A 72,089-nucleotide genomic window follows, 5' to 3' on the forward strand; every position below is an offset into this window, starting at 1 on the left:
TAAACATAGGAGTAAGAAAGCAACAACACCCTCGATTTTCTTGATTAGGAAATCTAGTAGAATAGCTCAAGTTGATGTGGGATACGTATCCTCTTCCCCAGGGCGACCATCTAATCACAAAGTTAGAGACATGGAGGCCAGCAAGAACATAGCAGATGGAACTCAGAAAACTCTCAAGGAGATGGGAATTGGTAAGTAACTATGAAGATAATCTCTTGGAATTTAAGGGGTCTTAACAATCCCCATAAACATGATATTATTAGGAATATGATTAGAGATAGCAATCCTGACATTTTTCTCATTCAAGAAACCAAAATGAGTAGAGAAAAAGTTGAATCTTTGAAGTTTTTCAAAAAAGGTAAAATTAGTGGGGGAAGTTCTGAGGGTGCTTCTGGAGGTATTGCAACCATCTGGAATCTTAACACTGTTAAAGGCCAGGTCATTATTCAGGAAGGTAATTTTTCTTGTATTAAATTTGAGCATCTTAAAGATGGTTTTTCATGGGTTCTCGCAAACATTTATGCTCCTAATACCTTAAAGGCTAGAAACTCTTTTTGGAAAAGGATAAAACAAGCTAGGGAAAGTTTCAAAAATCTAAGTTGGATGGTTATGGGGGATTTCAATACACCTTTAAAAGAGGAGGAAAAATTTGGAGGCAGCCCGCCTCAGTTGGAAAGTAGAATGTCTCTCATTGATTTTATTAATTCTCTAGCTCTTAATGATTTGGAGATATAGGGTTGTAATTTCACATGGACAAATAGAAGAAATGGTAATGACCTTATTCAAGTGCGCCTCAACCGAACTCTTATTTCTGATGATTGGTACAGTCAGTATTTCTATTCTTTATCTGCACATATCTGGGCTGGTTCTGATCACTTTCCAATTACTCTTAATGCTAATTTGATCAACAGAAGAAAAAATTATCCCTTTAGATTTGAAAAAATGTGGACTCTTCACCCTGATATTAAATAGTATATTCAAAAATGGTGGAGTATCCAAGTTGAGGGAACGACAATGTTCAAAGTGGTTAAGAAGCTCAAAAGTGTGAAGGACAACATCCGAATCTGGAATAAGAACAACTTTGGGAATATATTTGAGGCTAAGAGTAAAATTTAGGAAAACCTAAAAGAGATACAGAACCAGATCCAGAAGGATGGTTTTAGCATTGTCTCTATTGCCGAGGAGAATGAGATTCTTAAGAAATACCATGATATTATTACTAAAGAGGAAATTTTCTGGAAGTAGAGATCGAGATGCAAATGGCTCAAGGAAGGAGACAGGAACACAAGATTCTTCCATATGTCAACTATCAAACATAAAGCTGCCAACAGGATGAACAAGTTAGTTGTGGATAGTGGGGAGTTGGTCAAGGAAGATGAAATAAGGAATGAAGCTAAGAGGTATTTCTCGGACCTCCTTTCGAGGGATCAAAGTCTGGATGCTAAAGCTCAGTCCTCTTTTCTTCAGAACATTCCTCGTCTCATTGATGCCCAAAATAATGTTTTTCTCTCTTCCATTCCTTCCACCTTAGAAATTAAAAATGTTGTTTTCTCCTTTTATGGAAACAAAGCTCCTGGTCCTGACGGCTTCCCAATACTATTTTTTCAAGAGTTCTGGGACATTATCGGGACTGATGTTGCCAATGGGGTTAAGGAATTCTTTGGGGCTAGAAAACTCTTGAAGGAAATAAATGGTACTTTTATTGCTCTTATCCCCAAGATTCAAGGTGCTGATTCTTTGGATAAGTTCAGACCTATTAGCCTCTGTAATTCCTTTTACAAGATCATTTCTAAGGTCCTGACCTCTATACTCTTGTCAATTCTCCCAACTTTTATTAAACACCAACAGAATGGGTTTGTTCCTGGAAGACAAATTCTCGATTCCATTATTACTGTTCATGAGAATATTCACTCTCTTGTTAAAGCGAAGAAGCAGGGTCTCATCCTTAAGCTAGATCTCTCCAAAGCCTATGATAGGGTGGACTAGTCTCTTCTACAGAAAGTCCTCACTACTTTTGGGTTTGGCCCAAGAGTTGTGGATCTTTTATCCCAACTTAACACTTCTGTGTCCTTTGTTGTTCTTGTCAATGGTTCTCCTTCAACTTTTTTCCAAGCTTTGAGAGGTCTTAGGCAAGGAGATCCTATCTCGCCCATCCTATTTATTATAATGGCAGAATGCTTTGGAAGGACCATGGAAAATTTGGTGCAGATAGGATCCTTTAAGGGTCTCCAACCTTCTTCTGCCGACCTTATTTGTTCACACCAGTAGTTTGTTGATGATACAATTATTATGGGGGATTCAAGCATCTCAGAAGCTAAAGTTCTGAAGAATACATTGTGTAAATATGCTTCTGCAATGGGGTAGCTTATTAACTGGGCCAAAAGTGATGTCTTTTTCATTAATACTACGAAGAGAAGACAACAAAGGATCAACAGAATTCTGGAGTGTAAGATTGCTGACCTTCCTGCTACCTACCTTGGTCTCCCCATGGGGATTGCCCCTCCTGACGCCTACTAGAGTTCGCTGGTTGATAAATTTCACAAAAAACTTGCAGGTTGGAAAGGGGCCCTCTTAAGCCAAGCTCGTAAGCTCCTTCTTCTTAAGGCTACTCTTCAAAGTATCCCCATTTATGCTCTTAGCTTATTCAGAATTCCAGTCAAGTATGCTGAAGCTATTGAGAAAATTCAAAAAAGATTCCTATGGTCTGGGGTGGAGGAAAAGAAAAGAATGTCCTTGGTGGCATGGGATCAAGTCTGCAAGCCAAAAAGCAAAGGTGGTCTGGGGCTTAGGAGGATTCGCACTTTAAATGAAGCTCTCTTGTCAAAACAAATTTGGAGATGGTTTAACTCTGATTCTGAATGGTGCAAAATTTGGAGAAGTAAGTATTCTCTTCTGTCCTCCTCTCTATCTTCTTTTCTTAATTCAGAACTTAGTATAAATGGATCTCATATCTGGAACCATGTTTCTAAATGTAAAGAGGTGATTGCTAAAGGTGTGACATGGAAACTTGGAAATGGTAGGAAATTCTGGGAGGATCCCTGGCTTTTTGACAAACCCCTAATGGATTTCTATGAGTGGGCTTCCCATGCCCCCTCTTGTATTGGCTCTTTTGGTACCTTAGTGGCAAATTACTGGGATGGGAACAACTGGCAGAACATTGATAGTATTCATCCCAGTCTCTCCAAGCTCAAAACCCAACTGTCTGCTATCTGGCTGAACAAGGAAGAGGACTCCCTGATCTAGAGATATAACCCCAAAGGTACCTTTACTGTATCTTCGATGTATGGTATCCTCTCCCCCTCCCCTCCTATGAATCCTTTCTGGTCTAAAGCTTGGTTAAAAGGGCTAACTCCTAAAATCAATATGTTCTTTTGGACTATTCTCCAAAATAAGATCCTTACTGTTGACAACCTTAAATGCAGAGGTTTTGCCCTTCCTAATAGGTGTGTGTTGTGCTGTCAAGAGGAAGAGTCAGTGGACCATCTTGCCCTCCACTGTTCTTTCTCAACCTCTGTTTGGGAAAGCTTCCTCAAAAGCTTTAATCTTGCTTGGGTGTTTCCTAGTAACATTAGAGATTTGTTCTCTTCCTGGCAAATTCATTGGACCAACTCTTTTCTGAGGTGTATGTGGTAGCTTTCTCTGCCTCACATTCTGTGGGGTCTCTGGAAGGAAAGAAACAACCGAATTTTCAGGGATGTGTCCTTAAATCAAGACATTGTTTTTCAGAAAATTCAAAGGGCTATTCAGGAAAATATGGGAACTATGGAGGTCTCTTGTTACTCAAACAACTCTTTGGAGTCAAATATCTTAAGAGCCTGGAATATTAAGATCACTGATGGTCAAAATACCAACCACAATAAAAGGCTTGAAGTTAAATGGTAAACCCCTCCCCATGGTTGGCTTAAAATCAATTTTGATGGAGCAGCCAAAGGAAATCCAGGTCCTTCAGGCTGCGGAGCTATTCTCAGAGACGACAGAGGCATTTGCAAAGGTATGGTTGTTGTCCCTATTGGCATTCAAACCAATCATAAGGCGGAAGCTATGGCAGCCCTTCAAGGCATTATTCTAGCCAAAAAATGGAACTGTACCCATCTCTGGATTGAAGGGGATTCCAAAAATATTATTAAGTGTCTCAATGGGATCTCTTAGCCCTCTTGGTCGATCCACAATATAATTTTTTCTACCATTGATATTATCAGAACCTTCAAAAAATGCCATATATCCCATATGTATCGGGAGGCCAACTGTTCTGCTAATTGGGCTGCAAACGTGGCGGTGAAGAATGATGCAATAACCACGTGGACAAGTGAGAGCGGTCTTCCTGGAGATGTAAGACAAATCATAATTAATGAAAGATATCGAAGTACCCCAAAGAATCTTGATTGATAAGGCAATTATGATAAGTACCGAAGCTAGCACTTCGAGTTACTTCGATAATTAGGGAACTACTCATTATACCATCAAAGTTAGAAGATCGTGCATTATAACTTGTCAAATCACTAATGCTATGCACGCTTTCTGGGCTTTTGTTTTAGCTTCGAAAAGCTTTCTGTTTCACCAGCTCTGTAACCTGAACTTGACTGTGAGAAACGACACCATGGGCGAAAATAGGAGAAGATATGAGCCAGGAAGTTGTAAGGAGTGGAAACAGAATGAAGAGGTGTGGGAGATTTTGCAGAAGGGCAGTCTTTTGAGCTTCCTTGAGAGACTCCATGGCCGTGATGGAAAGATAACCAGCTTCTTCTGCAAAAATTGGATGAAGGGCAAGCTTAAAATGGGCGACCAACTGGTGGAAATTGACGAAGAGTTAATAGCTAAAGCTATGGGACTCAAAAGGGAGGGCTACAATTTCTACAGAGATAGGAAGGTCAATAGGGAAGCCATTGAAAGGTACCCGGTCACAGAGAAAGAGAAGAAAAAATTGGTAAAGTTGAGCAAAACCTATTTCCCGCCTAGGGCTTTTGCAAAGCCCTGGCGAGAAATTCTCTTTGTTTTAATGAGATATATAACTCTAGATGGCAGGTTTACGAAAGTATATGGATATCACTTTGTCCTCTTAAATCATTTTAGGCATAACGATAAGGTGAATTTCCCTTATTTCTTGCTATGTTCTATGAATGCATCCCTAAAAGCATATAAAGAAAATCCTCTGGGTGACACTGCAATGCACCAGGGACTTATGGTCCTCATTTATGATCATCTAAAGGCCAGTAAAATCAATCGAATGCAGCTCTCTATGGATTCGGAAGAAGAAATGTTTAATTCTAATTTCTCGGAGGAGGAGGATTCAGATAATAATTCCTCGAGTGAAAATGAGGAAAGCTTTGACGAATCAGAGTATGAGAGGAGCAAGAAGAGGAAAACAAAACCCTCTTCTTCTAAGGGTAAAAAACCCCAAAGCAAACCCTTGATTAGTATTCCTTCGAAAAAAGAGGACTCTGATTTCCCTGAGGAGAAGAAGAACCCTAAGGGAGTGCAGAAGGGAAAAAGTAAAGTCCAAGCCCGACCCAAGAAGAAGCAAAAGAAAATAGAGGAGACTAGCAAAGATCCGGAGGACACAGGAAAGGAACAGGAAGAGGACAAGCAAACAAGAACCCTGGAAGCTGAACAAAGCCTGGAGATGGAGACTATGGAGGAGACCCTCAGGGCCGCTGATACTATTTCTGCCCTCCATATTGCTAAAGATGAACAAATAACCCCTGGTAAAGTTCCTCCTTCTCCTGGTCCTCACCCCGAGGCCTTGAAGGGTTTTATGAAAACCATTGAATGGCTTATTGATGGGAATAAGAATACTGTGATTACAAAAAACTCTGCAATAGAGTCATGATCCTGGAGACCATTAACATTGGAGAGGGGAACACTATGGCCAATTATATTGAAGATTTGAAGAATACAATTGCCAAAGTGGAAGACATCAGAGATGCCTTTAATCCCCGGTTTGAGAAAATTGAAAAGGAGATACAGGACAAAAAAACCCTGGAGGAAACTAACAAAAAAATGCTCTTGGATACAGCTGCCAAAGTGGACAAGATAGAGGAGTGCCTCAAGAACATTGCGGAGCAGAGTCTCAGCATTCTGAAAATCTCAGCCAACAACACCCATACCCTCATCAGCAAGCTCAATGATGAAAAGGAAACCCAGGAAATTGACCTAGATGCAGAAGGAACCGAAGAAGCCCAAGGCCCAAGAACTCGCACTTGTGGAAAGAAGAAGGAAAAGAAAGTGAATAAGGACCTGGAGGAGCTAAAAGCAGTTGGGGTGACCTATGACGAGCTGGTGACCAAGGTAGAGGAGCTGCTGAAGAAAATTACTATGTAGTGTCTCCTTGGGTTCTTTGCTATTTTTTGTTGTTTTGCTGTTTTTTCTGTTCGCTGGTTTTTTGGACCAGTCGCTTTATATGTGGACTCTATTTTCTTTGCTTTTTATTATAACTATGGTGTAAAGATTTCGGGTCCTTAAAACTTGTTTTTCAATCAATCAGAACAATCTCTCCCCCAATGAATAATCTCTCCCTAAAGGATAATGTTTTAATGTTTTTCCATAGATATCTCTCCCCCTTTGACATCAAATGCCAAAGCAATACAAATACTAGATAAAACCAATTCATAGAACCAATTACAAATACCAACTACTCCCCCTGAGAAGTAGCTCTCCTCCATCAAAGTCGGAAAAAGGTTTCTCTGTAAATTTTGTTGGTTTGATGTCAAGCATCAATTGTCTAAGTCTCTATCGGTGAAGGTATGACCCCAAGCTACTCTATGAGATATTCAAAATTTTCCTTAGGCAAAGGCTTAGTAAAGATGTCTACAATCTGCTCTTTAGTATTCACATAAACCAATCTCACTTCTTTTGCTTCAACATTCTCTTTCAGAAAATTGTATTTGATAGAAACATGTTTAGTTTGAGAGTGAAATACTAGATTCTTAGATATGTCAATTGCTGCTAAATTGTCACAATGGATGATTATGGGTTCTTTGCATTTTACCTTTATGTCCTTCAACATTTGCTTAATCCATAATACCTGAGTACAATTAGTTGCTGCTGCATTATATTCTGATTATGTTGTTGATAATGATATACAACTCTGTTTCTTGCTCAACCATGAAATCAATCTGCTACTAAGAAAGAATGCCTCGTCGATGGTGCTCTTTCTCTCATTTACATCTCCAACCCAATTAGCATCGGTGTATGCACATAAGTCAAAAATTTTATCTTTAGGATACCATAAACCAAGATTTGTTGTGCCTTGTAAATACCGGAAAATTCTTTTCACTGCTGATTCATGATTTTCTCTAGGATTACTCTGAAATCTTGAAACAATACATACTACATTCATTATATTAGGTCTTTTTTGTGTCAAATACAGTAAACCTCCAATCATAGATTTGTATCTTGTCGGATTAACATAAGCTGAATCATCTTTCAATGATAGTTTATCAGTTGTAGTCATAGGAGTACTTACCGGTTTAGAGTTTTCCATACCAAATTTCTTTAGCAATTCCTTCAATTACTTTGATTGACATAAGAATATGCCTTTATCAGTCTGTGAAATTTGCAATCCTAAAAAGAATTCTATCTCCCCAATCATAGACATTTCAAATTCTTCCTGCATCTTATTAGAAAAGTTTTTACACAATCCATCTTCTCCTCCAAAAATGATGTCATCAACAAAAACTTTAATAACCAAAATGTCTTCATTAGTCACTTTGAAATATAAGTTGTTGTCAGCATTACCTTTAGTGTAACCAAGCTTCATAAGATATTTGTCCAATCTAGCATACCAAGCTCTAGGAGCTTGCTTCAATCCATATAAAGATTTCCTTAATCTGCAAACCATATCTTTATCATTTGTCAATGAAAATCCATCAAGTTGTTCAATGTAAACTTCCTCTTCAAGATCACCATTCAGAAATGCACATTTAACATCCATTTGATATACTTTATAGTTTTTGTGTGTTGCAAATGCAAGAAATAGTCTAACTGTCTCAATTCTAGCTACCGGTGCAAAGGTTTCATTGTAATCAATTCCCTCTTTCTGTGAATATCCCTTACACACTAATATTTCTTTGTTTTTTATTACCTTACCATCTTCACTAAGTTTATTTCTGAATACCCATTTAGTTCCAATTAGATTTTTATTTTTAGGCCGGGGAACCAATGTCCATGTATTGTTCTTTTCAATTTGTTCCAATTCATCTTCCATAGCTTTAATCCAATGTTTGTCTTCACATGCCTCAATAACAGATGCTAGTTCAATTTGAGAAATTAAACATACCTCTTCATTTGTCAGTCTTCCTCTTGTCATAACTCCTTGATACTTATTCCCAATTATCTGACTTTCAGAGTGATTCAATCTTACATACCTGGGAGTGTTCACTTGCTATTGTTCTTCAGTCATTGTGGAATTCTCTGATGATGTTGGTGTAACTAGATCAACATTCTATACTGATGCATTATGTATAGGTTCATTTGTGATTATCTCAACTGTTGGTTCAGAATCCATAGACCTTGAATTTCTTCTAAAGTGTTCATCAATCTTCACATTTGCACTCTCAATGAATTTTTGTAATCTCTTATTAAAACATCTATATGCTTTGCTCTTAGATGAATAACCAATAAATATTCCTTCATCACTTCTAGGATCAAATTTACCAATATACTCATCTCTCCTAATGTAACATTTGCTTCCAAATATTATGAAGTACTTAAGAGTAGGAATATTACCAAACCACAATTCATAGGGTGTCTTACTGGTTTCACCTTTGATGTGAACTCTGTTGAAAGTGTAAACCATTGTATTCACTGCTTCTCTCCAATACACATGAGGTAGATTTGCTTCTGATATCATGCTTCTAGCTACATCCAGAATAGTTTTATTCTTCCTTTCCACAACTCCATTTTGCTGAGGTGTCCAGGGTGCTGATAGTTGTCTTCTAATTCCATTCACTTCACAAAATGTATTGAACTCCTTAGATGTAAATTCACCTCCTTGATCTGATCTTAAACATTTGATTTTCTTGTTGGTTTCATTCTCTACAAGAGCCTTGAATAATTTGAATTTCCCAAAAGCTTTTGATTTCTCCCTGAGAAAAGTAACCCAACACATTCTAGAATAATCATCAATGATTAGCATAAAGTATCTATCTCCCTGTAGACTTCTTGTTCTTATCGGACCACATAAGTAAGTATGAATTAAATCAAGAACATCATTGGTTTTCTTAGAAATACTCTTGAAAGTTGTTCTAGCTTGCTTTCCCATTTGACATTCCTTACATACCGGATTATGAGGTTTTACAATCTTAGGTAAATCCCTTACTGCCTTAGGTGAACTAATCTTTACAATGTAATCAAAATTCACATGACAGAGTCTTTTATGCCATAACCAACTTTCATCAATATGTGCAATCAAGCATGTCTTTTCATTGTTATTCAAATGAAAGATATTACCTCTAGTCCAATTACCAGTTGCAATTTTCAAACTAGTTCTATTCATGATTTTGCATTTACCATCCTTGAATTGTAACTGAAATCATTCTTCAACTAATTGAACAACACTCAAAAGATTATGCTTCAAACCTTTGACATAATAAACATTGTCAGTATTGTGCTTACCATCAAAAGATATAGTGCCCTTTCCTCTAATCAAACAAGCTTTGTCATCTCCAAGTCTCACTAGACCTCCATTGTATTCCTGAAAAGATAGGAATTTACTCTTATCACCAGTCATATGATGTGAACATTCCGAATCTATAATCCTTTCATCCTTTTCTTCAATTTTAGTTACCAAGGCCTGTTCTATCGGTGGAATAGTAGGTGTCGGTTGATCTTCTATTATTGCAACAAAATCCCATACATTGTCTCCTAGTTCTTCATCAGAATCATCAGTAACTCCTTCATCAACATAATAACAAGATTTGTCTCTATTTTTCTTAAATTTGTATCTCTGATATTCAAGGTTAGGCTTATATGTTCTTTTAGCTTCTTCTCTTAATCTCACATGTCTATATGGACATCTAGATGCCATATGACCAATTTTATTGCAGTTAAAACATTTAAAAGGTGTTTTACCTTCATACTTACTTCCAATAGGACCTTTAGGTATTTTCCTTGCAAATAGTGTTTCAAGTTCTTCATTTTCCTTTCTGATGTCTTCAAGTTCTCTAGCATAGAGTGCTTTCCAATCAGATTTATCAGTTGATGATGAAGGTGCTACAAATGATGATGCTTTGAAAGTTAAATCTGTCTTAATTGTAGCAACAAGACCAAATTCCTCAAGCTCAAATGCTGAAAGTTTTCCAACCAAGGTATCTCTAGATACTGATGTATTAGGTATAGTTCTTAACTCATTAATAGCAGTTACTTTCATTTTGTATGCCGGTGGCAATGCTCTTAAAACTTTAGAAACAATTTCATCTTCACTTAAGGAACCTCCACAACATTGTATTCCCAAAACAATTTCATTAACCCTTTCCATAAAAGAAAAAATTCTTTCATCTTCTTCCATTTTTAAATTTTCATACCTGACCCGAAAGCATTCAAGTTTTGCAATTTTGACAGTGGAATCCCCTTCATTCAATGTCTCCAATTTATCCCAAATAGCTTTGGCAGTAGATCGGTCTGATAGTCCCATGATTTGCTGATCTGACAAGGCACTCAAAAGTGCTTCTCTTGCTTTGCAATCATTCTCTTGATCCTTAGCCAATGTAGGTGGATTAGGTTGACCTGGTGTAGGACCAACATAACCATTTTGTGTAACATCCCATATGTCTTTTCCAATGCAATTCAGATGTGTCTCCATTTTGATCTTCCATATACCATAGTTAGTTCCATCAAGTTTCAGACTGTCCTTTCTGAAATAGTTAGTTGCCATAGAATATCCTCAAGTTGTTAAACTTCTGGAAAAAGAGGACTTAGCTCTAATACCAATTGTTAGGACCTAAAGGCAATTGAGAGGGGGGGGTGAATCAATTGTCTATTAATTTCAACCCAAACATAACTTAATCAAACTTGATACTTAATACTGGTAAACCAAACTTAATGTCGGTAAGAAGATTAATAGTTAATATCAATACCGGTGAAACTTAATGCATGCAACAGAAAGAGAAACAACATCCACAACACATAACACAGAGATTTATACGTGGAAACCCTATAAGGGGAAAAACCACGGTGGGAAACCTTACCCACAATCAGATGATACTACTGCATATAGTATGTGTATAAAAATGGGGTCTGCACATGCAGAAAAGCCAACTGCCTAGAGCTCACTGCTCAATCACAAAATGGGAGTCTCATTGACTACAATTGGATGATTAAATCCAATGATAATGTACTACTCAAAGTAGCATCTCCAATGCTAGATTCAGTGCTGGTTAAGCTCTAATTGTCTCCTTCAAACCTTTTTGAATCTTTAAATGATGTATGCGTGAGTAGCTCTTCTTATATTCGCATATACTGAATATCACAACCTTACCATACCATATTACATTCCTTTTTTTTTTTAATCTCACAATTGAGATCTTACATATATACCAAAACCTAAGACCAAATGTGTAGGTCGGCTTACTAAGAGTATTACAATAAAATCAATTACAAGTAAGTCAAGATGCGATGCATCATGTCGGCTCAACAACAATACCAATTGATTAAACTATCTCCATAACATGTCATTCTGATCTAGAATAGATAACGCATGTCGGTCCATAACCTAGACCAATTCACCAGTAATAGCAAATATGTCAACCCGATTAGACCAATAACCAAATCATCAAAACCAAGTGTCCAAACCATGCCTTCGACATAACTAGGTGATCTCCAGATGATAACAAGTCATCCTCAGTGTCGGTGAACAATATAACCTGTCGGTGAACCAAATACCGGTGACTGTGCATAAGTCATTGAACTTGCCAATGAACATAACCAAAGATCTCCAAAAGGATAAATGTTGACATCAATGACAAAACCAATGCAACATATCCATAATACCAACACTAATGCTGATCTTTGTTCCATTTGTAGAGTTCCTGAAACTTGCAGGCACATCTTCTTTGATTGTTCCATGGCCAAGGAGATTTGGATAATGTTTGGCATATGCATTCCGGATCATGTGAATGTTTTAGATATCATCACTGGCTCTATCTTTGGGTTAAATAAAGATGCTAATATGTTTTGGCTAATTTTGTCATCTTATATCCTCTAGTTTATTTGGAAGCTTAGAAATGAAGATAAATTTAAAGGTAATGGCAGATGTCTTACTAAGTCTTTCTGTAGACTCATTTTTTTTAATATTGTTGTGCAGATTTGTTTTGTGATGAATGTCGAAAGACACAAGTTCCTCCAATTCCTGAAGGACGAGCATGCCACTATGTTTATTTATGCAATGAACGATGGATACGATTGGAGGAGGGTCGCGGACAACCACACTACTTTCGAAGAGGCCCTCAACAAGCTACACAGCGAGATGAACAACAACAGAGTTCCCTCATTTGATCATATTGGCTTGCTTGCTCAAATTCAGGATTGGAAGAAGGTCGTCTGGATGGAGGGATCTAAAGGATGGACTACATGGGTGGAGTCCCACCTTGACATTTTGTATTTGCCTGGCGCTGCTACTCTTGTCTTTACCCTTTTGCTTCTGCGGTTTTTGTATCTTGGAGATAGTTATGCTTAGACTCTTTTTGTAGTTCTGTGATGGCTGGCATTGGCTCGCCCAACTCTTTTATAGTTATGATGTTCTAAGTTCTCTAATTGTCTTTTTTTTGGTTGGAGGTTGGGCCTCCTTAATACTCTTGTAATCCCTCTTTTACTCTTGATATTTAATACAAAAAAATTATATGTTAAATTTAATATAAGTAATTTTAAAGTACAAATTTTAATTTTCACCTCTATAGCAAAATAAAAAATTGTATGTTAAAATTTATTAGTCAAATTTAACATATAATTGATTTTAACATTGATAAATAAAGTAAAAAATTGTATGTTAAATTACTTAGTCAAATTTTTTGATAATATAAAAATGTAATTGAATATATCTTAGAATCGATCTATATATATAAACATATAAATTATTATTAAAAAAATTTAAATATCTAATTCATGATTAATTTTTTAATAATAATTTATATGTTTATTAATTATAACTTTTAAAATATATATATATATATATTAAAAAACCTTAAAGAAATATTAAATTAAATTTGTTGTAAGGTCCAAGCAAGTTAAGTGGCAACAGTTGCCAGCCAATGGGACAAGTACGGGCAGATGTGACAAGCTTAGGATGGGGGCGGTGTAACTTTTCGCCCCCATGGCTATAGCTATTCTTGCTCCAAAATGTTATATTTGTACATTGTGTTATATGACATTCGTGTGTTATTGACCGTCGATAACGCAATTAACAGCTGTGATTTTCACGAATGTAATATAACACGACGTATGAATATAACATTTTGGAACCAGAATAACTGCATCCCACCCCAATAGCCCATGCCGAAAATTGGAGTCACTGAATCTATTCTATTCTGTGCAATGTGCCAGTGTGCAGAACATTAAATTATGAAAATGTGTTATTTTTTATGAAAGTACAAACCCTGTATTTTTAATGAAAGTACATACTCTATTTTCATTAGTAATGTTTTTGGATTGTAGCTACTTGATAAGAAAAAGTACATAAAATCACAGGATGATGATCAGTTGGGTGAACCAGAACATTGATGTAAGAAAATTCACAGAAAACATACAGAAAAAATTAGTTTAGCACTCTCTAAAGGAACTTTTCATGCTAAAATAAAAGATCAAAAGGGTAGGTGAAACTTTTATCTCATAGTATACAGAGATCGAAAGTAATTCTCTTATGTATAATTTTACATAATTACTCTAGAAAAAATATGAAAGTCGAGGATCACAGAGCTCAGATAGCACAAATCATTCTGAAAATTAAATAGCAAAATGAAACAAATGAAACAATGGCACTTAAAGTACAGAGGGTGTCTAGAACGCCTTCGTTTCTCACCATTGCTTCTGTCAGTTTTCTCTGTTGGCTCAAGTATTTCTGATATGATTTGAAAATCTGATGATGGTCTATACTCTTTCGGCAACCAAGAGCTCTTTCTACGATTAGCAAACTGTTCCTCCCATTAACACGAGCTCCCATCATGTCCTCCAACTGCATGCCAAGTTCAGTAATCTTCATACTGCCATGATCATTCTCTGACAGTCTAATCTTTATGGCTAGGATACATTGCACATCCTTGTAAGGCAATATGTTTTGAGCAGGTAATAAGGAGCCAGACTGCATTAAAAAATCTGCATCAGAATACATCTCCCCAAGCAGAGGTCTCCAGCTTGAAAGATTAGCAGCTTCCCCTGTTCTCTTGTTTATCACAATCCAGCTAAGTTTAAAATTCTCCATCAGCTGCCCCCAAATTTTATCTTCCATCCTCACCTTGTCAAAAGACACACCTGTAGGAAACCCATCTTCAGTAATGGGATCCTCATTCCCTAAATCCCAAAAATCAATGGAATCAACTCTAAAGGGGCGATTACAGAACCAATCCTCAACATTACTTGCATTAGGAATGCCCCACAAAATTTTGGAATAGACAGTTTTCTCCATGTACCACACATCCACAAGGGATACAAAGTCAGAGGGATCACAAGTATGGAGCTCTAGGCTGTCATAACAAATCTTTTTCATTTCACTGTAATTGAAATCTTTCTCATTACTTTCATAAACAATGGATGGAAAGCAATTTGCGTAGAAATTTCTGAAGCCACCCAATGAAGACGAGATGAGTTGCTTAATATCTGTGTCCACTGTGGAGGGCCAGAGATTCGAACATGCCTCTTCCCACATGTTCTCCTGTCTTGCAATCGACCGAAACTCTGAAGAAACACACCCTGCATTTGCAAGTGTTATGCCATCCACACGCTCTAAAATCTCAGAGATAAGATCGCCATTCAAAGACATAATTCAGGTGGGCACTGAATGATTTGAGAAAAACAAGTTAATTTCGCAAATTTTGAATCAAAGACTTTCAAAAATAACCCTCGCAATAGAGTATAAACTCATCAATACCCTGAAAGTCTGAACTATAGCAGAGCTGCTCATAACCAAGCATCAATGTTGTTCCTGTTTTATACAAAACGATGGTCGAAAATGGCAACTTACCAAATTGAAACATAAATGGAGCTTTATGCCCCACCTTTCCTGTATCTTATCGCATACTGCGAATAAGATCCAGATTTCTCACTGTTATCTCCGACGTTAAAACTAGTGAGAAGTGAAAATTATACGCATTAAAACGTTTTTAGGAATGATAGGTTTTAGTCTATTTTTATAAAATAGACTGTCGAGTCAAGTCGTCTTAGCACGAGATGAGACCGCCGCCACTCGAAATGCAAGACCACGTGGATAGAAGTTTCCACGTTTGGTGGGATAAGTTATTTAATGGGTTTCTTCCTCTCATTTCTATTCAAATGACGAAAACGACAAACGCGTGAGATTTAAGCATGCCCTTGCCCCCTCAGAGACCGGTTTATAATTTTATAAATTTGCATACAATTATTTTGATATTTAAAGTTTTTAATAAATTTATTTATTTTTTAATATTATAAACATAAAAAAATCTATCAAAATATTTAAATTGAAACATATAATAATGATAGAAGATACAAATATTTTAAAACATTGAGTTTTTAATATGTAAAATTTTTAAAAATATAAGCTTAAATATTATATTCTAGGTTTAAATTTTTAAATATTGAGTTTTTAATATATTAAATTTTATAAAATGTAGTTTAATTATTTTAAAATTAATTTGTTTATTAGAAGCAAGTGATAATTAAATGGAGTATTAATTGAATAAGTTTTACTTTGCACATTGTAATAGACAACATATTTTTTTATTAAATGGGGATTAAAAAAATTGCTACTACTAATCTCTATTTGACTATGTACTATATTGTTAAAGAATAAAAATCACTATACTATAATTAATATCTATTTGGCATAGGCTAGCATAGATGGAGAGCAATCTATGCGGTCTAAATAATTACAATTAATTTCTATTTGGTATTCATTGCCTTGGATGAATTTTGGACAACCTTTGCCATCCAAATCACATGTGATCTCTTTGGAGGGAGGGCAATCAAATTTTTCAAGATTACCATAGTTATGATTTTTTATTCTCTATATGCTACTATGACATGGGGCAACCTTTGCCATCAAAATCACAGTAGTTAATCTCTATTTGTTGTTTCCAATAATCTCTATTTGGAATGTGCAAAGGGTAGTAATGTCATTAAAAGTTACTGCAACTAATATTTATTTGACATATTCTTCCTTTTTATGGAGGGAAATTGAGGCCATAAAAAATCACTACATTTGTGCACCTTTGTTCCACATATCTTGCTATTGATGGAAGGCAACAACTATTGAAATTACCTCAGCTGATATCTATTTGATTCAAGGAAAAAGATCCTATCAAAATCACTATAGCTAATACCATTTAGCATATGCCACCATAAGTGGAGGGCAATCTATGTCATCAAAATCCTTGAAGCTAATTTCTAGTTGTTCTGTCTATGCAGTTACTGTACAAATTTTGTGTCACATGTATTTTATTATTCTAATAGTTTAAATTTTGAGAAACTTTACAAATTTAAGTTTAATTATTAGTCTTAACCTTTATATTAAACTAAAATATATCTAGCTTCTCAAATTTTAAATTTTCTACTCATACATATATAGAACTATATTTCCAATAATTTTGCAGCAAAAGTGTTGACTTGCGGTTACTCTAGATTAAAGTGATCTTTTGAATTAATGTTATTGTGATATTGACCATATTGTTTCCAATGTTTATCTAATCAATTCTCATCTCAAATACAATAGCAATAAATGTATATGCATTTTTCCCTCAAAATCCAAAATTGTTGTGCCTAATGTAACTACAACATTGTTTTATTTTCCATCTCTTTTGATATTTTCTCTCTTTAAACTTCAAAAGTATGTAATTTATTAGTGTCCTAAGTTTATTGAGATATTCTATGGAGAGCATTATTAAAGAAGAAAAATTGAATGGAAGACATAGTGAGATTTACATGACTAAAAAATTGGAACTAATTATTTCATTTTTATGAAGTGATATATAAGAAACACAATAATAAATTGCAAATAATTAAAAAAACTAAATGATAGTATCCCATAGACTAAGGTAGCTCCCAACTTTAGTAAATGATGATGGTTGTAGCTATCATCGCCTAACTTGGACTAGGTAGAAGAATAGTGCTGTCATAGACCAATTTAATACTTCATATCAAACATCAAGATGAACATTTGACTATATTTATTAATTAATTGAAAATTAAAAATAGTTATGTTCTCATTTTTTATTAATAAATAAATTGAGTCAAATGTGCATCTGGAAAGACAGGTCAGGAGGGTAACGTCTACCCAACCCCTACGTTGCACCGACATCTTATGCATACAATACATGTTATAAATACATTACATGTTACACATATATATAACTGCATGACAACGTCTACCACATTTTATGCATACAATACATGTTAACCATACATTACATGTTACATATATATATAACTGCATGCCTACATGTTGGTGCATCGTAAGAACTGGGTAGATGTTGCAGGGCATTCAAAATGTGAAAGTACATGGCAGTTGATTAAGAATGAGTCACTGAATCTTGGTCGGAAAATTTTTTGCTGTATACAACATTAAATTATGAAAGTACAACCTCTGTTTTTCATCAACAAAGTTTTTAGATTGTAGCTGCATGATAAGAAAAAGTACATCAAAATCACAGGATGATGATCAGTTTAGTGAACCAGAACATTGGTGTAAGAGGAAAAATTAGTTTTGTAGTTTCTGGAGCAACTTTTCATACTGAAATTCTAGATCAGAAGAGCAAGTGAAACTTTTTACTCATAGTATACACAGATCGAGAGCAATTCTATTATGTATAATTTTATATAATTACTATAAAATTAATGTGCCAGCTGAGGATCACAGAGCTCAGATAGCACAAATCATTCTGTAAATCAAACAGCAAAATGAAACAAATGAAACAATGCCACTTAAAATACAGAGGGTGTCTAGAACGCCTTCGTTCCTCAACATTGCTTCTTTCATTTTTCTCTGTTGGCTCAAGTATTTCTGATATGATTGGAAAATCCTTTGATGCTCCTTACTTTTCCTGCAACTTAGAGCTCTTTCTAGTATAGCCAGACTGTTCCTCCCATTAACACGACCTCCCATCATGTCCTCAAACTGCATGCTAAGTTCAGAAATTTTCATATCCCCATTATCATCTGACAGTCTAATACTTATGGCAAGGATACATTGAACATCCTTGAAAGGCAATATGTTTTGAGCAGGTAACAAGGAGCCAAACCGCATTAAAAAATCTGCATCAGAATACATCTGCCCAATCAGAGGTCTCCAGCTTGAAAGATTAGCAGCTTCCCCTGTTCTCCTGTTAATCACAATCCAGCTAAGCTTGAACTTGTCCATCAGTTGCCCCGAAATTATATCTTCCCCCATCTCCTTGTCAAAAGACACAACTGTAGGAAACCCATCTCCATTAGTGGAATCCTCATTCTCTAAATCCCAAAAATCAATGAAATCAACTCTGAAGGGGCGATTACAGAACCAATCCTCAACATTACTTGCATTAGGAATGCCCCACAAAATTTTGGAATAGACAATCTTGTCCATGTACCACACATCCACAAGGGATACAAAGTCAGAGGGATCACAAGAATGGAGCTCTAGGCTGTCATCACAAATCTTTTTCATCTCACTGCAATTGAAATCTTTCTCACTAGTTTCATAGGCAATGCATGGAAAGCAATTTGCATAAAAATTTCTGAAGCCACCCAATGAAGAATTGATGAGTTGCTTAACATCTGTGTTCACTGTGGAAGGCCAGAGATTCGAACATGCCTCTTCCCACATATTCTCCTGTCTTGCAATGGACAGAAACTCTGAAGAAACACACGCTGCATTTGCAAGTGTTATGCCATCCACACGCCCTAAAATCTCAGACATAAGATCACCATTCAAAGAAGACATGATTCAGCTGGGCACTTAATGATTTCAGAAAAAAACAGGTTAAATGGGCAAATTTTGAATTCTGGATTAAAAAAAATGGCCCTCGCAATAGGTTATAAACTTGCCAATACCCTGAAAGCCTGAATTACAGCAGGGCTGCTCATGACCAAGTATTGATATTGTTCCTGTTTTATACAAAATAAAGGTCGAAATTGGCAACTTTGGCAAATTTAAGCCCACGTGGATAGAATTTTCCAGGTGGGATGAAATGCTTTGTATGACTTATTTAATGGGTGGAATCCTCTCATTTCTATTTTCTATTGAAATGAGGAAAATGAAACGAGTAACGCGTGAGATTTAAGCCGGCCCTTGGAGATTGGTAAATATCTAATTTCTTAGAAGACGGTAAAGTCGCCTTCAAATTCCAGCACACGTTCAATGCGGGATTAATTATTCTAGACTTAAATTTTTAAATATTAAGTTTTTAATATATTAAATTTTATAAAATATAAGTTTAATTATTTTAGGCTTAATTTTTTTATTAGAAAAAAGCGATAATTAAATTGAGTATTAACTGAAGAAGTTTCACATTGCACATTGTAATAAGCAACATAGTTTTTTATTAAATGGGGATTAAAAAAATTGTTACAACTAATCTCTATTTGACTATGTACTATATTTTTTAACACTTGCTTAAAGTTTTGCAAATGGGGTTGCAAGCTAAGTGGATTTAACCTTGGAGGAAACTCGGTGGTTAAGTGCGCTTGAGTTGGAGTAGTACTGGGATTGGCGACCTTCTGGGAAGGTCCAATGCTTAACCTTTGTGAGCATCACCTACATGCAATGAGTACTAAGTGGATCATTCATTCTCAGGAGAGATGGGTTCTTGTGAACCACTACTCATGAAACATGGCTCAATGAGTTTGACTAAAAAACTACATAGTTGAATCTTGATAGCAATATCATGGTATGTACTATATTGTCAAAGACTGAAAATCACTAAACTAATATCTATTTGGCATAGGCTGGAATAGATGAAGAGCAATCTATGTGGTTTAAATAATTCCAATTAATTTTTGTTTGATATTCATTACCTTGGATGGATTTTGGGCAACCTTTGCCATTGAAATCACATGTGATCTCTTTGGAGGGAGGGCAATCAATTTTTTCAAGATTACCATAGTTAAGATTTTTTATTCTCTATATGCTTTTATGGCTGGGGGCAATCTTTGCCATCAAAATTACAATAGCTAATCTATATTTGTTGTGTGCAATAATCTCTATTTGGAATGTGCAGAGAGTGGTGATGTCATTAAAATCACTGCAACTAATATCTATTTGACATATTCTTTCTTTTTATGGAGGGAAATTGAGGCCATAAAAAATCACTACATCTATGCACCTTTGTTCCACATACCTTGCAACAAGTGTTGTGTTGAAATTACCTCGGCTGATATCTATTTGATTCAAGAAAAACAATCCTGTCAAAATCACTATAGCTAATTTACCATTTAGCACATACCACCATAAGTGGAAGGCAATCTATGTTATCAAAATCCTTGAAGCTAATTTCTAGTTGTTCTATCTATGCAATTACTATACAAATATTAGTTTAAATTTTGAGAAACTTGACACATTTTAGTTTAATAATTAGTCTTAACCTTTATATTAAACTAAAATATGGGGAGCTTCTCAAATTTTAAATTTTCTACTCATACATATATAGAACCATACTTCCAATAATTTTGCAGCAAAAGTGTTGGCTTGTGGTTACTCTCGATTAAAGTGATCTTTTGAACTAATGTTATTGTGATATTGACCATATTGTTTCCAATGTTTATGTAATCAATTCTCATCTCAAATACAACAGCAATACATGTATATGCATTTTTCCCTCAAAATCTAAAATTGCTATGCCTAATGTAATTACAACATTGTTTTATTTTTCCATCTCTTTTGATATTTTCTCTCTCAAAACTTCAAAAGTATGTAATTTATTATTTTATTGAGATATTCTGTGGAGAGCATTATTAAAGAAGAAAAATTGAATGAAAGACGTAGTGAGATTTACATGACTAAAAAATTGGAACTAATTATTTCATTTTTATAAAGTGATATATAAGAAACACAACAATAAATTACAAATAATTAAAAAAAAACTAAAAGATAGTGTCCCATAGACTAAGGTAGCTCCCAACTTTAGTAAATGATGATGGTTGTAGCTATCATCGCCTAACTTGGACTAGGTAGAAGAATAGTGCTGCCATAGACCGATTTAATACTTCCTATCAAACATCAAGATGAATATTTGACTGTATTTATCAATTAATTGAAAATTAAAAATAGTCATATTTTCATTTTTAATTAATAAATAAATTGAGTCAAATGTGGATTTGGAAAGACAGGACAGGAGGGCAACGTCTACCCAGCCCCTACGATGCACTGGCATCTTATGCATACAATACATGTTATACATACATCACATGTTACACATACATATAACTGCATGACAACGTCTACATTCTATACATACAATACATGTTACATATATATATAACTGCATGCCTACATGTCGATGCATCGTAAGGACTGGGTAGACATTGCCAGAACATTCAAAATGTGAAAGTACACAATAGAAGTTGATTAAGAATGAGTCACTGAATCTTGGTCGGAAAATGTTTTGCTGTATACAACATTAAATTATGAAAGTACAACCTCTGTTTTTCATCAACAAAGTTTTTAGATTGTAGCTACATGATAAGAAAAAGTACATCAAAATCACAGTATGATGATCAGTTTAGTGAACCAGAACATTGGTGTAAGAGGAAAAATTAGTTTTGCAGTTTCTGGAGCAACTTTTCATACTGAAATTTTAGATCAAAAGGGCAAGTGAAACTTCTTTCTTACTCATAGTATACACAGATCGAGAGCAATTCTATTATGTATAATTTTATATAATTACTATAAAATTAATGTGCCAGCTGAGGATCACAGAGCTCAGATAGCACAAATCATTCTGTAAATCAAACAGCAAAATAAAACAAATGAAGCTATGCCACTTAAAATACAGAGGGTGTCTAGAACGCCTTCGTTCCTCAACATTGCTTCTTTCATTTTTCTCTGTTGGCTCAAGTATTTCTGATATGATTGGAAAATCCTTTGATGCTCCTTACTTTTCCTGCAACTTAAAGCTCTTTCTAGTATAGCCAGACTGTTCCTCTCATTAACACGACCTCCCATCATGCCCTCAAACTGCATGCTAAGTTCAGAAATCTTCATATCCCCATTATCATCTGACAGTCTAATATTTATGGCAAGGATACATTGAACATCCTTGCAAGGCAATATGTTTTGAGCAGGTAATAAGGAGCCAAACCGCATTAAAAAATCTGCATCAGAATACATCTGCCCATTCAGAGGTCTCCAGCTTGAAAGATTAGCAGCTTCCCCTGTTCTCCTGTTAATCACAATCCAGCTAAGCTTGAACTTGTCCATCAGTTGCCCCGAAATTATATCTTCCCCCATCTCCTTGTCAAAAGACACAACTGTAGGAAACCCATCTCCATTAGTGGAATCCTCATTCTCTAAATCCCAAAAATCAATGAAATCAACTCTGAAGGGGCGATTGCAGAACCAATCCTCAACATTACTTGCATTAGGAATGCCCCACAAAATTTTGGAATAGACAATCTTGTCCATGTACCACACATCAACAAGGGATACAAAGTCAGAGGGATCACAAGAATGGAGCTCTAGGCTGTCATCACAAATCTTTTTCATCTCACTGCAATTGAAATCTTTCTCACTACTTTCATAGGCAATGCATGGAAAGCAATTTGCATAAAAATTTCTGAAGCCACCCAATGAAGAAGAGATGAGTTGCTTAACATCTGTGTCCACTGTGGAGGGCCAGAGATTCGAACATGCCTCTTCCCACATGTTCTCCTGTCTTGCAATGGACAGAAACTCTGAAGAAACACACCCTGCATTTGCAAGTGTTATGCCATCCACACGCCCTAAAATCTCAGACATAAGATCACCATTCAAAGAAGACATGATTCAGCTGGGCACTTAATGATTTCAGAAAAAAACAGGTTCAATGGGCAAATTTTGAATTCTAGATTTTCAAAAATAGCCCTCGCAATAGAGTATAAACTTGCCAATACCCTGAAAGTCTGAATTACAGCAGAGCTGCTCATAACCAAGTATTGATATTGTCCCTGTTTTATACAAAACAGAGGTCAAAATTGGCAACTTTGTCAAATTTAAGCCCATGTTGATAGAATTTTCCACGAGGGATGAAATGCTTTGCATGACTTATTTAATGGGTGGAATCCTCTCATTTCTATTTTCTATTGAAATGAGGAAAATGAAACGCGTAACGCGTGAGATTTAAGCCGGCCCTTGGAGACTGGTAAATATCTAATTTCTTAGAAGACGGTAAAGTCGCCTTCAAATTCCCGCACACTGTTCAATGCGGGATTTGAAGACTTGTAAAACTAAGGAGTTAATGTGACATTTTATTAGGATTTATTTTTGGAGTTGTGAGTTGAATTTATTGATTTATATTTTATTAGAAAGTATTAGAGTTTTTTTTCTATGTGTTTTATTCTTTGATTTTATATTTATGCATATGTATAATGTGGAATTTGAAGATTTATAAATTAAGGAGTTATATTTTTTTAGATTTTTTTTTATATTTGGTAAGGTCTATAAATTATGGTAAAAAAATAGGTTGTTGTTCAAGAATATTGATGTCAAGGAGGTCACGAAGTTTGCTAGTATACATATAAAATTCATACTAGAGAATCAATGAGGAGTAAATCCATAACTACTCAACTATCCAACTACCCATTGCATGTCAATATTAACAAATAACAAAAAAACTATCCATACCATCAATCAAACATAGGGGAAGGGTACCACTACTGGACAACATTTTTTCAACCCAACCCCTCTTAATAAATTTTAAAGGAGGCCAAAAAATGATAATGAAAAGTTCATTAATAAATATCACATGTACCAACAATGGATAATTTTTTAGCTTTTTTTTTTACCATAATTAGCCCATTTGTGCCCCACTACTACCCCATTTGTGCACCACTATTGGGACATTTGTGCATAACTATTGGGGCATTTGTCCACTACTACTAGCTATTTTGAGTTATCTACTATTGACACAAAGGTGATTATGTATCAAATGACACTTTGAAATGACCAATTTTTGACCTTCGCGTACATAATGAATTCCAGTGTGCATCGTTACTACCCAGAAGCCAAATCCTTAGTTGTAAGCAATTGAGTCGTATGCGGAGACAACAAAAAAAAAATCAAAACCCGATGTACGGTTTGAGATTTCTAGGTGCGCAAAGCTAGCTATGTCCACTACTAGTAGGCTTCCCCTACCACCTAACCCCTATACCCAAAGTTTAAACACAAAATACCCAAGATAAAAGTTGTGTCGATCACACTTCAAGCCAACTTATTAGCACAAATGAATTTAAGCATTTCTAACTAAATGTCATTAAAGTAGATTCATTCTAGTTAAACTAGATTTGAGCCAGAAGTTTTTCAACTAAAAGTGTTCGCTAAATAGATTTGTAATATTGCCTTAGGCTCAATTTACTATATACTAAATACTCAAAAAACATGATGTTCTTACAACACGTTCACATGTAAATAGCATTTCTTTTAAAATCTAAATAAAATTCTTTTATAGATCTATACATATTTCTTTTTAAAAAATATTTTTTTAATATTTTAATTACTGTTATATATTTTACTTTTTACTAGAGGTATACCATTAGTATCAAAACATAAGGTTGATTCTCTTGTCAAAAATATTTAAATTTATTAAAACTATGAAAAAAAAAAAATATAGTACAAAAGAGTTTCCATATTTGAGATGGTTTTTTGTCTATTTGAAATAAATAGTTAAGAAAAAAAGTTGTCCCATAAAAGTAATTATTTTTTTCGTACATAAAATAAATTAATTGTGTGTGTGTGTGTGTGTGTGTGTGTGTGTGTGTGTACCTAACATGGCCTCGTAGCCGAGACCCATCTTGCATTGCTTAGTTGCATTGTAGACTTAAGTGCATTCCCCTAAGTTGCACTTAAGGGGGGGTGTTGGTGTAAATAATTATTCATCATGGATATTATTACACCTTACTTACGTTTATTTAGGATAATGCATCTCATAGTAGTTTGGGTATGAGACACTTGGGTGTTTGTGCCATATTGGGATAGTGTGTGTAGGATAATTTCCACATTTTATGGTGTTGATCTTGTTACTACTCTATCATATCCACTTATCATGGAGTGATAATTCCACCTTCGGTGGGTGATCCACCTCATGTGGAATATTTTATTGTTTCTCCTACCTACCACACCTATTTCCTACCTACCCTTATTTCTTATTGAGCCACATATCATGTTTATGTGCTCACATATCTATATTGTCTTGCCTATATATGCAGGCTCATCTACATTGTATGTAACAACTATTGATCTTTCGATCATCTATCTATTGATGAGAATACAATTTATTCTTGTCCTATATTTTGTCTCTCTATTTTGTACATTTCATTGAGCTCTTGATCTTGGCAAAATATCACATGGTATCAGAGCCATTGGAGCGTCATTGATTTGTCCTTAAGAGGCATTATTGGGGCGTCAAGAGGTAGATCTGAGGAGCAACATCTTTTGGAGGCGTCCTAGACCATATTCGACCTCGCCATTGCATCCAAGTGGCCATTTCCATTAATTTTGAGTATAAATTCAACCTATTTTGGTGAAAGTCAAATTTCGGGCTTGGAGGAAAATTTTTGCCCAATTTAGGCGGGTTGTCGTGTTTCGTTGTACTGTAGGGTTGTCGTGTTCCACCGTGACTATCGCCGATCTCCATCTGGCATCCATCTCCCGCTGGCATGACCCTTGCCACTGCTCCAACCCTACCCCTCCGTCGCTAGCAAACCCGTCCCCCTGACACCGGTAGCTTCCTATTGCCCACCAGCCACTGCCAACCACCGGCTCCCTCCGGCAACGATTCCCGCCGCTTTCCGCCACCCACGTGGCCCCTAACCTCCAGCTAAACTGCTCCGCGTGTCAGACCAGTCAGCGTCCACATCATCCTCCACGTTGGCAATATCGTACGACCATACATGCCACCTCAGTTGACACGTCATCATTTTGTACTGCCATGTCAGCTATTTCGGCCAACTAGATCGCACCACGTGTCAATCCATACTATACGAACACCCAATTAGTAGGGAGGTGAAGTTTTTGCGACAGTCATACGACCATCAAATTTAACCTTGTATTTTATGATGCCATCATTTTTTGAAAAATTAGCAGGCCCCCTCCATTGAGCTTTTTGAGTTTGCAGTTCAACTTCAAATGGCCATATCTTGCTCATTTTTTATTCGTTTTTGGTGCAAGTTTTTTTGAAATGGGCTAGAATTTCGTGTAATTTCTTGTGGTGGCATTATTTTTTGATTTTGATGGACAAATTTTTCAAAAATCATATTTTTTGGTGACTGTACCTATCAAATCCTTGTTTTTGCAACTTCTGGGACTCCATTTGGGCTCATACGAACTCCTTTTCAAGTGTCATTTTTTTAAAGTGCATGATTTTTTGTTTAATCTCATAATATGCTATCAGTTTATAGCAATTTTGGGTAGAAATTGTACTTTCAACATATGGTCTTTTTTGGCCAATTTGGCACTTGTATTGCATAGATCTATCTTGCTGGTCTTTTGCATTGTATTTCTCAACCTATTGGGGAAGTTGTAAAACAAAATCAAAATTCCACCTTGCCATTGTTTGCAAATGGCATATTGTACATGCACTACATATAAAGTGCCAAAATCATCATTTTGGGGGTTACTTTGATTGATTGAATTTGGGGGGGTGTCTCTTGTGCTTTTGCGCTCTTGTGTTCCTTCCTTTTTGCTGCTATGGGTTTTTCTAAGTTTCCTCTATTAACTCCTCATAATTATGCTACTTGGAAAATTGATGCATGGAGTAAACTTATGGAAAAAGGTCTAACTCATTATATTGATGGAACTATTGTTGCTCCCGTTGATCCTAAGGTTGATCCTATTGGTCACTTGGATTGGATCACTAAAACTATTATGGCAATTGGTACCTTAAGAAAGTATGTATCAAAGGATCTCATTTTTCATATTGAGAAATGTACTCTAATCAAGGGTGCTTGGCAAAAGTTTCAAGACTTGTATGGTCAAGTTGATGAGATCAGGGGATATTAGATTGATAGTGATCTCACCATGTTGGATCCCAAGAAATTTGGTACTATACAAGATTATGTCACTAAGGCAACAGAGTTGAGGGCACAACTCAAGGATTGTGGCATTGATAAGAAGGATACTCAATTGATCTTTAATTTGATGGGCAAACTTCCACAAGAATATGCAGCTTTTGTTTCTAATTTCCAAACTCATAGGATGACAATGGGTGCAAGCTACACAATGCCTACATTTGATGCTTTCGCTGAAATATTGATGGTGGAACAAACTAAGTTGATAAGTATGGGCATTCTTAAGGCTTCTAAGTCTCAAGCATTAGTGGAAAATCAAGGGAACAAAGGAAATCAAGGAAAGGATAACTCAAACAAGAAGAAATGACAATCAAAGCCTAAGGACAAAGCATCACCTTCTCCACAACAAGGGGATTCATCTTCTTCCAAGAGGGGCATTTCACCAAAGAGGGAGATACCTACTTTGCCTATTGTAAAAATTTTGGTCATGAGGAGCGTCATTGCCATTCTAAGAAGATTGATGAGCTCACACATATCCTTAAAAGCCACAACATTGATTTGCCTAATGTCTACAACAAGGAGGATTCATCAACTCCCACTTCCTCACAATCAAAAGGAAAAGGGAAAGTATTCATGGCTTCTACAAGTGAGAAGACTCGGTCCTTTGGGACAAGAAAAGGACAAGCTCTTTGTGCTACTACAAGTCATGATTCGGGGCGATGGCTTCTAGATTCAGGGGCTTCTCATCATATGGCATCTTCGCAGTCTATGTTCTCTACATTTGAGCCTTGCACCATGTCGCAGATTTTGATGGGCAATCATACATACATGGATGTGATTGGGAAAGGATCTATTGCCATTGGGGATAACTCCTTCAATCATGTGTTGTGTGTACCCCATTTGACAAACAATCTCCTTTCCATCTATCAAATCACACATGGCACAACTAAAAGAATTATGGAGTTCACACCTGAGTTAGTTTTTATTAGAGACTTAGAGACTAGAGCTATCATTGCAACTGGGGTGGTTGATCATGCATCTTGGTTATACTCCTTGTTGGTGTAAATAATTATTCATCATAGATATTATTACACTTACTTAAGTTTACTTAGGATAATGCATTTCATAGTAGTTTGGATATGAGACACTTGGGTGTTTGTGCCACATTGGGATAGTGTGTGTAGGAGAAATTCCACCTCTTATGGTGTTGATCTTGTTATTACACTATCATATCCACTTATTGTGGAGTGATAATTCCACCTTTGGTGGGTGATCCACCTCATGTGGAATATTATATTATTTCTCCTACCTACCCACACCTATTTCCTACCTACCCTTGTTTCTTATTGAGCCACATGTCATATTTGTGTGCTCATACATATCCCTAGCCTTGCCTATATAAGCAGGCTCATCTACATTGTATGTAACTATTGAACAATTATTGATCATTTTCTATTGATGAGAATACAGTTTATTCTTATCCCATATTATGTCTCTATCTTGTACTTTTCATTGACCTCTTGATCTTGGCAAAATCCAACATGGTATCAGAGCTATTTGGGGCTTCATTGATTCGTCTTGAAGAGGCATTATTGTGACATCAAGAGGCAGATCTGAGGAGCATCATCATTTGGAGGCGTCCTAGACCAGATCTGACCTCTCCATTGCGTCCGGAAGGCCATTTCCATGAATTTTGGTTATAAAGTTGGCCTATTTTGGTGAGAAAATTTTTTCCTCCATTTTTGCCCTATATCGTACGGATTTAAAATTTTTTTTAATTAATATTCAAAAAAAAAATTTCTTTCTGAAATATTGTTTGAAAAATTCAAAAATCAAAAAAAAATTGAAAATTTTTTTTTGAAAAATTTCGATCAAAAGCAAAAAAATTGAAAACAAAAAAAAAAACAAAAAAAATTGGTTTTTTGGGGGGTCCGCAGACCCCCCCGTCACTCGTACTCTGCAGGTTCGCCATACTCTGTCCCTGCAGTGCCCGTACCCGTGTCGCAGACTGTCCTTCCCACCGGCCGGATCCCGTACCTGCGCCGCCCAGCACCCGGCGCCGCTCCCCGCTCCCGGTTCTCCGCCTCCCGCAGATCCGGCAGCCTCCACCTGCAGCGCCGCCGCTGCTTAGTACCGCCACCAGCGGCTACGCCCTCCGCTCCGGCCTCGGCTCCGCTGCGCCTCCCGTGCAGCACAGCTCCACTCCACGCAGCGCCCGTCCGGGCACCGCCAGCTCGTCCGCCACGCGGACACAGGTCACCAAAACCGGCGAACCCGCGTCCGCCACGTGGCAGGCGGCCATTGGCCCGCGGGGACCCTCCGTACGCCAAGTCAGCCACTTCCGTACGCCACATCAACCGTACGGACGCCACGCCACCTACTGAATCAGCCAGCACAGTCAGCATTTCCGTACAGTACGGAATATACAGTCAGCACGCCACGCAAGTCTGTCCGTACAGTACGGACGCCCAGTCAGCAGGGCGAAGTTTTTACGACGGTCATACGGCCGTCAAATTTAACACAGTGACTTGCTGATGTCAGCGCCACATCAGTAGGGTTTGAAAATTTTTGGACCCCCTCTCATTTGCATTTTTGATTTTGCAGTTCAACTTCAAATGGCCATAACTTGCTCATTTTTGCTCCTTTTTGGGTGCAATTTTTTTTGAAATGGGCTATAATTTCGTGCTCTCCGCAGTGGTGAAATAATTTTTTGATTTTGATGCACGGATTTTTCAGAAAATGCAGTTTTTGGTGACTGTCCCTGAGTAATCCCAGTTTTTGCAACTTCAGAGGCTTCGTTTGGGGTCATCCGACCTCCTTTTTAGGTGCCGTTTTTTTTTAAAGTGCGTATTTTTTCATCTACTTTCACATGGTGCTATCAGATTGATGTCATTGTAAGTAAAAATTGTACTTTCAGATCTTGGCCATTTTTGGCTCTCTTGGTACTTGTATATTTGCTTGAATCTCAGTTAGATTCATTGCACTATTGATTGAAGTCTCTTGTATCTCATTTGAGAAGTTGTAAAATTTTCATCATAAGTCCACTTTGCCTTGTTTTGCAAGTGGCTCATTGTAATCGCACTAAGTATAAAGTGCCAAAATCATCACTTTAGGGGGGGTACTTTGATTGATTGAATTTGGGGGGTGTCTCTTGTGATTTTTTGCTCTTGTGTTCTTTCCTTTTTGCTGCTATGGGTTCTTCTAAGTTTCCTCTCTTAACTCCACATAACTATGCTACTTGGAAAATTGATGCATGGAGTAAACTTATGGAAAAAGGACTCACTCATTACATTGATGGAACTATTGTTGCTCCAGCTGATCCTAAGGCTGATCCAGTTGGTCACTTAGATTGGCTCACTAAAAATATCATGGCAATTGGTACCTTAAGAAAGTATGTATCAAAGGATCTCATTTTTCATATTGTGAAATGTACTCTAATCAAGGATGCTTGGCAAAAGTTTCAAGACTTGTATGGTCAAGTTGATGAGATTAGGGGATATCAAATTGATAGTGATCTCACCATGTTAGATCCCAAGAACTTTGATACTATACAAGATTATGTCACTAAGGCAAATGAGTTGAGGGCACAACTCAAAGATTGTGGCATTGATAAGAAGGATACTCAATTGATATTCAACTTGATAGGGAAGCTTCCACAAGAATATGCAGCTTTTGTTTCTAGTTTCCAAACTCATAGGATGACAATGGGTTCAAGCTACAAAATGCCTACATTTGATGCTTTCAATGAAATGTTGATGATGGAACAAACTAAGTTGATAAGCATGGGCATTCTTAAGGCTTCTTCTAAGTCTCAAGCATTAGTGGCAAATCAAGGGAACAAAGGAAATCAAGGAAAGGACAACTCAAACAAGAAGAAATGGCAATCAAAGCCTAAAGAAAAAGCACCATCTTCTCCACAACAAGGAGATTCATCCTCTTCCAAGAGAGATAATTCACCAAAGAGGGAGAGACCTACTTGTGCTTATTGTAAAAAGATTGGTCATGAGGAACATCGTTGCCATACTAAGAAGATTGATGAGCTCACACATATCATCAAAAAGCATAACATTGATTTTCCTAAAGTCTACAAAAAGGATGATTCATCAACTTCCACTTCCTCACATTCAAAAGGAAAAGGGCAAGCATTCATGGCTTCTACAAGTGGAAAGACTCACTCTTTTGGAACAAGAAAAGGAAAAGCTCTATGTGCTACAAAAAATCATACTTCAGAGAGATGGCTTCTAGATTCAGGGGCTTCTCATCATATGGCATCTTCACAATCTATGTTCTCTACATTTGAGCCTTGCACCATGCCACAAATTTTGATGGGCAATCATACATACATGGATGTGATTGGGAAAGGATCTATTGACATTAGGGATAACTCCTTCAATGATGTGTTGTGTGTACCCCACTTGACAAACAATCTCCTTTCTATCTATCAAATCACACATGGCGCAACTAAGAGAGTTGTGGAGTTCACACCTGACTCAGTTTTTATTAGAGACATGGAGACTAGAGCTATCATTGCGACTGGGGTGGTTGATCATGCATCTCGGTTATACACCTTTTCAGATTTTGTTGATGATGATGATTTCACATTTGATGATTCTACATATGATGATCACACTTATTGTGATGATTCAGATTTTGAGGAGAACTTTGGACACTTGAACATGGGGATTCTCACATGTAACCCCGTTCTTGAGTCTTGTATTTCATCTCCTCATATTGATATCACATCACCTATTGCACCTGATGATGCAGATAGTGCGACAGTTTTGCCTTCATGTGATTCAGTGCAGCAGGATATACATTGTCTTCCAGCTTCAGATTCATGGGATGATTACATAACAGATATTGCAGGTTTGTTTATGGAATCCTACATTGCAGATTTGGGAGACATCATTGATGACATTCATCTTCTCTTTGATGAAGATGATCCTTCTTCGATTGTTGCGAGGGCACACTCTGACCCTCTTGTTCATTCTCTACATGATCATTCTTTCGAGGTTGACATGATTGTGGATACTTATGTACAGCAGTTGGAGGAGGTCTCTTTATTCTTTGAGGAGACACATGAGTCTTTGGATATTGTTCTACATCCATCTCCACTAGATCTTGGAGTGCCTTTTTCAGCAGTGTGGCACAGTTTACCACCTTTGGAGGGGGTATCTTTCAGCATCGACATGGGGACACTTGAGCAGTTTTCAGAGATTCCTTTCATCATGAGTTTTCTTCATACATCTTCCCTTCATGATTGGGGAGACTTCATGGATACACCTTTGGTTTTGTTTCTTCCTAAGGGGAGGAATGTTGTTCGACGTTTGTGGAGCAGTTTCTTCATACATCGAGCTTCTATCATTGGTGCAGATTCTTCATTGAGGGAGGATCACAGTTTGACTTCTCTTCTTCTCTCATATGGGGGGGACTTTTTCCTCACATGGGGTTTTGTTCCTCACATACTTCTTTGAGAGTTCTCTTGTATAGCTATCATCTCTCTTTTTGGGGGAGGGTTTTTTCCCATTGGGTTTTTCTCTCTTTCCCCACTTTGTGAGAGATTTCATTGCATTGGTTTGCATGCATTTGCATTTGTGCATGGGTACCTAACATGGCCTCGTAGCCGGGACCCATCTTGCATTGCTTAGTTGCATTGTAGACTTAAGTGCATTCCCCTAAGTTGCACTTAAGGGGGGGTGTTGGTGTAAATAATTATTCATCATAGATATTATTACACTTACTTAAGTTTACTTAGGATAATGCATTTCATAGTAGTTTGGATATGAGACACTTGGGTGTTTGTGCCACATTGGGATAGTGTGTGTAGGAGAAATTCCACCTCTTATGGTGTTGATCTTGTTATTACACTATCATATCCACTTATTGTGGAGTGATAATTCCACCTTCGGTGGGTGATCCACCTCATGTGGAATATTATATTATTTCTCCTACCTACCCACACCTATTTCCTACCTACCCTTGTTTCTTATTGAGCCACATGTCATATTTGTGTGCTCATACATATCCCTAGCCTTGCCTATATAAGCAGGCTCATCTACATTGTATGTAACTATTGAACAATTATTGATCATTTTCTATTGATGAGAATACAGTTTATTCTTATCCCATATTATGTCTCTATCTTGTACATTTCATTGACCTCTTGATCTTGGCAAAATCCAACACTCCTTTTTAGATTTTGTTGATGACGATGATGATTTCACATATGATGATCACACTTCTTGTGATGATTCAGATTTTGAGAACTTTGGGTACTTGAACTTGGGGATTCTCACATGTGACCCCATTCTTGAGCCTTGTGTTTCATCTCCTCCTATTGATATTACATCACCAATTGCACCTGATGATGCAGATAGTGCGATAGTTTTGCCTTCATGTGATTCAGTGCAGCAGGATATTCGTTGTCCTCCAGCTTCAGTTTCATGGGAGGAGTACTTGACAGACATTACAGGTTTGTTTGTGGAATCCTACATTGCAGATTTGGGAGACATCATTGATGATATTCATCTTCTCTTTGATGAAGATGATCCTTCTTCGATTGTTGCGAGGGAACACTCTGACCCTCTTTTTCATACTCTACATGATCATTCTTTCGAGGTTGACATGATTATGGATACTTATGTACAATAGTTGGAGGAGGTCTCTTTATGTTTAGAGGAGACATGTGAGTCTTTGAATATTGTTCTATATTCATCTCCACTAGATCTTGGAGTACCTTTTTCAGCAGTGTGGAGCAGTTTACCACCTTTGGAGGGGGTATCTTTCAGCATCAACATAGGGACACTTGAGCATTTTTCAGAGACTTCATTCATCATGAGTTTTTTTCATACATCTTCCCTTCATGATTGGGGAGACTTTATGGCTACACCTTTGGTTTTGTTTCTTCCCAAGGGAGGAATGTTGTTTGACGTTCATGGAGCAGTTTATTCATTCATCCTCGAGCTTCTACCATTGTTGCAGATTCTACATTGAGGGGGGGATTCCTAGCTTCTCTTCTTCTCTCATATGGGGGGGAATTTTTCCTCATATGAGGTTTTGTTCCTCACATACTTCTACGAGAGTTCTCTTGTATAGCTTTCATCTCTCTTTTGGGGGAGGGTTTTTGCCCATTGGGTTTTTCTCTCTTTCCCTACTTTGTGAGAGATTTCATTGCATTGGTTTGCTTTGCATTTGTGTTTGTACATGGGTACCTAACATGGCCTCATAGCTGGGACCCATCTTGCATTTCTTAGTTGCATCGTAGGCTTAAGTGCATTCCCCTAAGTTGCACTTAAGGGGGGGTGTTGGTGAATAATTATTCATCATGGATATTATTACACCTTACTTAAGTTTAATTAGGATAATGCATCTCATAGTAGTTTGGGTATGAGACACTTGGGTGTTTGTGCCACATTGGGATAGTGTGTGTAGGAGAATTTCCACCTTTTATGGTGTTGATCTTGTTACTACTCTATCATATCCACTTATCGTGGAGTGATAATTCCACCTTTGGTGGGTGATCCACCTCATGTGGAATATTTTTTTGTTTCTCCTACCTACCACACCTATTTCCTACCTACCCTTGTTTCTTATTGAGCCACATGTCATTTTGGTGTGCTCACATATTCATATTGCCTTGCCTATATATGCAGACTCATCTACATTGTATGTAACAACTATTGATCTTTTGATCATCTATCTATTGATGAGAATACAGTTTATTATTATCCTATATTTTGTCTCTCTATTTTGTACATTTCATTGAGCTCTTGATCTTGGCAAAATCTCACAATATGTGTGTGTGTGTGTGTGTGTGTGTGTGTGTGTGTGTGCGTGCATACGCATGCTAAATTTTCAAGTTATAAATTAGAAAATTGAAGAAAAAATTACTAAATAAAGAACAATACTCAATTTAACCTATTTTTTTCAGTATTTTATCAATAACTAAGTTATAATATCAATTTTACTATAAAAAAAAACATTCAAATATTTTTAAATACAAACATAAGATATACTAATTTTTTTATATTTCATTAGTATACATCATTTCAAAATTCAAAACATATACCTTCCTTTCTAGTGATTCAATTTATGAAGTTAAACTAGTGTTGGCCATTTTCTTTCTAAAAATGTGATAAAATTTTGAATTTTCATGCCCTTTTATAAAATTTAACCAAAAGTCACATGGGGGTTGAGGCAAATTATGTAGGACCCACAACCCTTGAATTATCATTCATACATCTAGAACAAGATAAGACTTTACTCAATGTTAGCAACTTTACAACCTAAGCTAAATCATCATCTTTGCAACATTCAAAGAAGGTTGAAATGACATCTATTGTTAACAACACCTTCAAATCCTTCGCAATCCATTCCATTGAATTTTCCAAACACCTTTTCCTCCCCTTTATAGCATGTAAGCTATCCAAAATATAGCTGAAATAGACCTCTAGTACTTTAACTTCTCGATACATGAATAGGATCCAACCAATGTAGATAGCATTGAGGTGGACCTCAATGTTTACACAAAATTAAAATGACTCGTGCATCCATGTGTATGGTTGGAGTTGAGAATCAAGTTAGCCATGACAAACTTGATTCCAACACACAATGTGCCATCTATTTCTTTAACAAGATCCCAAATCCTAACAATCCAATTGTGAAGCTTAGGATTCTTTTCCATCTCCATGAATGCAATAAAATTAACAATCATTTCCTCACTTGATACTCTATGTTCTCTTTACTTCACCAAAATAAACTTATATCTCTTAATAACCTTCCATTTTTTATTGCCTTCCCAAGCCTATTACCCATAGAAGATGTCGTCTTTACATACTTCTTTACCTAGAAATAAGGACAATAGCAACTAAACTTATCATAATCAAATACAATAGTGCCATTATTACCACCTTATGCACTTATTTATTTCTCATTGCATTGTCCTAATGACAAATATCATTACATTATCCTTCCTAATTTACCACACTTAATCATACCAACCAATTATCGAGTTATACTCAATTGATGTCTTTAAAATTTTATTAAGATTATATTTTTTATTTTATTTTTAAGTTAAAATTATTGGTTTATGTTTTATAATTAGTGGCTTGTGAGAATTTTTTTAAATAAAAATTTCAAAATTATAGTTTATAAAAAAATATTTTTCATAAATACTCATTGCTTTTAGATAATGTCTTTTGGAATTAAGTAAATGAATTTTTTAGTAAGTCAGTCATTCCAATTCTCCAATTCAAATGTATTTTAACCATAATTTATTTTATCAAATTAAATGAGCTTCATCTTAAATAATTTTTCATGATTTAATACACTTGAATTAGAGTAATATTGAGATGGTAACTTTCAAAGGATGAATAACTTCATTAATATAGAAATTATAGAACTCAGATAAATATGAAATATTATATAATTTAAAACCTAAAAATTTCGACATGCCTGTTCAATTTAATTGTTCTTTCGAACTTTGAAAAATATTATAAATATTTACTTTCTTTTTAAAAAAACTTCTAAAGAAATGCTTTGTCCATAAAGTCTTTTTTATTGGATGAAACAAATCAAGAACAATTACAAAAACAATTTACAAATCAGTAGCAAAAAAATAAAATAATATAAAATCACGTTCACAATGAGTGTGGAACCTCCTATAAAGTTCCTTTTATGGGGCAAGGGAAGGAAACAAATGTCATACTGTGAGATTAGATTTTTTTTATGAGTTCCAATAATAATTTTATATTTTTAGATTATAATAGACTTCATAATTTTATATTTTTAGATTATAATAGACTTCAGATGAGGGAACTATTTATTATTAAAAAATAAGTTATATTAAAATTTTATGTAAAAATATTTTTATGAGAGGATTAAGCTTTTTGAATTGTTTTAGTAATTCTTTGGAACTCACATTTTAAATTACAAGACATGTCGATAATCAACATTTTCAAATTTATAGTGAAGGAGTAAGACATATTCATTCTCCCAAAGTCAATAAGGATACAAGCTTAACCTCGTCCTTTAGAGTGTTAGAGGCCCTACATTTAACACAACTTTGATCCTTGATGAAGTTTATGTAGAAGTAGGGGAAAGAAGCTAGTAGTCGTTATATCTAACTCCGTGCATCTTAAGCTTCTAAACGGTTCATCCGATTTCAACGGTTTTTTTTGGTTCTCTCCATATGTGACTTTACTGCTTAAAGCTATTGTTTTGGCTTATGGATAGTAACGGTGCATGCTGTGGAATTTGTTATGTGTGCAAAGGTAAAAAAGTACACATTTCAAAGTGTGGTCCAATACATGATCACCTTTGCGCCAATAGTAGATAACTCAAAATAGCCATAGTCAGTAGTAGTGGACAAATGCCCTAGTAGTAGTGCTAATTATGGTAAAAAAGGCTACAAAATGCACCACTATTGGTACATGTGATATTTATTAATGGACCTTCCATTACCATTTTTTTTGGCTCCTACTATGTCTACTAAAGGGGGATGAGGTTGACAAAAAGATAACGGTTATTGGTCCTATGTGCATTGCCCCTAATCTTAATTTCATAATTTAGATGAAAAACAAAAAATGCTTTAGCCATTCACTTTTTTTTTTTCAAAATAGATGGAAAACTCCCAAAATTTTCCTTCCCTTCAAGAAATTAAGTACATCATAACATGAATGAATGAATGTTTTTGATGAGGGCATTCAATTTACGGTTGCGGCTATTCTGGCTCCAAAACGGACCTTTCGTACGGCATGATAGTGATGTGTTAGTCAATCACAGCCATTTATTGCAAAATCGACGGTGTAAAACACACGACTAACACACGTGTTAGTCAATCCGTACTGCCGTTTTGAAACCAGAATAGACACGTCCTCAAATTTTCCTTCCCTTCAAGCAATAAGTACATTGAGGAGATGAGGGCATTCAAATTTGGAAGTACATGAGACAGTTGATTAAGAATGGGGTCACTACAACAGAAAACCTATTTTCCGTGCAATGTGCCTGTCTGCAGAAATCATAGTAGAATAGGAGTTCATTTTGTGTCGGAAAATGTGTTAGCCGTACAGAACATTGAAATATGAAAGTACAAAAGTTATTTTTCATCAACAATGTTTTGGATTCTATCTTCTCCTGATGCATAACTAGGATAAGAAAAGTGTATCAAAATCACGGATGATGAATCGTTTGGTGAACCAGAACTTTTAGGTAAAAAAAATCACAGAAAACATGTGTAGAAACATTTGGTTTAATATGGAGAATTCGGTTTACTCTCTCTGCAGTAACATTTTTATACTGAAATTTTAGAACAAAAGGTAGAGAAAGTATAGAAAGATCGAGAGTAAGTTTTTTTAATTATGTGTATAATTTTACATAATCAATGTAACAAAATGTTCTGTTCTATGATGAATCGTAGAATTCGATCCGCAATATTGATAATAATAAAAATATAGATTACGAACAAAATAAAGTGAGAGTTGAGGATCACAGAGCTCAGATGACACCAGTCTCTCCGACCATCAAATAGCAAAGTGAAGCAAATGCAACAATGCCACTTAAAGTATAGAGGGTGTCTAGAAGACCTTCATTCCTCACCTTTGCTTCTCTCAGTTTGCTCTGTTGGGTCAAGTATCTCTGATATGATTGGAAAATCTGATGATGGTCCTTACTTTTCCCGCAACCAAGAGCTCTTTCTAGTATAAGCAAACTGTTCCTCCCATTAACACGAGCTCCCATCATGTCCTCCAACTGCATGCCAAGTTCAGTAATCTTCATACTCCCATGATCATTCTCTGACAGTCTAATCTTTATGGCAAGAATACACTGCACATCCTTGTAAGGCAATATGTTTTGAGCAGGTAATATGGAGCCAAACCGCATTAAAAAATCTGTATCAGAATGCCTTTGCCCAAGCAGAGGTCTCCAGCTTGAAAGATTAGCAGCTTCCCCTGTTCTTTTGTTTATCACAATCCAACTAAGCTTAAAATTGTCCATCACTTGTACCCAAAATTTATCTTCCCTTATCTCCTTGTCAACAGACACAACTGTAGGAAACCCATCTTCATTAGTGGGATCCTCATTCTCAAAATCCCAAAAATCTATGAGATCAATTCTAAAAGGGCAATTGCAAAACCAATCCTCAAAATCGTTTGCATTAGGAATACCCCACAAGACTTTGGAATGGACTACCTTGTCCATGTACCACACATCCACAAGGGAAACAAAGTCAGAGGGAACAGTATGAAGCTCTAGGCTGTCATCACCAATCCTTTTCATCTCACTGCAATTGAAATCTTTCTCACTACTTTCATAGGCAATGGATGGAAAGCAATTTGCATAGAAATTTCTGAAGCCACCCAATGAAGAAGAGATGAGTCGCTTAACATCTGTGTCCACTGTGGAGGGCCAGAGACTCGAACATGCGTCTTCCCACATGTTCTCCTGCCTTGCAATGGCCCGAAACTCTGAAGAAACACACCCTGCATTTGCAAGTGTTATGCTATCCACACGCCCTAAAATCTCAGAGATAAGATCACCATTCAAAGACATAATTCAGGTGGGCACTGAATGATTTGAGAAAAACAAGTTGAATAGACAAATTTATAAAAAAAAGATTTTCAAAAGTGACCCTTACAATAGACTATAAATTTCTCAATTTCCTGGAAGTCTGAACTGCAACAGAGCTGCTCACATCAAAGTATTGATGTTGTTGCTGTTTTATACAAAACAGAGGTGAATCCTGATAGAAATATAATAATAGCAACTGGCCAAATTGAAGTACAAATGGAACATTCCGCCCCACGTTTTCCCAAATCTGATCACACACAGCAGATAAGGACCACATCTCTCGCTGTTGACTTCATCTTAGACATTAAAATCATTAGAAAATGATCAGTTTACGCAATAAAACTTTCCAGGAACGTGAGTTTTAATACTAATTTTTAGGATATAGTTGAAGTCGCATCTTTTGAACATGAGATCAGACCGCCGACTAATCCGATTGAGAGAGTGTGTGGATAGGGATTTCCACGTTGCAGGAGGCGTGGAAAAAGATGCTTCTTACGACTCGTGAGTCGACGAAACTTTCTATTCAAATTAATCGAAAAGACTAACACGTAAGGTTTGAACAGACGTGTCAAATTTTGATTAGGGTTAGGACTCACTTTATGGAGTGGGATGAATGCAACGTAATTTCTTAGAAGGCGGCTAAAGTCTCCTCATAATGTCACCTTCACGCACACATTTTGCTCGGGATAAGACAATTTCTCGGTAGAGAAATATCAAGGGGAGGTAGGTAATAGATGGTGGAAAAATGCCTTAAAAGTGCAAAAAGTGTTTCTCAACGAATCGTTTGAGCTTCCAATGTCAAAAGCTACAAGTTCATGAGTGGCATATATTTATGCCCCAAATGGTAAGCCCACTTGGTGGATTGGGGGTAAAGCCCCAACACTACATCATTCCGCTCAAATCTTGGACAGTTGTGGTTTCTTTCCAAGCTTCTTCAAAAGATAATTTGAAATTCATCTTTTTCATATGGTTCGCATGATTTAACTAATGGGCTAATTCATGAGGGTAACATCGGTGGGTTTTTTTTACATATTCTTCAATTCTTTTAGAGAAATCTAATATCTAGGGTATAGAGGTTGAGACCATACTAGAAAGTCATAAGCAATTTCAATGGAAGTTGGTAATGCTGATTGTCCTAATAATAATAATAATGTATTTTATAGTTCATAATGCCAGTTATCTATGTATGCGTTTACAGATGGGTTAGAGTAGTATGGGACTACCTCGTACTCCTTGCAGGAGGTATCTAACTGCACTACAAACGAGGCGTACATACCTTATCCCCTTGTGGGATTTGAACTTGTGACCTCTCTTTCAAGAGCACAATTTCTCCACCACTAGGTCAACTAATAGAAAAATAAGTCATGACCCACTTTTCACTCCTCAGCGAGAACACAAATGGATTGAGGTTAAAAAAAAAATCCTCCATTGAAATCCAAGCATGAAATAACATTAATGTCATCAAAGAAAAGATCACGATTCTGAAGAAACATGTATTACTGTAGTACGCCCATTATTAGATTGATGTAAATTTGGTTATTTCTAATTTATTTAATGTAAATGGACCCCATATCCATAGTATCAACAAATTTAACTCAAATTTATTTATTAAAATTTAATTAAATATTATATAAATTAACACACTAAAAAACACTCCACGTATCTTTTAAATTTATTTTTTCCTTCAAATTTTTAAAAAATTCTAAATGTTTTGACAATAAAATATCTTTACCACCATTACCTTTTACTTTCTCTTTAATTTTTTTTTCTCTAAAAAAAATCTATGCCAACGTCTCCCATAAAGTTCCTTTTTTTAGACAGGTAAAATACTTTTGTAGCACCTTTAATAGAGGACAACTTTACTATACAAATTCTAAGTGTTTTCGCAAGAAAATATCTTTATCACAATTAACTTTTACTTTCCCTTCAATTTCCTTTTTTATAAAGAAACTTTGTATAAATGCCTCCCTTCCTTTTTTAGGCAAGCAAAATGTCTTTGTCAACACCTTTAATAGAGGACAACTTTGTTATACCTACCTTCTATATATGTTTAAAATTTCCTAGAGAAGTGCATTTATTTTGTCTAGTCTTATTTTAAAATCTTTAAATGTAATTGAAAGTTTTCCATTAATTTTATAAGAATTACAATCTCTTACTAATTTAGATCAAGTTAGGGTTAATTAATATTAAATTTTAAAGACATTGAATAATATTTTTTAAGTCTTTAAATGTATAGATGTTTATTTTTTTTAAATTATAACTTATTTATATTTTTATGGATAAACGATTGAGGTCATAAAGGGTGTTATATTAATTATCAAACAAAATTATAGAACAAAAGGGTTGAATATTGTTTCAGGCCATAATTATGGTGACCAATTGAGAGATGCAAACAAAATACAACCATCTTGTCTCGATAGAACATGCTCCTATACAAATTGGAATGAGACTAAGACAATACTAAATCAAAAAATTGTCCATACTACTACAAAATAGGACAATGCAGATAATCAGACCAAGGAAAAAATCATACAGAACTGAGAAGTCAGGACGATAAACACCTTCACTTACTAGACCTTGGTGCTTGCTCATTGGAAGCAGGGGCGTTCAAAGGAACAACATCAGCCAAGTCTAAACCATGATGAGAGACATGATGAGCTCCCTCTGCCATAGCTGCAACAACCTCTACTACTTCAATCTCCAGTTCTAGTTCAACATCACTGGAATCTTCACTACCCATGCCATCAATCCCTTCATCATGTTTGAATTCCACCACCCAATTAGCATCTTTCTTCATCCACCTCATCTCCGATAATATCTACAAGCAATCCATCTGGAGTGAAACCCATGAGCCTTTTGAGGGAATCTAGACTCATCTGAATAACGCGTCTCCTAATATACATAGGCATATCACCCATGGTGAGCATAGGAAACCTTGGAACCTCTTCCCCAAAAAATCTAATGATGAAATAGTGCTTAGGGTAGGGAATGGTTAGATTATTATCCACATTTAGAAGCATTCGATCAGTATCTCCCAGGAAAGCATTATTGAAGACCTTTCTACACAATTATTTAGCCACTGATTTCTTCTCTCCCATTCACAAAACAGTGGCCAGAAAAAAGGTAGGAATATTTGAATTTACTCTATACTTGTGCTCTGCCATGATGAATTCTCCCCCCAAAATCTGCTTGACCGCATGATAGAACAAATGATGAGAGTGATTTAATACGTTGGCTAGACATTTGCTGGTCACTATACCAAGGAAGGACATCTACCTATTCTCAAAGATGAGCCTAATTGGAGAATCCATCAGGAAGTTCATCTCAACAACATAGAGAGAAAAAGAAAAGATTAGAATACATCCACTATTACCAAGAGCTATTTTATAGAAAGATAACCCCTTTCACCCAACTCTTTTCAAAAGAGTGACAATTAAATGCCTCATAATGAATCAGAGTCAAGCCATCCTTTTCATCATTTTGAAATGCTCCAAATTTAGCAAATCAACAAACATTAAGTGAGATGTGACCTTGACCCTATGTCGATCCTATTCATTAAATGATAATTTTCTACCTTGGGACTGGAGATGAAATCGTTCCTTATTATGCAGGTTGAGGTGTAGCTGACATGTCCCAAAGGGTTAGGTGGTCAAATCATCAACTCATTTTGTATACTCAATGCATCCATCTTGTTCCCTTGATGACCAAAAAAAGGAAATTAAAAAAAGTCTCATACCATCTATGCTGGAATCATTTCCTAGAGAATGAGTCAAACCATCATGAGAATTGGAGTAGTCCATAGATTTGTTTTCTTGACTACTTGATTAGGCTAATCATCCTACCCATCAATGCTACTCCTGACAAATCAATAAGACCTAATTTGCAAAAAAGAATTCCATCTGCAACTACATTAGCCAACTTTCTAGCAGCCCTATTCCCTTCTTTGTATATGTGATTGATGCTAGAATCATCAAGTAACTCTAAAATGTCCAAATTCCTCCCTAGTAAAGATTCCAATCTCCAATTTGGGGTGGCTTTGAATCTGACAACATTAACTACTATAGTTGAATCCCCTTCAATTTCAATCTTGTTGATCTCCAAATCCTTGCATAATAGTAGCCCTTCTATTAATGCATTAAATTATGCTATATTATTAGTGCCCTCCTTCAAAGGAGAAGAGAAGCTAACCACAATAGAGCCATCCCAGAGGTGAATGATCTCACTATCCTCGAAGGCCCCTAGATTGCCACGTAAAGCTCTATCAAAGTTTAATTTAAACTAGATGAATTAAGGCGGTGTCCAAGAGCAAGCCTATCTTTCCTTCCTACTAGAATTCCCTCCAATGTTGAAGAAGGGGGACCGTATCTTCAGGCCACACCAAACCTTCTTCATATTACTATCACATTCTGTGAATTTTATATCTTTTGCTAAATGTGTTGAGTTCTTGGTGTTAGCTACCTCAACAATAATTGTTTCCACCTTATTGAGTAATCTCTCCCTAGCCATAGCCTTGTTTTGAAATATTCTTCTATTTCGCTCTTTCTATAATTCCCATGGAAGTATTGATGGACTACAGATCCAAAGGTTTCCAAAGAGATTTTTCCCTCTACCTTGTGGCCAACCTTTAAACAAACTTAATATATCAATTGGGAAAGTGGTAACCCACCAAGCTAATCTAGCATGTAGCCACCACCAACATGTTTGTTAATAAGGGCAATTAATCAGTATATGATCTACCGCTTCTTCAAAATTCTTGCATAATAGACATTTATAGGGTCCTTCAAATTCCATTTTCCTAAACTACTTAGCAGTAATAATTCTTCCTTATAGAGCAGCATTAAAAAACACCCCTGCCTTAGGTTAGCATAGTTTGCTCCAACATAGTTCCAAAGGAAGTTTTGTCTTCATCAAATTCAAGTTAAGGATGATTTTCTTATAACCCTCCTTGGTGTTATACTATCTTGTTTTGGAGCATGTCCAAATTAACATGTCTTGCCCATATCTGAAAGTCACTAACCTTTCCTTAAAAATATGTTTGAATTAATCCAAATCCCCACAAGTAGGGGAATGTCATCCATATTTCTCCATTGCCATCCATAAGAAGGATGATTCTCTAACAATTCCACATAATCCCTCATCATGGCTCTCTAGTGTTGTTTAAAAAAAATATTGATCCTAATGGTATCCATCATGTCATAAATAGAAGGAAGACCAATCCAAGAGTCTTCCTAGAATAAGGTAGACCTACCATCCAGTATATACCAAGATATTCACTCCCAAATAATAGATTTGCAATTAAGTATGAAATTCCATACTCTAAATGCCCTAAGCAGATTTGGAGTTCTAAGTATCCCACATGCATCAGTGTTCTCCAAACATTTGTGTTGTAGAATTCTCATCAATCTCAAACGTGGTTCCTTATACTTTCTTGAGGAAAGTTTGGCACCCAATGCCTTATCCCACCATAGCTAGTTCCTCAAACCAACCCCCCCAAACTCCTTGGGTCTACAAATTTTGTTCCATGAAATTATTTCCAATTTCTTCTTCTCCTCACTACCTTGCCAAAAGAATTTTCTCATAAGTTGCACCAGTTTTGTGTTTGTTCCTTCTATAAGTATGAGACATGGAAGTAGATATATTGGAAGGAAAAAGATAACTAATCTCAACACGATGAGCTTCCCTACTTGACACAACCACCTACCTTTCCACGAGGATGGTTGTTTCTCCATTTTCTCCTTTAGTGGGTCCCATAGTTTAGTGGATCTCAGTCATTTGTTCAAGGGTACTCCTAAATAGATGCATGGAAGTTTGCCTACTTTAAATCCAAGAGACTACAAAATTTCAACCTCTTTCCTTGGTACCACTGAAAAGAAGAAAACTTATGATTTGGTTTGACTAATCTCCTATCTTGATGTTGTTGCATATTGCCTCAAAATCTTCTTCAATTGAAATGCTTCCCTTTTCTTCCCAGTGCCAAATAGCATAGTATCATCAATAAATTGTTGATGAGTAATTGTAGGCAGATTGCTTGTGATTTTTATCCCTTCTATTAGCCACTTCTCCTAAGCGTTCTTTAGGGCTCTCCCCAAATATTAGACCATGATAATAAAGAGGAAAGGGGATAGGGGACCCCCTTGCCTTATTCATCTAGAGCTTTCAAAAAAACCTTCAAGTGAATCATTGATAACAATAGAATATTTTAGACTTGAAGTGTAATAGAATATCTAATTCACCCATTGTCTACTAAATCCAAATGCCTCTAAATATTTGTATAAGAACCTCTAGTCCACCTTGTCATATGCTTTCTTGATGCCAAGATTAATGAGCATACTTAATCACTTATTGCTATGTATGGAGTGGATTGCTTCTTGAGAAATAATTACTCCATCCAAGATTGATCTATCTGGTACAATCCAGTCTATTCTTCTGAGATGATGTGAGGAAGTATGAGCTTTAATATATTTTTCCATGACCTTTTTCATAATTTTATAAATAGTATTACAAAATAAAATATGCTAGAAGTCATCCAGACTCGTAGCCATCTCCTTTTTGGGAATGAGGGCAATGAAGGTATTGTTGATCTCCCTCAAAAACCTTCTTGATTTTTTAGCAGCCTCACTGACCTTAGTTATCTCTTCACCTAGGATATACCAACACTTTTGAAAGAATCTAACTGGAAAACCATCCAGGCCCGAAGCCTTATTTAGGTGTAGTTGATCTAACGCTACCTTAATTTCCTTTGAAGTAAGTTTACCTGTTAGAATATTGTTATTTTCTTCTGTCACTAAATTTGGAATGCTAGCAATGAAGGTTTGTTGATTCCTCCAATCAGACCCTTCTTAGTTATTTAGGATCTTTATGAAGAAGTGGACAATATACTTGACAATCTCCTCTAGACTTTATGTGGTTGAACCAACTTCTCTTTTCAAACTACCAATTCTATTGACTTCACTATTTGGTAGCACAGTGAAAGAATTTTGAGTTTTTGTCCCCTTTTGCCAACCAAGTCTCTATGGATTTTTGCCTCTAGAAGGTTTCCTCCTTAGCCAAGATATCCTCATATTTGGGCAATAACTACTCCTTAAGATATATATCCCGATCCATTCCAATCTCCATTACCTATCAATTTAGGGTATCCAATTCCTCTTCTAAATCCTTTTTTGATGTAAAAACATATTTGAAATTCTCTTTTTTCCACTTGAGAATTTTTTACTTGATTGATTTGAGCTTTGTTACAAAGCATAAAAGTTTAGAGCTAGAGATTTGTTCTTCCTTCCACCAACATTCCATTATCTTGAAGAGATTTTGTCTCTTATTTATGTATTCTCAGTCTTAAAGGGGCAACAAACTAGTACCAAAGGGAAAGGTGGAAAGGTCCCCTTGGAAGAAAAATCTATCTAATTTTTCAACAATGTTACTGAATCACAAATGCCCGTTGTTCCAAGTGAACACTCCTTTTCCTTATTCAACTTCTAGAAAATTATTCTTGTTGACCCATCCCTTAAAATATAGTTGTGATTGATTAATCCTTTGAGTTCCCCCTCTTTTGTAAGTCGAACAAAGAATGGCATTGAAATCTCCTCCAATAATCTCATATGGAGAAGGAAAGGTTGAAAGAAAAATATCTAGTTCCTCCCAAACTTCCCTCTTTTCAATGTTGGAGATTGGCCCATACACATTCAACAATAAAAACTTAAATTGAGGGACAAGCTCTTAATGCTTCCTCCAATCCAAATCTTCCCATTTGTCAATTTGTCAAAATAAACCCCCCAGGCCTCCAAAGAAGAACAAGCTCCCTAGAGGCTCCTTCTAATTGGACCCATGCTAATTTCCAATTACCAAGTTTTCTAAGAAAAAATATCATCTCTTCATTTGTTATTTTTATCTCTTGCAACAAAGTTATGTATGTTTTTGATGCATAGATCCAACACCTAACAACGTTCTTCTTGTTAGGGGCATCCAAGACCCTAACATTCCAGGTTAGGAGCATCATGGCCTCTGGGGAAGGGTGTTGCCCTTCCCTGGTTTCAGAAGTGAAGTGATTTTGGTTTGATCCTCTACATCCCCATATATGGATCTCAGTTTGATAAATATTGTCTCCCTTTCATTTTGACTATTAGTGTAGGTTTTTATTTTTCCTTATGTTAGGGGGTATTTATTTTTCCTACACATATTATTTAAGCTTGCTTAGGTTATTAGGAGTGGTTAATATGAGGACACATGGAAAAATAATTCATCTACATGTGTAAATATCCACCTTACATGGGTAGTTGAGTTACAGACCCTCTTTTGGCTTGTTTTTGCCACCTCTCATAACCACTATTTTGTCATTTCCTATGTGGGTTATGGGGTAGTTGGGTTTCTAACCCTATTTTGGCTTCATGTGCCAACTTTCTCAACTCCTTTGCTATCTTCATGTAAGGAGGTTATGCCACATGTTTTGGAATTTACCAAGAAGGTAAAACCTCCCACTTTTATGGGGAATAGGAGTTAATACACCCCTTGGATGTATACACTATTATTTTTCTATATAATAAGCACTTTACTCTCACCTTCAATAGTTCAATGATAGCTCGGTAGGAGCCTTCTTAAAATTCTCTTCTTTGTCTCTATTTTTCTCTCATATCATATTTATCTTTATTCAAATATTTTGATCTTAGACCATTTGTTTCTTGGAGTTACATGTGATCTATGATCGACATCAGATCATGGCTCGATTCTCGCTTCACACAAAATCTAACATGGCATCAGAGTTGTGTTGTCTGGTATAAATCATTATTTAAAAAAAAAAAAACCAAGTATGCTCTTCTCCTGCATTCTCGTGTGACCTAGAGAATCATAATAGTTTAAAGGAAAATAAGCTTCTAGATTAATCAGGTTATATATATATATATATATATATATATATATATATATATATATATATATGAATTCATTCATAACAAAAAATGGATCGTAGCAAGGATCAGGTTTGCTGTGAGGAGCAGGTTCGCAAGGTAAGATTGGGGCGCGAAGAGCAGGATCATGAAGAAAGGTAGGCGCATGCGGTACAGGACTGGGTGGAAAGATAGGTGTGTGGGGCTGGCACTGTGGGAGTAGATAAATCGATAAGAGTGGCTAATCGAGTGAATAGGTACAAGCCGACCTTCAAAAATGAAGAATTCCTGCAAAACACCTTTAACAAATAGAATGACAAAAAATGGAAAGTGTGCGATGTGAATTGGGAGGAAAATGTTATCTCCGAACATGAGGAGATCTGGGAAGACATTTCCCTCAAGGATCAATCCTTAGGCTATATACCCAATTATAGTCTCTGAAACCCTAAGCTATGTGAAGTGGATTTATCAAAGGAAGTAGCTGAGGATTGCACTATCTTTGAAAACCATGAAATCATCGGGAGAGTTGTTGGCCCTAAATTTCCCTGGAGTTTAATCAGGTCTTGGGCGGATGAGCATTGGGGTAAACATGTTGTCATTAAGTTCCTTCCGAAAAGTTTCTTCATTGCAGTCTTTGCAGAGGCAGAGGAAAGAGACAAGATACTCCGTTCTCAAAACTGGTTCTTGGATAGCCATCCATTGTACTTACAGCCCTGGTATCCTAATTTCAACCCTACTAAGTTGGTGATATATGACAAACCTTTGTGGGTCTGTCTATACAATCTCCCTTCTGAATATTGGAGTACCCCTTGTTTAGAACGCATTGGTCAAACTTTGGGTACTCTGTTGGAAATTGATGAAGCGATCATTGACGTAGATCTATATACCTATGCTAGAATGAAAATTGCGGTGGTCAAAGAGATTCCGTCTTCTTTTTCCATTATAACAAATGAAGGGTGCTGGGTTCAACAGGTGGAGATTGAAATAGAGGTTGTTTCATGCTCCAGATGTGGTAGTAGGTGACACCCTATTGGGAGATGCAGGATGTTTGTCAGGAGAGCTTTCAAAAAGCCTTTCAATAAATCGGATAAAGCTTGGAACCATGTGCCTCCTGCGATCTTTGATTTGCCTCCATGGAATGATCTGACTGATGCCAATACTAACCTGCTCCCAAAGGACTCATCCCATGATCTCGGTACCTCTGACAAAGTCCCTACCAATATCACCACTCCAAATATAGATTTGGTATCCCTCCCCCCTCTGCCTATGCAGAATGACAATAAGGAGGATAAGCTTTTTGAGGAAGAATCTGATTCGTCTTGGTCGGATGATGAACCTGAAAACTTGGATGATTTGGATATTGTGGATCCAAGATGCATTAGTCAATCTGCAAACGCGCTCCTAGGCAGAGTCAAGGGATCAAAGGGGTGCAGAAGTCACAAAGTTATCAGAGAACAAAGAGCTCATGGAAAAGGAATCGTTAGTGTTATGGATTACCTTAAAGTATCCAAGGGAGGGAAAACCTCCCTTGGAGAACAATGAGGATCTCTTCCTGGAATGTCAGGGGTTTAGCAGCCCCTAACAAGAGACGCTTGGTCAAAAGAACCATGACCAAGCTAGCATCTGACATTTTCTTATTACAGGAAACTAAGTTAAATCTAGAGAAAGCTCTGGAATTAAAAAAAATTTGCTATTTTTGGGATGGAATTTTTCAGGAGGCTCGTGGCTTGGCTGGGGGGCTTGGGATCATGTGGAACCCCTCTCACATCGAGATAAGTAGTATCGCTTCCCATGATTTTTGGATGGCATGTTCTGTCAAATGTAAAAAGTTAAATATATGCTTTCCGTTGTTTGATATCTATGGTCCAATCAAAACTGAAGATAAGCGTAAGGTGTGGTCTGAGGTGTCAGAATTGGCCCTTAATCTGGATCTTGGGAAAGTTGTCTTGGCTGGGGATTTAAATGCAATCCTTTGTGCTGAGGATAAATGGGGTGGTTTAAAGCTACCCTCAAAGGTGGCAGAAGACTTCAGAGAATTTGTTACCAATTGCAAAGTGGTTGATATCATCCCTAAGAATGGTACTTTTACTTGGAATAACAGAAGGCATGACTTTGCGAACATTGCTGAAAGATTGGACAGGTTCTTTGTTGGGGAATGGTGGATGTTAAGTCATCATTCTATCGATTCTGTTATCAAACCCCATAGTGGGTCGGATCATTATCCTATATCACTTAACATTGGACAAGACATGGAAAGGCATAAAAATTACTTCAAGTTTTTGAGTATGTGGTGGCTGGATCCATCACTTCTTAGTCACATTAAAAATTGGTGGTGTGAAAGTAATGTTTTCTCTGGTTCCCCCAGCTTCAAATTTACCAAAAGATTACAATTCCTCAAAAGAAAATTAAAAGTGTGGAATAGCTCCTCCTTAAAAAATGTTTTCGCTAAAAAAGCTCGGATTGAAGGAGAATTAGAAGCTGTTAACGCAGTTGTTATGGCCCAAGGCATGACAAATGTGGAGTTCAAGGCTGAAAAGTCCCTCAAGGCTCAGTACTCTGAGATTCTGCGGAGAGAAGAACAGTATTGGAGGGACAAGGGTAGGGAGAATTGGGTAGCTGAGGGAGATATGAACACCAAATTATTTCATGCCTCTGTAAAGGCAAGAAAATGTGCTAACAGAATTAGTTCGATCCAAGACAGGAATAATTCCTGGGTCCATACTCCTAAAGAAATAGAACAAGTGGCTCTTGACTACTTCAGGTGGCTATTGGGAGAAAGTAAGAAGGATGAGCCTTCCTCCTTCCCTGCATTCGACGACATTATACACTCAGTGCTATCAGTCACAGATGGGAAGCTTTTAATGGCTCCTTTCACCTTAGAAGAGGTAAAAGTAGCCACCTTTGTGTTACACCCAACCAAATCACCTGGCCCGGATGGTTTAAACGCGGAGTTTTTTCAAAAATGCTGGGACTTTATGGGGGTTGACATTTGGAGAGTGATTGAAGATTTTAGGAAGAGCGGCAAATTTGTCAAAGAGATTAACCACTCTCTGATATGTCTTATTCCTAAGAAAGCAGAGTGCACTACCATGAAGGATTTTTGACTGATATCTCTGCAACACTTTGTACAAGATTATTTCCAAAGCTATGGCAGAAAGGCTCAAAGTTTTACTACCAAAGTTGATCTCGGAACATCAGAATGGTTTCAATCCGAACAGGGAGATAGCCAATAGAATTATCCTAGTCTCTGAAGTCATTCACACCTTGCATAAAGACAAGATTGGAGGAATAGTAGTTAAATTGGATGTGGAAAAAGCTTATGACAAAGTGGTATAGGAGTTCCTGATCCATGTACTAGAAAAATTTGGTTTTCCTCCCCAATGGATAGCTTGTATTAAGTTTTGTATATCTTCGGTTAATTTTTCTCTGCTGATTAATGGGGGCGTTTGTGGTTTTTTTCCTGCTACGAATGGTCTTAGGCAAGGCGATCCCCTCTCCCCATCGATTTTCATCATCATGGCAAAAGTTTTAGGAAGATTAATTCAGAAAAAGAATTCGTAGGGGACATGGAAGGCTGTCTGCATTCATGATCAGCTGCCTACCATCACACATTCACAATTTGCAGATGATACGGTGGTCTTTGGGGAAGCCTTGGTGGTTGAAGCTAGATGCATATTAGAAACGTTGAATCAATATTCATAAATTTCGGGTCAAGTAATGAACAAGGATAAGTCACAACTCTTTTTCTTTAATACTAGCAGGCAAATGCAAACACGTATTTCAGGTATTCTGGGGATCAAGATAGAGGTACTTCCCATGAGGTATTTGGGCATTAAAATTGATAAGGGTTGTCGTCAAACACATATGTGGGAGGATGTGAAACAATCCTGTGCGGAAAAATCATCACAATGGAAGAACATATGGTTATCTCAGGCTGGGCGTCTCACTATGATCCGATTAGTTTTGTCAGCTATCCCTATCTACAGCATGTCTTGCTTTAGACTGCCACAGGCGATTGGGAAGAGTTTAGATAATATGTTGAGAAAATTTGTGTGGGAAGGGGCTAAAGATATTAGTATAATCCCCCTTATCAATTGGGAAACAATGTGTTATAATAAAGAATCGGGGGGGGGGGGGGGGGGGGGGGTAGCTTAAGGAAGATGGATCTTCAAAACATTGCCCTTGGAGCAAAACTCTCTTGGAAGATGTATCGGGAACCCCAAAAACTATGGTGCAAAATCTTTCAAAAGAAGTATCTTGGTATGGATCAGATGGATAGAATCCTTACTGTGGCTAATGCAGACAGAGGTTCTGCAACTTGGAACTTTCTATGGGAGTGTAGATCAGTGATAATTGACCACATCTCTTGGCACATTGGTCGAGGAAACAGAGCAAAATTTTGGGAGGATTCTTGGGAGGGTGAACCTGCGTTAAACGAATTGATTTTGGAGCAAGACTAGATTAACTTAATAAAAGATAGGTACGATTCCTATGTTGAGGACTATTTTGATCCAGTCCACACAAATAGTAATATTTGAAAGTGGAAACAGGTGGAATTTGGAAGCCCTGTTCTTTGCGAACAACTAAGATCCATCCTTAGCAGAAGAAATATCCCTGTGTCCAATGTAGAAGATAACATTTTCTGGTGCGGCTTGAAGTCTGGGGAGTATTGTGTGAAGTTGGGATATAAGGTCCAAAGGACAATAGGCTCGTTCACTGACTGGCCGTCTAAACTTTGCTGGCACAATAGACTATTACCTAAAGCCGGCGCCTTTCTATGGATCGCCCTTCATAACTGAATCCTTATAGGGGAAAGGCTCAAATTGATTGGCATCATGGGTCCAAGCATATGTGTCTTATGTTTGAATGTGGAAGAGTCAGTAGGTCATCTACTCTATACCTGCCCAATGGCAATATCTTGTTGGAATTGGTTTTTAGAAAAAAATAGCTTCACTATAGTTAGGAATTTGAAATTGAAGGATTTCCTCGTTTCATGGCCTGCAAATAGATCGTCTATGTGGAGCGATATTTGGATTACAGGCCCATCAATGATAGCATGGCACTTATGGAAGGAAAGGAATAGGAGGACTTTTAAAGATAAATGCCTCCCAGTGGACAGACTCATCGACCTTATCAAAGCGTCCATAGAGGAACTAATCCTCGGGAAGCAAAGAAAGAAGATTCAACACTTTACTGATTGGGATAGGAAAATGGAGGAAAATTGGTCCCTGGTCACCCCCTACCAGATGCCAAAACTCTCAAAAAAGAAAGGTATCAGAAAACATATCAGATGGAAGGCTCCCCCTGAGGGGTGGCTGAAGCTAAATTTTGATGGTGTATGTAGAGGAAATCTTGGGGCTTTTGGCTTTGGGGTCATTATTCGTAATAGTAGTGGCAAGTTATTATTGGGTTGTTATGGGGCATTGGGCATGGCCACCAATAATGAAGCAAAAATTCGGGCCCTCGTGGAAGGCCTTAACTTATGCGTTACCAATAAATTGTCTAAGATAGGGACTCTTTAGTTATTATTCAAGGGATTATCAAAAGGGGCTTTGGGAGTAGGAACTTAAACAAATGGGTTCCTTGCATTTCTCAGCTCCTCAATGACATCATCCATTATGAAATAATGCACACATATAGAGAAGGCAATCGGGTGGCGGATTGTGCTGCCAATTTGGAGGCTGACATCCCTCAAGGTACTGTCACTTTCGACATACAATCGGTCCCAGAACCAGTCCGAGATCTAATCAAAGCAGACTTCGGTCAGTAAAGCTCTCTAAAGGGCTCACAGTTTGGTGGCGTGCTAGGACATTTTTGATAAGCGAGATCTGTTCTTGATCAGTGCTCCCTAATGGCTGCGGATGATATAGATAGGTGGATCAAGAAATCAGTGGATTTGAAATCTTCATTGACATTTTTCGACCCTTTGGTTCACAATAGATTCTACAAATCTCATCAAGGAATGTGTAGGAAGCTCCTAGAAAGAGGATGTCCACAACTATTTATGTGTTCGTTCTTTGAATACTGCCATACCTGTGATTTTCCTTTCTTGAGTAGGGATTGTGGATTATGGTGTTCTTTGGTGATGTCTCGTGTGTTAACTGTGATGAGGACCTGAGAGGGTAGTTGCAGTACTTTTTTTTACAGTGGACGCGGCCTATGATGCCATGGAGGGACTGATGGGTGTGGCCCTCAATCTCCAAAGGCATTGGTGTGACTCTAAGGTCCTGGAAGCTACACTTATCCTAGTGGTGGATGTTTTGGAGTCGAGAGAAAAGATGGTCGAACTTCTCTGTGGGTTTGTTAATCCTCTTCTAGTGGATGCAGTGGCTAACTGTGTCTTAAGTCTGCCATCTGACCAAAGATTGAGCATATTAAAAGTTTATTTCCAGATGGAAAATTACTTGCCATCTGATAGCTCGGAAGAAGGTTCGTCTGCAGAGGAGGAGGATTTGGACAACGAAAGACATAATCGTGCTATGGAAAAATTTCTGGCAAAGATGGAAGAGCGGGATAAAATGCGAGTCTTCAGTGAGAATGCATGGGAAGTATTTTGTTGTGCTATTCTGAACGACAATATGGATCCCTTTAGGCGTGTTACCCAAGCTGAGGATTGGTGGCTGTCGGAACAGTCGACTAACAATGTCCTCCATGTTGGGGAATGCACTTCTGTTATCCTACAAGCCCTGCAAGGCAGCTTGTAGTGGTTAAGTTAATTAGGGTTGGTCTATGGTTTTTTGAGTCAATACTTTATGTAATCTTTTGGAATTTCAATATAGGGTGCTATCCCCATACTTGATAGCACTTACCCAAAAAAATAAAAAATAATATATATATTTGTGTATGTGTGTGTAGCCCTTCTAGGTGATTGTAACATTTTGGTAACATTGGAGGCTTCTTTAGCATTCACAAAGTGTCTAGAAGGCTTGATAAAGTTAAAAGTGGCTTTTATTTCACCAAAATCAGAGTTTGGAGGACATAGTAAAAAAACCAGAGTAAAATCTTTTCACTGAAGTTGTTTTCATTTAATCTATAGAATTCCAACTTCCACTCATTTGTAGGAAAAAATATTTCTGGGTTTTCTTCGCACCATCAAAATTTTTTGGGGGTGTCTACTGTTGTTCCCAAGAAAATAGTACTTTTTACAGAAATTGAGTTTGAACAGGGCATGAGCCGTTTTTCTAGAAGACAAATTCAACAACCCTTCCTAAAATTTGCATAATTTTTGCCTCGGGTGTCGATTTTTTGCAAACGAGTACTTGATGGAAAGCTGGAAATGAGAACTTTCCATTCACATGGGTCTTATTAAAAAATTATGTATTTTTTATCAGATATTGCAGGTTGAATCAACTATATTTTTCTCCTTGAACATGTCATATATTTCACTTCACAACTCATTTTTAAAAAAAAAAAAAATAGTTGTTGGAAAGGTATTGAGAAGTATTACATAGCTATAAGGATATTTTTTTCAAATCTTGTATCAAATTTATTTATCTTAAAAAATTCTATTTTTGGCCATTTGAGCCTTAAAAGCATTGTAATTTGATAAAAGGCCTTGTAAACTCACTAATTGTAAAGTGCCAACCTTGTGATATTTGGAGGGGGGGTGATTTTTCAGACTAGTGGAAAGGGAAGGTGTCTCACGCGTCTTCTTTCTTGCACTTTTCCTAATTCTTTTCAATATTCTTTTTTGCTATCATGGATGCATCTATAGTTCCCTTTTTAACACCATAAAATTAATTTAAATGGAAATCTTAGATGATAATATATTTGAAAAGACATGGATATCATCGTGTTACTATGGGACTTGAAATTGAACCTCAGGATGCTACATAAAAGATTAAATGGTTTAACAAATGTGATGAAGCCTTTGGTACTCTTTGTATGTCAGTCTCTCCTAACCTTCTTTTTCACATTGAATCTACCACTACACCAAATGGAGTGTGGACCACTTTGAAAAACCTCTTTTGTAAGAAAGATGAGCTAAGAGGTCATCAGTTGGAGAATGAACTCATAAGGTTGAATCCAACCAATTTTGACACTATACAAGACTTATTCACAAAACAAAAATCTATAAGATTGTAGTTGAAACAGTGTGGAACTAAGAAAGATGATAAGAAACTGATCTTGAGTATTCTTTCTAAGTTTAGTCCTAACTATTTAGTGTTTGTTTCTACATTCTATGCTACAAAATGTACCCTAGGTACGACATCCAAAATGTCTTCTCTAGATGATTTTGCTACAGAACTCACTAGGGAGTAGGACAAATTTGTTCAAATGGGTACAATAAAACCCTCTAAGTCACATGCCTTAGCTGTAAATTAAGGCACAAAATAATAAAAAGGGTCTAGTAATCAAGAAAACAAACAAAAGAATCAAGGAGAGAAGAAGAACGATATAAAATCGGTTACTTCAAAAGAAGATAAGAAACCTCTTTATCAAAAGGTTAACAACCTAAGAAGGAGAAGGTCAAGTGTTCTTATTGTAAGAGTCCTGGTCATGATGAACACAAATGTTTAAAGAAACAAATTTATCACCTTTCACATCTTCTTGAAAAGAATAATATCAAGGTGCTTGATTTAGTCAAACATAGTTCATCAAAAGGATCTTCTAAGGACGTAGATAAGAGTAAGGGGAAAGGAAAGGGTAAGGCCCTAGTTACTATTGCTTCACAACCCAATTCTTGGATAATTGATTTGGGTGCTTCACACCACATGGCTTCTTCAGAGGATGATTTCACCTCTTTAGCGCCATGTTCTATGCCTACCATACTAATGGGTGATGACACTCTTGTTTAAGTGCATGGGAGAGGGTCTGTTGATATGGGTGAAGGAACATTTGAGGATTTCCTTTGTGTTCCATATTTATCAACTAATTTCCTATTTGTTTATCAAATCACTCATACTGGTTCTGGCAAGCAAGTTGAGTTCACACCAGATACAATGGTAATAAGTGAAATACATAATGGGTCTACAATTGTTGTGGGAAAAGTATATCATCATTCTAGATAATATCAATTTTCTCACTTTGTTCCCGACTCTCCTTCGACAATGTTACTCACTCATGCAGATGAGGTGAGTTGTTTATGGCATCAATGGTTTGGCCACTTGAACTACCGTTACTTGCAACAATTCAATCAACAAGACATGGTTTTAGGGTTTCCTTCTATTCAATTTTCTGATGGAATTTTCCAGGGATGCATTCTTGGTAAGAATCTTGAGGAGAAGTATGATAAAGGAAAATCATGGAGAGCTACACAACTATTGGAGTTGGTACATAGTGCCTTGGCAAGACCATTTTTACAACCATATTTTAACAGGGCTAGATGTGTCTTGACATTTATTGATGACTTTTTCAGATATACATGGGTTTACTTTTTGAAACAAAAGTCTGAAGTCTTTGAGAATTTTCTAGATTTCAAAGTTTTTTCAAGGAAACAGTCTGGGAAGTTCATCAATATTTTTCATATAGATAATGGTGGTGAATATGTTAACAATTAGTTTGAACAATTTTGTGCTTCACAAGGTATCAACATGCAACACATAGTTGCATAGAATACTCAATAGAATGGTGTCGCAGAACGCAAGAACAAGTCTTTGAAGGAGATTACCAATTGTATGATTCACTCCAAGTATTTGGTACCTTAGTATTGGGCAGAGGCCATCAACTATGTGTGTTACATCTAGAATTGAGTTCCTCACAAAGCTCTGAAGGGGTTAACTCCTTTTCAAGCTTGGACTAGTCGAAAACCTACAATTAAGCACTTTAGAGTGTTTGGTTCTCTTGTGTGGCCCCACATTCCAACAGAGAAACGTAAGGCTATGGATTTGCAAAGAAAGCCTTGTATATTTGTTGGGTATCTAGATGATGTTAAAGGGTATAGGCTTCTCTATCCCTTTACCCATGAGTTGTTCATTAAGAGGAGTATTCTTTTGAGTAGAGTTCTTCTAGTTCTTCTCATACCATTTCTCCATCCACTATCACATTGGAGGCATTGCAGCATGATGACAGTTCTTCAAAGGATAATGATCCTCCTAATCTTGATGAGGAGTCTTCTTCCTCCACTTTAGATGGTGATAGTGATGATGAGGATTCACATTCCTCTCATAATCATCATTTAGAGGTTGATGATTCTCCCCCAAACTCTCTAGCCTTAGTACCTCTTTGGGCTCGACAAACATTCAAGTCAGCAGGAGATTAGCTTGGTGATCCATCAGATACTAGAAGAACAAGGTCACAATTTTAGTAGGCTCCACATCTCTGCATTGCTTCGGCTTTTGATCCATAGTCTTTTTGAGAAGGTTCAAGTATTCCTAAGTGGGATGATGCAATGCAAGAAGAGTTTAATTCCTTGGAAAGGAATCATGTTGCAAGGTCTGCACCCTTGGTCTCCTTTGGTTGTGCAGCACAATGCTCAGGTTTGTGGCATGGCTTAACTGCCTCCTGTGGATTACATAAGTCTAGTGGTTGTATCGGGCATTAACAGGTCGATCTTTTGGTGCAACAAAAACCACACTTCTAATAAGTGGTATCAAAGCTTGGTCATAGGTTCAAACCCCTTGCTTGTGTTGGGGGGGATTGTTGCAAGGTGTGCGCCCTTGGTCTACTTGTTTTGTGCAACACAGTGCTCGAGTTTGTGACATGGCTTAACTGCCTCCTGTGTATTCTATAAGTTTAGTGGTTGTATCAAGCATTAATAGGTCTATCTTTTGGTGCAACGACAACTGTACTTGTCACAAGTCACACATGGGATTTAGTTCCTCTTCCTAAGGGAAGGAAACTTGTTTGATGCAAGTGGATCTATCGACCAAAGTTTGCAGTAGATTGGTAATTTGATATGTATAAGGCTCATTTGGTAGCAAAAGGTTTTCCCAAGTTCCAGGGGTTGATTACTTTGAGACTTTTGCTCCTATTGCTAAGATGAATTCCATTTGACTTGTCTTTGCTATAGCTGCAACCCATCATTGGGAAGTTCATTAGATGGATGTGAAGAGTGCATTTCTTCATGGTGACCTTTAGGAGGAAATCTATATGGAGCATCCATAGGGGTTTGTTCAAGATCCTTCACTTGAGTGTCAACTTTGAAATTCTCTTTATGGCCGTAGTTTCACTTGATGTCTAATATGAATGTATACATTGTGCAGCAGGATGATACTCTCAAATTTTTGGTTCTCTATGTTGATGACTTGATGATCACAAGGAGGCATTCATCCACCATCAAGGAAGTGAAAGTTGCTCTACATGATAGATTATTGATGTCAAATTTGGGTCTTTTGCATTACTTATTGGGGATTGAGATCACTCAGTCGTCTTCAAGTATCTTCCTTGGACAACCCAAGTATGCACTTGATATGCTCTCTAGATTTCACATGACTGACTGTAAACTTGCACTGACTCCATTTTTGTCAGGGGTTAGACTTGAGGTTAAGTTCTCTTGACCCTTGGTTGATGGGACTTTATACTAACAACTTGTTGGGACTTGGATCTACCCGACTTGTACGAGACCTGACATTTCATATGGTGTGGGCATGGTCTCTAGATTCATGTAGGAGCCACATGATTTGCATTGGAAATAAGCTAAGCAATCCCTCCACTACATTTGAGGTACTCACAATTATGGAATTCAGTATGTAGTAGGTATTGATATTAACTTGGTGGGATATATAGATTTAGATTAAGTAGGTGATTCTTAGGATCACAAGTCTACTTTAGGGCATTGCTTCTCACTTGGTTCTGGTCCAATTTGTTGTTCGAGAAAGAAACAGTGTAATTTCTCTTTCATCAATAGAGGTTGAGTGTCGAGGGGAAATCAATTCCACCACTAAGGCTATTTGGCTTTAGAATATTCTCACTGAGTTTGGTATTTTAATCAGAAAGCCTACCATCATGTTTTGTGATAGTTAGAGTGCTATACAGATCTCAAGAAATCCAGTTCATCACCATAGGATGAAACACATTGAGATACATATGCACTACATTTAAAAGATAATTTGGGAAGGCATCATTGACCTTAAGTATTGTTCTACATCAGAGCAGACTACAGACATCTTCACCAAACCCTTCACCCAAAGAAAGTTCCTTCATTTGTGAATTTTTCTTGGGATGCAACAATAAGTACTTCAGGAGGGGCTTCATAGTCCTTAATTATTTCTCTCTATTTAGGGGGGGGTGGTGTTATTCCTCTTATAGGGGGGCTTCTTTTGCAGGGGATTTCTATGTACATAGGTACCTAACATGGCCTCATTTGTCGGGACCCATCTTTTCATCCACCTAAGGTATGCTTAAGGGGGAGTGTTAGTGTAGGTTTTTATTTTTCCTTATGTTAGGTGGTATTTATTTTTCCTACACATATTATTTAAGCATGCTTAGGTTATTAGAAGTGGTTCATATGAGGACATGTGGAAAAATACTTTAGATACATCTGTAACTCTTCATCTCACAAGGATAGTTGAGTTACACACCCTCTTTTGGCTTGTTGTGCAACCTCTTATAACCACTGTTTTATCATTTCCTAAGTGGGTTATGGGGTAGTTGTTTTCTTCTCCCTCTTGTGGCCTTATGCACCAACTTTCTCAACTCCTTTCCTCTCTTCATGTAAGGAGGTTATGCCACATGTTTTAGTATTTACCAAGAATATAAAACCTACCACTTTTTTATGGGGAATAGGAGTTAATGCACCCCTTTGATATATATGCTATTTTTTTTTTATATAAGAAGAACTATACTCTCATCTTCACTAGCTGAGTGATAGCTCAGTGAGAGTCTTCTCAAAATTATCTTCTTTGTCTCTATTTTTCTCTCATATCAGATTTATATTCACTCAGGTATTTTGATCTTCGATCATCCATTGCTTGGAGTTGCATGTGATCTATGACTGACATCATATATTAGCTCAGTTCTCACTTCACACAGAATCTAACACTCATGTCTTTCTGCAGTCTGATTTTCTTCTATTGGCCATATTTTGGAGAAGTCCACCTTCTGATTATCTTCCATCTCTTCCAATTCCAGTGGAATCTCCTCAACCCTAAAAAGAGCTTCTTGTTCAACCTCTTCCATTTCATCCAACTCCAAATTTTGCCTAATCACTTTTTGTTTTTCCTTAGCAATCTCCTCATCTTCTTGTTTGAGAGTTTGTGTAATGCCAAGGAATTCATTAACTGCTTCCAATTACAAGCCCATTGATTTCATATTATACTCTCCATTATTTTGAATGCTCCCAACATTATCCTTGGAATACTTGCCTTTTAGCTTTGTTTGATCCTATTTATGCATAGAGTTGTGAGCCAATTTCTTGATTTTTCTCTGGCTGCTCTCTATTATGTTTCTCCCATTGTCCAAGATATGTTGGCTTCAACTGGCTTCAACTTCATTCTTCAAAATGGTTATTTCTTCCTCACTCAATCTTTTAGCATCCCTATTAAACTCTGATTGGCATTCCATTATGTTGTTGATAATATTCTCCTTCACTAAATCCAGTTTCATCGTGTCTATTTCTATCCATTCTCCTTCCTCCATATCTAGATTATTTGAGTTAAATTATAGAGTCTGACTCCTTCCTTATTTTTACTTTGTGGAACAAGGGAAATGACCTTCTTTCTAAATTCATTATCGACTTCATTATTCTTTGAGCTACTAGCATGAAACCCATGCCCTAGGATGCATCTTCCCCCCTTCTCATTTAGATCCACTTCTATGCTTTGTCTCCATTTTCCTTTCTCAATTATAATCTCTAAATTTTCTAAAATTCTCAAATCATTGTCTAGATCAACTAGGATTTTGGCCTCCACACTTAGTTTCCCACAAAAGAATTCTTCTTCTATCCTTATGAAGGTTCCTAGTGCTTCTCCAATGTTTTCTAAGGCTTTCAAACTCTAGTATTTAGAGGGCAATTTTTTTAATTTTATCCATTTCAAAAACCTCTTAGGTTTGTGGAATTGGATCGAAGTTGGGCTCCCAATTCACCTAGTAAAAACAGAAACCCTCATAGAATATGGATTTTCCATATAATATTTCTTTTTTAAAACATTTGTCTATGCAATCTATTTTCATGTCTAAAATCATTAAGGAAAATCAAAGCTAATTAGGGTAAAAGGAAAATCATGAATTCCTTAACTATTCAATCCAATCCTAAACATAAATCAATGAAGTAGATGCAAATTGGACAATTAAACTAATGGAAACTCCCTATTTTGCATCATGTCTTCCATTGTCCTTCTCCAATATTGTGTTGTGTGTGGCTCTCAAATATTACACTAGAATCCTGCATAGGTTACACACAATAATTTCAAAGATTGTGATTGTTTGAAAATGGAAAATGATGTTGCTTTTATAGATTTTTGGAGAGAAAGGGGTGAGAAATAGAACTCAAGTGTTGATTGACAGTTAAACTAATTTGATTGATCTGTTAACTTCTTTTGATTGATTTGTTAAATGAATAGATTGGAGAGATAACTCAATTGGTTAGATTGATAACTAGATAGATTAGCTAGTTAACTGAATTGACAAGGGAGATGACTGAATTGGTTGAATTGTTAGAAAAAGGTGATTGTGAGTTAAAATGGAGATTGGAGAGTTAACTGGTTAGTTAACTGATTTGATTGATTAGTCATGATTTTCAACATGTGTTGTAGGACTTTTGATTTGAAATTCATTTTCATTTTGATTTGAATTTGAATTTTGATTTTTGAATGATGAAATTGAAATGCACATTAACTTGAAATTGGAATTTGGTGAAATATGAATTTGGAGAATTGGAATTAGTTGAAATTAGAATCTAGAGGATTTGGAGACTAAATTAATTAGTTAAATAATTTAAATGAAATTATTTAATCATTAGAAATAGAATTAATTAAATAATAAATATTATTTAATTAAAGAATTAAATCATAATTAATTAAATAATTAATATTTGAGAAAGGGTTAAATGATTAATGATTTGAGGGATGGAAATTGAAATATTACTAATATGAAAAATAATGATTAGGGTGTTATTTAGAAGAATTTAATTAATTAAATAAAATATTAAAGAATTATTTAATTAATAAGATGAATAATGTTTTTTTTTTTTTGGTAGGTAATAGACCGAAGCCACAATATTTTGAATTATTATTATTATTATTATTATTATTATTATTATGTTTTATTAGATTGACCCTAGACCTTCCCCATTTTTATGGAATGCCAAGAGTCACAACTTAGAATTCCATTTTAAATGTCCCTATTGGGAATTGAACTTGGGTCTCCATAGTGAGAACCCAGTGTTTTAACTAGTTAAGCTCAACCCCTTGGACATTAATAAGACGAATAATTAGTATGTGATTAATGAGACATTTTTTAGGTGTCTACACAATCTATCAAGAAAAAATCATTCTTTAGGGTTCGAATGCTTACCCATCCTTTGAATTGTGTTGACCACCAATTCACAATTGTCTCCCTCTAGTTGTATCCTCCAATCTATTTCACAAAGAGATCACATTCCACAAGGTTTCCCCATATTGGTCCTAGGGTTTTCGAGGAGATAACCATGGTTCTGTAATTATTTTTTCCTAGGGCATGCCATCCTTTTTCCTTGATTGATTCTCGTTCTCCATTATTTCCCTACTTATTTATTTACGGCTTGTTTTTGGGAGCTCCTTGATTGAATGTCCAATGTGATGTTCCTACCCCCTTACAATTAGGTATAATGCCCATGATCTATCTCTTATTAGTTTTTAGTAAGAGTTGTCATGATCTAGGAGCAAAGAGATTCCTGTTGATGGCTAATCCATCTTGCCATCTTGCTTCTTGACGATCTTTCCTTTGTATTCTATAGTTCTATCCTTTTGCGGAATGCTCGCCAAGTTGACTTTGACTTGATCCTATTGGGATCAAACTAGTACTTTTGTTGTCTACCAGTGTACCTTTACTTCTACAAAATTTAGCAATATGACTAATCTTGTTACATGCATAACAAGTTACATTATTTTTCTGAATAGCTTTCCCATTACCTATGCCGGTTTGTGTTCTGCATTGATTTGATAAATGACCAATTCTTCCACAAACATAACATCTTACATTCATTCTGCAATTTTCATAGTTATGACCAATTTTGTTGCATTTGGAGCATTGACTAGTGGGAAGATTGATATTCTGATAATTCCTAGATCTACATTCATTTGCCCTATGACCATATTTATTGCAGTTAAAGCATTTTCCATTGAATTTGTAAGCATTAGAAGGTCTTACCAGTTTGCTGAGATCCTGGGTATTTGCAGTACCGGAGCTTTCTCCAACTTCAAATCCAATTCCAGAAGTGTCACCTTTGGGTTTTTGATTCTTCAATAAGGTACGAAGTTCTTCTGAGATTTTCTTGAATTTTTCTTTGTGTTGATTTGCAGTTTCCAATTCCCTTTCCAAGATTTCTTTTTGTCTCATTAGTTCATTCGAGTCATTCTGAGTATGCATCAGATCTGTTTTCAACATGTCATTTTCATAGCTAAGTCTTGTGTTCTCATTTGCTGCATCACTTAGTCTCCTGGTCAATTCTTCTTCATTCCTCTTTCTATCCTCAATCTCTTTGCAAAATCTCATAGTCATATCCTGCATTTCCTTTTTTGTTGTCATGATCTCTTGTTTCAATTTGCTTATCATATCATTTAGTGATTCCTTTTCATCATTCTCATTTTGCAATTTTTCACAAAGTTCTCTTCTCTTATTTCTTGTAACAGTAAGATTTTCTTGAAGTGCCTGAATAATGTCCCGAGCTGCTTTTAAATCATCTTCTAATTTGATATTTTTCAACTTCTCTGCATCATACTCAGTAAGAGCTCTTTCAAATTGCTTCATCAGATTTTCCATCTTTACCGGTGTCAAGATCTTCCTCAAGCTGTTAGGCTTCTGAAAATAAAGGACCAGGCTCTGATACCAATTGTTAGGGTTCCCATAGATACTGAGAGGGGGGGGGGGGGTGAATCAGTATCTGACCGGTAATGAGATTTTCTTGAAACTGATCATGTAGAACATAAAGTAACAGTATACTAGTATACAAGAATTAATGTAAATAACAGAATCAAAAACATCCACATGAAAAGAACACCATAACACAAGATGTTTAACGAGGAAACCCAGTGTGGGAAAAACCTCGGTGGGATTTGTGACCCACGATATTCACTTACTAGCCAATAAGAGAATATTACTTACAATAGGGGCCTACACATGCAGGAAGGCCAACTGCCTAGAGCACACTACTCAATAAGAAGTCACATTGACTTACAATGAGGATTATGCAAATCCAATGATCTATACTGCTTTACAATAGCATCTTTAATGCCAAATTCAGTACCGGTTCTTGCTCTGTTCTTTACATATACCCTTGACCTACAATTCGCACATTAGGTCTGCCTTTATGCTTCCTATCCACATCCTACAAATATCTACAATGATCTCTTTTATATACAAGAGTCATTTTACAATTTGCCAAGTCGGCTTACAATAATAAACAAAATATTACATATCAAAAATCTTGTCGGCCTCTGTGCTGGTGCCGGTGTAGAGTGATCTTGCTGATGTCGGTATAATGTCTTGCTTGAATAATGCTTTACCGGTATAATGTCTTGCCGGTGCCATAGGATTGCAAGGTTGCCTGTGTAATTCTTTGTCGGTATAATGTCTTGCCGGTGACATAGGATTGCAAGGTTGCCTGTGTAATGCTTTGTCAGTATAATGTCTTGCCGGTGACATAGGATTGCAAGGTTTCCATCAATGACAAAAACTTCAATCACACACAATGTCTCATTGGAGTGTCCATATGCCAACATTTACATGGCAAGAAATGAGCCATTTTGCAAAATCTGTCCACCACTACAAAGACACTATCAAATCCTCTTCTTGTCCTAGGAATACCCAGCACAAAATCCATGCTTATGCTCTCCCATGGCCTAGAAGGAATGGGTAAGGGTTGGTACAAGCCTATATTGGTGGATTTTCCCTTGGCTTTTTGACAGATTACACATGTCTCCACAAACTTCCTTGCATCTGCCTGCAACTTAGGCCAGTAGTAATGTCTTTACACAAGGTCAAGAGTCTTGTAAAGACCAAAATGACCTGCCATTGCTCCACAATGCCTCTACCTAATGAAATTTAGTCTCATTGAATACTTAGGAATGCATATATATCCACCTTTGAATATAAATCCATCTTGTATCAAAAATTCAGAAAATCCAACATGATACCAGTCACCAAAAGACTCACATACCTTGTAGATCTCTCCAAAGTCTTCATCAACATCATACATGTTCTTCAAGGAGTCAATGCCAACATCATACCTTGTAGATCTCTCCAAATTCTTCATCAACATCATACATGTTCTACTAAATCCCCTTATAAACTTCCTATAAAAAGTTGCTAAACCATGGAAACTCCGGATATCATTCATAGTTTTAGGTGTAGGCCAAGACAATATGGAACTCACCTTCTCCTGGTCCATTTTCAACTCACCTTGTGAGATTACAAAGCCCAAGTAGATGATCTCCTCCTGCATAAACAAACACTTATCCAAATTTATCATTAGTTGCTCTTAATGTAACCTTTTGAGGACCATATCTATATGTTTGAGGTGCTCTTCCCTTGAGTGGCTAAAGATCAAGATATCTTCAATGTATATTATCACAAACTTGCCTATGAACTCACCAAGACCTCATTCATCAACCTCTTAAAGGTACTAGGGGCGTTGGACAACCCAAATGGCATGACCTTCCACTCATACAACCCCTCATTGGTTTTCAAAGTTGTTTTCTATTCATCCCCTGGCCTTATTCTAATCTGATGGTATCCACTTTTTAGAACCATTTTTTGTGAAATATTTAGCACTCCCCAAGAAATCAAGTAAATCCTCTATCCTAGGGATTGGGAACCTATACCTTATATTTATCTTATTGATGGCCCTTGAGTCTGTGCATAGCCTCCAAGTTCCTTCTTTCTTGGGTACAAGGACAGTCGGTACTGCACATGGGCTTAAGCTTTTACCAATTAGCCCTGATTCAAGCAACTCCTCAATTTGTCTTGTCATCTCTGCATTCTGGTCTGGAGTAAGTTTGTATGCTGCTTTATTTGGTAAGGTAGATCTAGGGATCAAATCTATGCAATGACTTATATCTCTTACCGGTGGCAGGGATTTTGGCATTCCATCTGAGATGATGCCTTTGTACTTGTTAAGTAACTATCTAACTATAGGGTCTATGTGCCTTTGTCCTCCTTCTTTCCTCTCTGCAAATTGCTCCTTCTTTGTCACCTTGGACTTGGGAATGAGGGCATAGAAAACTGCATCCTTCTCTGCCATCTCCTTCATGAACTGCTTCCCTTCTATCAATAACACTTTGGCATCCTTTCCCTTTTGTTCTATCTCACTCTCCATCAGAGGTAAAAGTTATATCACCTTACCATCTTTGGTGATTGAATAGGTGTTTCTAACCCCATCATGGTAAGCCTTCAAATCAAACTATCATGGTCTCCCAAATAGGAGGTGACATGCATCCATCTTAGCTATATGAAATAGCAATATATCCTTGTATGATCCAATCTGAAACTCCACCCATGCTTTCTCTTCTACCACTGCTTGCTGACATTGGGTGAGCCATGAGACCTTATAGGGGTAAGGATGAGGCAACCTTCTTAGTTTAAGCTTCTCTACCATTTCATGTGATACAAAGTTTTTAGTAGAACCGGAGTCTATCAAGACCTTGCATACCTTTCCTCCTGCCTTGCAGGTAGTCTTGAAAAGAAACTTTCTTTGTGGGGGCTCCTTGTCAGGTACCTTCATGGTGGTTACTGCTCTCCTCATCATCAGAGCCTCTCCTCTTTCAGGGTAGCCATAACTATCAGGAGCATTAACACTTTGATAGGTTTTTACACTTGCTACACTTTGGAAATCAGATTCCTGCACCAAATTGCTCCTCCTTTCTCCCATGGAGCTTGTAGCCTTCTCAAGACATCTATTGGCCATGTGCCCTTCTTGGTTGCAGTTGTAGCATCTAGGAGGTCCTCTACCTTGGGATCTTCCTCTAGAGAATGGTTTTCTGCCCCTAAAGTTCCCTCTTTGATTGTAGCCTCCTCCTTGGTTGTAACTGCTTTCTCCTCTAGTGCCTTCTTGATTAAAATAACCTTGGTATCCAAAACCACTTCCTTTGCCTCTAAAAGAACTTCTTCCCCCTCTTTTTTGTCTCCCTTTTCCTTTTCTATTTTGTTCCTGCCTCCTCTTTAGCTTCTCCTACACCTTGAGTGCCAACTGAAAGCACTTTTGGACTATCTTTGGGGTGTGGAGGTTCAAATCTTCTTGGATGGAAAATCTCAGTCCATTGAGATATCTCGCCACCTTCTCATCTTCACTCTCCTTTACCTTAGTCTTCACACACAACTTCATGAACTCCTCTTTATAGGAACTCATGTCCATCTCCTTCTGCTTCAAATTTTGTCTTCTCTTATGTAATTGGATATTATAGTCCACTGGAAGATAGGCTTCCTTCACCAAAGCCATCATCTTCTTCCAAGTAGCCACTTTTCTCTTTCCATCTTTCACCCTCTCATCATGGATGAAATTCCACCAAGTGAGTGCAACCCCTTTCATTTTGGATTGGGCTAACTTCACCCTTTGGTGCTCTGGTATGTCTTCACTCTCAAAGAAATTGTCTAAGGAGTCTATCCACTCCATCACTGTATCCGGTTCCATCTTACCAGAAAACACGGGTAGATCCAACTTCACATCCATTTTTCTTCTTTCCATGGACTCGAGGACACTCATCAGGGGTCACTGGTATGCAGAAACCTCTAGTTCTTCCTACCTAGGGATCTCCTCTTCATCCCCTTCTTCATCTCCTCCAGAGCCTCTCTCTCCCCTCTCCACTTTGCCCTTCAACCGGTCCATTTCATTTCTCAAGGCTTGATTCTCTACCCTGACTGCTCTTCTCTCTGCCATCTACTTCTTTACCAAGATAGCCAACTCAACATTGGTCATCCTTGATGGGATATCTTGGGATCCCTCTTCTTCTGACATCTCGTCTTCTTCTTTGGTCCAAAGTACACTCCTATGCTTTGATACCACTTGATGTAGAGGCCTCCTCTTACACCTAAGGACAAGTCCAAAAGGTTAGGGTCTAACCCTTCAAATGACAAAAATGACCCTAGAAGGAAGGACTCCACATCTTAAGGTTTTGAACTACTTTCCACTACTCAAGCCTAACACCTACTTAAGATGAGTAAATGGCTTCAACTTCTCTAACATGTCACACCCGTGACTCCTGCTCTTAGGAGCTTTGCAATTGGTCCATTCATGACTACTAAGGACTATTCCAAGCATTGGTTTAGGGTTTTGTCTTCAAATCCTTATACCTCCTTTGGAAACCTTCCCCCTAGGCTAGTAGCCCTATTTAGTGAGATAATCGACCTTAACTCCAAAATCTTCCACACAATCTGAAAAACTACTCACCATTTCAAATACCTTTTTGGGAGTTACACTCATCCCCAAAATAAGTTGGCAAGATCTGCAACCTAAGGGTCTGAACCCCTTAGAAGCCTAGAGACCTAATTAGGGGGATTATGCCTAATTTACAAAGCAACCCCCATTGCTGATATCCCAATTGAAAAAATAAATTTATGAGAATGTGGGGAATGGTGAATAACCTCTAATTCCAGGGTTGCATTCCTGGAATTCACCGCTATCATATTTTATGATGATTGTCCTAAATTTACTTAAGGTAGTCAAATAGAGATGCCTACCTAGTTTTTCTTCTTTCTCCTCACAACCAAGTCTCCCTTGAAAAAACCCATTAAAATCCTAAAATACATAGGCCAATCCTACATTCCACCAAAGGAAGAAACTTCTAGTTGACTAGAATGCAAGATATGGCCATTTTTGGCTAAAACTCTAGCCAAACCCTTACTTTCCGGGTTACAGTCAGAAAAGTGGAGGGTTCTCACTACAAAAAAACAATCAAAGCCTCAGACCACCACCAAATAAAATCCAGTTCATTCCTCCATCTACTCCATGAATGGTTTGACTCAATTCACTCCATACAAGATCGTACAACTTCTGCCAACTCAAAATTTCTGGGAATACTCAATCTTGTTTTTGTCTTATTGTTTCCAACTTCAAATCACAACATCACCCCACTTGGGAATCATTTCCACAAGGCTTATAGACCTCTCCATTTGTTTCCAACCTAATTTGGAAGAAGTTGGAGCCGTTGAGAGGCTTACATCAACCATATTTTGAAAAGTTGCACTTTCAAAAGTTGCATTTTTGCATAAAAAGTTGTCAAACTCTCTAAGGTTGGGATACACACACTTGGATACACCAAAAACCCCTAAAACATCCTAAAAACCTATCAAACACAAAAACAAAAATTCTACTACCCCTATTGACTACATTGTCCCAATTGGCTTATCAAATTGCCTAATTAATGACATGGGTTTACATGGTGGGGTCTTTATTGAATACATGAAACTTGCATAAACCCAAGACACTAAGACAAACATTATGATCCTAGTCTTCATCGTCAGAGCCATGATTTTTGTTGTTGAAGAGGTCCTCCTACATCAAGGAACATTCAACAAAGTTATGAAACACTTGTCGCCTATATTTTATTTTTGTTATTGACAACATAATTCAAACATATTATAACATGTATGTGTTTTTCCTAGTTCATATTTTAAAAAGTACATAGAAATTTAGGGAAAATGAAACTTTTGACCACTTTTTGTACCTCAACTTGATGCAAATACCCTATTATCAAAACACGAGCTAGAGTATTCATTTTTTTAAAAACATACTCAAATTATGAGAGGAAATAGAAATATAAATAAAGGCTCCAACCTTTATATTGTTTATTATCGGTAGAAAAAAAAAAAGTGTCATATTGTGAAGATTTTAAAGCTTGGTTGCATTTTTAGTAGCTCAAATAAGTTATGAGTTAAAATGTGTTTTTGGCCATCTTGTGGCATCTCATTTCCTTGCACATGTCTAATAATGAACTTTAATCAAGAGATATGATCATTTTATTTTGAATGTGTAGGTCATACCCTCAGTCATGAGGGTATGAACAAATTTTTTGTTGTAAAATTAATTTCAAGATGTACAACTTTAAGGTGTATACAATTTTAGGTTAAAAACAATTTTAGAAACTTGTATGAAAGGGTTTTTGTTAAAAGAAAGGGAATAAAGGAGAGAAAGGAGGTTAAGGAAAAAAACAATCATTTGTAGCTAATCAATCATTATGTTAGTAAGAGGGTCACTTAAATTATAAAGTTTTTGTTCAATTTAAT

At 36.7% G+C, this 72,089-nt stretch overlaps 4 protein-coding genes across 4 annotated transcripts; all 4 read right to left on the minus strand.

Moving 5' to 3' along the window:
• Positions 1 to 13,906: 13,906 nt before the first annotated feature.
• Positions 13,907 to 14,965, minus strand: LOC131045611 (F-box protein At2g27310). The gene has a single exon (XM_057979208.2). The coding sequence runs from the start codon at positions 14,963 to 14,965 to the stop codon at positions 13,907 to 13,909; it is 1,059 nt and encodes a 352-aa protein (XP_057835191.2).
• Positions 14,966 to 17,955: 2,990 nt separating this feature from the next.
• LOC131045612 (F-box protein At2g27310-like) lies at positions 17,956 to 19,264 on the minus strand. The gene has a single exon (XM_057979209.2). It carries the CDS (start codon positions 19,094 to 19,096, stop codon positions 18,038 to 18,040), a length of 1,059 nt encoding a protein of 352 aa, XP_057835192.2. The 5' UTR covers positions 19,097 to 19,264; the 3' UTR covers positions 17,956 to 18,037.
• A 2,726-nt stretch (positions 19,265 to 21,990) lies between these two features.
• Positions 21,991 to 23,296, minus strand: LOC131045600 (F-box protein At2g27310). Its single transcript, XM_057979196.2, has one exon. The coding sequence runs from the start codon at positions 23,129 to 23,131 to the stop codon at positions 22,073 to 22,075; it is 1,059 nt and encodes a 352-aa protein (XP_057835179.2). The 5' UTR covers positions 23,132 to 23,296; the 3' UTR covers positions 21,991 to 22,072.
• A 15,548-nt stretch (positions 23,297 to 38,844) lies between these two features.
• LOC131045613 (F-box protein At2g27310) lies at positions 38,845 to 39,900 on the minus strand. The gene has a single exon (XM_057979210.2). The coding sequence runs from the start codon at positions 39,898 to 39,900 to the stop codon at positions 38,845 to 38,847; it is 1,056 nt and encodes a 351-aa protein (XP_057835193.2).
• Positions 39,901 to 72,089: the final 32,189 nt, after the last annotated feature.

Source organism: Cryptomeria japonica, chromosome 11 (assembly GCF_030272615.1).
Source record: "Cryptomeria japonica chromosome 11, Sugi_1.0, whole genome shotgun sequence".
Taxonomy (NCBI): Eukaryota; Viridiplantae; Streptophyta; class Pinopsida; order Cupressales; family Cupressaceae; genus Cryptomeria; species Cryptomeria japonica.

Bases quoted from the DNA above. Each gene is read 5' to 3' on its own strand.
- LOC131045611 (XM_057979208.2), bottom strand. From the start codon at position 14,965: ATGTCTTTGAATGGCGATCTTATCTCTGAGATTTTAGAGCGTGTGGAT.
- LOC131045600 (XM_057979196.2), bottom strand. From the start codon at position 23,131: ATGTCTTCTTTGAATGGTGATCTTATGTCTGAGATTTTAGGGCGTGTG.
- LOC131045613 (XM_057979210.2), bottom strand. From the start codon at position 39,900: ATGTCTTTGAATGGTGATCTTATCTCTGAGATTTTAGGGCGTGTGGAT.
- LOC131045612 (XM_057979209.2), bottom strand. From the start codon at position 19,096: ATGTCTTCTTTGAATGGTGATCTTATGTCTGAGATTTTAGGGCGTGTG.